This window comes from Cannabis sativa, chromosome 2 (assembly GCF_029168945.1).
Source record: "Cannabis sativa cultivar Pink pepper isolate KNU-18-1 chromosome 2, ASM2916894v1, whole genome shotgun sequence".
Classification (NCBI taxonomy): Eukaryota; Viridiplantae; Streptophyta; class Magnoliopsida; order Rosales; family Cannabaceae; genus Cannabis; species Cannabis sativa.
The window spans coordinates 50,692,675-50,744,501 of record NC_083602.1 but is presented as its reverse complement, the minus strand read 5'-3'; the positions used below and the strand labels follow the sequence as shown (position 1 = coordinate 50,744,501).

The 51,827-nt window shown below is 31.8% G+C and overlaps 2 protein-coding genes and 1 long non-coding RNA gene across 3 annotated transcripts; 1 reads left to right on the top strand and 2 right to left on the bottom strand.

Moving 5' to 3' along the window:
- The first annotated feature begins 6,352 nt into the window (after positions 1-6,352).
- LOC115718913 (protein SEMI-ROLLED LEAF 2) lies at positions 6,353-13,684 on the top strand. Its single transcript, XM_030647730.2, has 20 exons — positions 6,353-6,540; positions 6,896-7,036; positions 7,597-7,671; positions 7,792-7,907; positions 8,145-8,259; positions 8,783-8,911; positions 9,022-9,069; positions 9,415-9,614; positions 9,759-9,952; positions 10,044-10,333; positions 10,412-10,558; positions 10,677-11,087; positions 11,188-11,337; positions 11,543-11,621; positions 11,718-11,842; positions 12,009-12,200; positions 12,319-12,459; positions 12,605-12,742; positions 12,956-13,165; positions 13,329-13,684. Exons 2-20 carry the CDS (start codon positions 6,902-6,904, stop codon positions 13,458-13,460), a joined length of 3,027 nt encoding a protein of 1,008 aa, XP_030503590.2. The 5' UTR covers positions 6,353-6,540; positions 6,896-6,901; the 3' UTR covers positions 13,461-13,684.
- Positions 13,685-14,094: 410 nt separating this feature from the next.
- Positions 14,095-16,327, bottom strand: LOC115721089 (uncharacterized). Its single transcript, XR_004012376.2, has 5 exons — positions 16,270-16,327; positions 16,099-16,198; positions 15,951-16,010; positions 14,589-14,671; positions 14,095-14,382 (listed from the first exon to the last, which is right to left on the bottom strand). It is a non-coding gene; the product is annotated as an uncharacterized LOC115721089 (long non-coding RNA).
- Positions 16,328-32,412: 16,085 nt separating this feature from the next.
- On the bottom strand, positions 32,413-33,916 carry LOC115721204 (nicotianamine synthase). Its single transcript, XM_030650463.2, has one exon. It carries the CDS (start codon positions 33,802-33,804, stop codon positions 32,737-32,739), a length of 1,068 nt encoding a protein of 355 aa, XP_030506323.2. The 5' UTR covers positions 33,805-33,916; the 3' UTR covers positions 32,413-32,736.
- Positions 33,917-51,827: the final 17,911 nt, after the last annotated feature.

The following is a 51,827-nucleotide window of genomic DNA, read 5'->3' as shown; positions in this document are numbered from 1 at the left end:
CAAAGGGGTTGCTTAAATACAGGTGAGTAATAAATAAGAGTAACGAGGCATCTGTATTTTCAATGTCAAGCCATTATATTCACATTTAATAATCTTTTTTTTTAATCCAAAATTATTAAAAATACCAAGCCCTACATATCTACTCGTGTTTCACACCAATCTTAAAAGGGTTTAAACTGTAAAAAGATTCCATGCTCAGTCTTGTGGTCCATTTATGGTGTTTCATATGCTCTGTAATTTTATTTTTTTTGATGAAAATAATGTGTGTAAACAGACTACAAAATAAGACCATCTAATATTACTTGAAATTGGAGAAATGCTAAAGGGTACCAGTGGTGCCTAGTACATTCCTATGTATTAATATCGCTATTGGTCTAACTAAGTATCGGGTCCCATATAATTTAATATAATAATTTTTAGAGAGTATCATTAGCTAATCATAACGCGACATACCGAGAATGTACTAAATACCACTAATGCTTAATAACAATGTTCGTTGAAAGAGCTAGGCGATAAAATATAGTGAATTAATTATGAATTATTACACTAACTAATGTAAAAAGTCAAAGTGATATTGAGATGTACAACCCAATTGCAAATTTGTTCTTTATTACCAAAATATAATATTTGTAGAATGAGTCAGATAAATGGGTTGTAATTGGTTTTGGACGTTTCTGTTTGTCATGTAAGATTCTCACCAACATTAAAAAGTTATGTTCATATAATTGGAAGCAATGTTATGTGAATTTGCATGAGATTTATGTTCTTTTGTTGATAATATAGCTTAGCACATCACATGTTGTGTATTATTAAACTTCTTTTTTTTTTCTTTTTCCTTTTAAATTGCATAGAATGAGAAAGTAAGTGACTCAAAAGAGTGGTCTAGTTTGGGTTGCATGCATTATTCATAGGCCCAATAGTCAAACATGGAAAAGGTGCATGACTGCATGTATGTAACATTTGCTGGAAAGTGTAGAAAAAATATACTTAAAACTCGTAGCAGCATTGCTATAAAAGTCTCATAACATCATTTCTATAAAAACAACATCACCACGAGGTGACACCCTTACATTTAATTATCAATATTAAATTATATAAGATTTGATAAATTTAAAAAAAAAAAACAATTATATAAAATATATATGGAAGAAAATTATTATATGGTGGTGCCATTTACAGGTAACGTCTTATGATTAATTAACGGTATTTTATAAAAATTATTACATTAAATAAAGACATGATACTTAATAGTGAAATTACATCTAACACCACTGGTGTTTTTTAGTATTATCTCCTCTTTCAATTCCTCCCTCTTTAGAAGAATTAACACTATGTTTGGTAGAGGGGAGAGAATGATGAAGGGTGGAGGTATAAGGATAAAGGGATTGGTTAAATCTCTTGTTTGGTAAGAAGTAGGACTTAACATCGGGCGGGTTGATTGGGTTTCGGGTTGGCGAGTTTTGGGTTGAAAAAATTGTACTCGGACCCGGCCTGTTCATGTGTTGCGGGTTGGTGGGTTTCGAATTCACGAGTTGGCGGGTTGACAGGGCCAACGGATTGACTTTATCAACTTGATCAAACTCTTTTTTTTTAACACTCACCTAATTATCTATAAATATACCTACTTATATATAAACATATAACTAAACATAAACACTTATCTAATTATATATAAATATATAACAAAACTATTAAATTTAATGAAATATATACCATATAAACTTTCAACGCATAAAAAAAGTGTACATATATTGTATTATGTAACTTTTTTTTTTTGAGAAATAATAAGTATTATTACATTTGAGATCCAATGTATAATGTATGTAGAATGTAGTTTTTTTTTATTATTATTAAATTTATGTAAGATTAAAAAGAATCAGGTTCACAGGCAGATTTAGACTCGACCCGAAACTCGGTCACTTAAAAAATTGAACCTGAAACTTGCCCAAAAGGTGTATCAGGTTGAACCCGACCCGCCCAAATTGAACATGTTTCTTAAAAATTTTGGGTTGGTCGAGTTGGATTCGAGCATGTTGGTTGGGTCTAGGTCAAACTCAATAAAAATATTCAGCCCTAATAAGGAGAGAAGAAAGGGGAGGAGACATGGATAAAGACTCTCTCCCTCCAAATACAAAAATTTCAGTCCTCAAAAAATGGGGGAGTCCAAGAAAAAGACAATTTTTTTAAGAATAATATGTAATTGTAATAAAAATGATAAAATTATAATTTTAACATTAATTTTACTCCTTATCCTAATAAACTTGCTTCTAATACCAAACAACACAAAAGAAAACAACTGTTCTCTCCATCCCTCCACTCCCTATCAATTCTAAACTTTACATATATATCCATCTTACTCTCATTTCTTCCTACCAAACATGGCCTAAATATTTTAAATTTGGAAGGATTTGCGCCCTCCTTCCTCCTCCTTTGTTCCCTCCTACCAAACAAAGAAATTGACCTCTCATTCTACTCATCTCCCTCCTCACTTTTCCATCCCTCCATAAATCCTCTCTACCAAAACATAGGCTCCAGGCCTGTTTGTAAAGCTACAGTGTACGTAATTGGATTTATATATAATTGAAGGTAATTATATAATTTGACATGTTTGTCTCATTATGTAATCACACTGTAATTATGTAATTGGAGGTAATTGAGAGATTCCAATTACACTCTTCAACTTCCATGCCCCACGTGAGAATTAAGTATAATTACACTATGTAATTACTAAAAATTTTCAAATTTAAATACTAACTACTAAAAATATTATTTTCATGTGTAACTACTATAAATTTTGCTAAATAAAATATTAAGAATTCATATATAATTGTTACCTCATATCTAAATACATTTTGTATTTTAAAATATAATATAATTACTATTAAACTATATAAATTACACAATTACTTCTAAAAACACCATTAAATCTCATTTTATACACATTTTGGTACTTGATCGTCTCACTACAAATGAAAACAAAAATGGTAAGTTTTATATTACGATACTAAATCATGTAAATATTATTCAAATATATATTATAAATTATTAGTAATGTACACATGTCAATTAAAAACTATTAAAATAGAAGAGTGTAAAAGAAGGTAAGAAAAAGAATGAATTTATCACTATTATTATTTTATTGTAGTCTTATACTTGGTAATAGTACTACTTGTCATCCAACTCCAAGTTTATCTTGGACTACTTAATGCACATTTTGTTTTTTGTTATTAAGGAAAGATAATAAGATTAATACACATAGCTTTGGATGCCAATATAATGTGTACTTTAAAATTCAGAGGCCATTTATTTTACCGCCAAAAACCATCCAAAACCGCTAAATTGAAAAACAACTAAAAACTGCGAAAAATCATACAGTCAGTTTTATACTGTTATAATTTATAAACAGTCGGTTACAGTTTCCGTAAAATAAAAACCGTAACCGACCGATCGGTTATAAAATTATAAAAACCGACTATAACCGACCAATTTTTACCCATAAAGTTTGCAACTAATATATAGTATTTTTTTTACCAAATAGTTTGGCCAAATTGCTAAAATAGGAATACTTTAAAGTTCAGATGTAGAAATAAATATGTAATAATTTGGGAGAAGTAATTAGTAATACAAATAACTCTGAATTGTATAATTCATATATCATTGGTAGGTAATTTTTTTATTTTAAAAAATAGAGATTAGTGATATTAATGTATACTAATATAAAATCTTAATATGATCAAGTACATCATCACGAGTGTATTTTATAATACTACAGCATAACATAATTTAACATTAAAATACAAAAGGGTTACATGTTGTCCAATAATGACTTTTCACAAACTTTGGTCCTGTACTTAGTCTTATATTTATATGTTTATATTGATTAAGACAATAATGTAACAATAACAAAGTAGAAAATAATATAAAATGTAATAGTTAATTGAAATTTTAAGAGAAAAAGGAGATTATTATAACATAACAAGAAGAAACTTCAAAAAAATGTGTGGGGTTAGTAAAAAGTGGCCACCTATTTGGCTATATTTCAGTTCAAAATAAAGCTGAGTGAGTTACCTACTAATAGTACTAGACTGAAAAAGGTTCAAAATAAAGGTCAATATTTTCATTTTATTATTATTATTATTATTAATTTTCTCCCAAGCACAAGCAAAGCTGAAAAGGTCAAGTTCTTTTCTTTTTTCTTTTTCTGGTTAAATAGATGGGGATTTGTTTTATTATACATAAAAAGTAAAACACCCTATGTTAGTTATTATAATTTGAAATTCAAAGTTTTGGAGTTAATAAATAAAAAGAAAAAAGAAATTCAAAGTTTTGGAGGTTGAAAACATTTGGAAAATAATAATTATAAAAAGAAGTACAAAGTAGAAATAGTGATGAAATTTTATTTTGATTTGATTTTATTCAGAAAATTAAACTAGGGAGATGAGGTGAGTCTAAATATTTTGGAAAATATAATTGTTTCACACTATTATAATTTTTTGTTGAGTTGGTGTAATTAAATATGTATATATATATATTTTTGAATGTCGATATTAATGGTAAAATATCACTTTATTAATGTTTGTGAGATTTAATATTAAATTTTATCCATAATGATATGTGATTTTATGTCATTGTATCATTTAAGATTAGTATGGTTGCAATGATAATTTGTTTTTAAGTATTGTTATTGAACACTTAAAAAATGGTGAGTAGTATATAGAAAAATTATTATATTAAATTATATAAATTTAGATACTTATAACAGTACCAATATAATATTTTGGAGATTATACATTTGAATTTGAGTATTTTTTTTCTAAAAAAATAAATTGGAAAAAAAAAAACGAACTAAGAAGAGCAACTCGCATCGCAGGGGCACTCATACATCAAGCATTCAGTTGAGGCTCATGTGACATATTCATAATAGAGCTAGGCATGTTAAAAAAATCTATTTAGTTGGAGTGAATCAGAGCTTTAATCTGAAAATATTCGGATACTTATTGAATTTCGGATTAGATCTGCTCCACCCTGCCTAATAATTTTTCTGAATCGGATCTGATCTGACTCAATTTCAATATATTAAAAAAAACTTAATTCAAGACTCAAACTCCGGACTCGGACTCCTTAGAATCTGGGACTTAGGCTCGGGACCCAAACTTCGACCTAAATTCTGACCCAAATCTGGGACCGGACCTTAACCCGAACCCGAGATTGGATCCTGAACCTGGGACCAAACCTGGACACCCATACCTCGACTCGAACCCGAACCCAAGACCAGACCCACACACCCAGACCTCGACCCGGATTCGAAGTCGGGACCCAGATCCGAACTAAGGACTCGAACCCGAACCCAGACCTGGACTTGGATTTCAGGACCCAAACCCGGACCGGACCTGACCTGTAGTTGGTGTTAGGGTCGAGTTTATTAAAAATATATTATAATTTTACACAATCTATCAATACAAGTCGATACCAAATATAACATTGTATTAAATAATACTAATACAAAATTAAAATAGATATAAAATTATAAATTTAGATATAAATTATTTTTTTTTATAAAAAGCCGGGTCAAATTAAATCTAATCTGTATAAGTTGGGTCGAATCTAATCCGATCTGAGTATATGATCTAGCAGAAGAGGACAGAGCGAATTGTTACATGATCTAGATCAGATCAAATCATAGACGATTCAAATCTAACCCAATCCATATAGAGTCCAACTACAACAACTGAAATTATTATCTTAATGCATAAGAATACTAGATTACAAAATCATTGTCTACCATTTTACCACCAAGACATGATATGTAATGTATGGAATATATGACAAATACAGAGTCGAAACTCTCATTCTCATAGTTATACTTGGTAGTCTTCTGCTTCTGCTTCCCTCTCTTCCGAACTAAAAACAACAAAAGAGACTAGTATATTATATTTGATATTATTGATATTATTGTGTGTGAGAGGAAATGCTCTCAAAAAATTGAGCATTGCTATTGGGTATTAGTGGTGTTTAGTACCTTCAAGACGTGTCTTTTTAGCTAACGATACTTTCTAAAAGCTATTATATTAAATTATATGAGACCCAATACCCAATACTAAATTACACCAATAAATAGCTATTATATTAAATTATATGAGACCCAATACCCAATACTAAATTACACCAATAACGATATTAACATTATTTCTCTCAGGTGTTCAATACATTGCATTACACAACACAACAGTAGTAGTATGTAAAATAGTACATTTTTGGGAGTAGCAAATGAAACTGGCTGACACCTATCACGTGCTTTCATTTCCTTTTCATTTCTTCATTTATTTATTTATTTTATTTTATTTGAAGAAGAAAAGAGCTTTATTTCAAAACTGGCCACTGGGGCCACACATACAGGAGTTTCCTTCCTCTTCTCATTCAATTCCTATTCTTCTTCTTCTTCTTCTCACTACTCTTTAAGCTTTTCTCACTGCTTTGCTTTCCTTTCCTTTCAGTTTCACTCCAGATCTCTCTCTTCACCTACCCAAATCCAACCCTAAGGTACCCCTATCTTTTCTTGCTCTCTTCTTCATTCTGGCTTTTCTTTTCTTTCAATTTTTTTCAAATAATTTCTTTCTTTTTTTGTGTACATTTCGCCTGTTTTACCGTTTTTTTTGTTGTAATTTCTATTATCTACATTTTCTCTTACACCTTTCATTGTCGGTTGTGGGAATTTCTTCATATTCTTCTTCTTATAACATTCTTAAGTGTTCTCAAATTTTGAACTTTTTGGTTTTTTCTAATCTGTTTTCTATGCTTTCTGTGATTTACTGCTTTACATTACATTATTTTCTTGTTTGGTATTTGGGTTTATTTATTTCCCTAATTCTTGTTCCTCGTGTTTTGATTTCGTCAGTGAAAAATGGGTGTCATCTCCAGAAAGATATTCCCAGCATGTGGGAGCATGTGCGTATGCTGCCCTGCTTTGAGGTCAAGCTCTCGAAAACCCGTCAAGCGCTACAAAAAATTGCTTGCTGAAATTTTTCCTAAATCTCTTGTGAGTAAATTTATCGTTTTTATATTTTTTATTTTAGCTACTTTTCTTAAATTCATGTTCATGCCTAGGTTATTTCATAGCTGACTGTCTGCTTGATGATGTAATCACTCCCAATGTGTAATGACCGTTCTTAATCTGTTGATACTTAGTCGAGTTTCTAGAGCTTACGTTGTTAATGAGGTTGAAAATTTACAAAAAAAATTGTTGTTGTTCATGTTGTGTTGCTTTTAGATCCTGTTTTTGATCTTGAAGTTTTTTTTCAAGCATTTATCCTTAACTAAATCACATTTTTTTCAAGATCTTAATGCATGGTTTCCCTCTGAAAAGTCAAAAATCACGTTAAGTGCTACCCCCTTTGCATGAAATGAAAGGTGCTTGTATAAATCACTTTCAATTTTTCTGAGATCCCACTTTAGAAGTTGTGTCATGTATGTAAGATAAGTTTTTTATGATTACTGGTTGTGAACAGAGGTAGGGGGATTTCTGTTTGGTCAATTGATTATTAACATACAGTCAAAGAGTTAATAGAGAAGTTTGATTATATTTTAAAAAAATTGCAGGATGGCCATCCAAATGAGAGGAAAATTGTTAAGCTATGCGAGTATGCTTCAAAAAATTCTGTTCGAATTCCAAAGGTAGGACTTCACTTCACTTCTCTGTTTGTTTTTGTGAATACATGTGGACGTAGCATTGGGATTAGTATAGTTCTCTGAGTTTTTGTTTTTGTGAATACATGTCTCCATTGTTTGCTATAGATTGCTAAATATCTCGAAGAAAGATGTGAGAAGGAGCTACGAAATGGGCACATAAAGTTCCTCAATGTTGTGGCAGAGACTTACAGCAAGTTGCTTTTTTTGTGCAAGGAGCAGATGTAAGTGCTTTTTGTTTCCTCTCCTTTTGCATTTGATTTTTGTTTTATCGATGAAGTTCTTAGTTATCTATCAATAAAAATGTTTCTCTTACATAATACACTTATGATGCTATGTCATATTTGCCCAATATCTTGGCAAGATCTCTGAGTACAGTATTAAGAATACAAGTTCAAATTCTTTTATATTGGAGCTGTTATTATTGTATGGTTTTGTTGAATATCTTTTGCACTTTGCAGGGCCTACTTTGCTGTTAGCTTATTGAATGTGGTTACTGAACTTTTAGACAACTCTAAGCAAGATGCTGTGCAAATGCTTGGATGCCAAACACTTACAAGGTTCATATATGCCCAGGTAAATTACAATGGACACATGCTTGCCAAGAAGGCAGCTGTCTGGTTAGTGTTATCAGTACAAGCATCCGCAAAATAAATTAGAGATTTATTGTGAACTCGTAGCTTTAAGGTGTCAGGAAGGTTTGAAAATGTCAAAAATGATAAGACCACATAACTCCTTAGTGAAGATATTTTTGTGGATATTCCTTATTCTATATTTATTTTCAATGTGCTTTTTATTGTCTTGTAGAAGATCAATTGATGCAGATAAGTGGTTCTGCTTTTAAATGTGATTTCCAGAGTTGGTAGAAAGTTCAGAGAATATTTTGCTGTAGATTTAATGACAAGGATGTATTCTATTACTGTTCACCATTGCTTAAGGGAAATGCTGTCTTTTATAAAATATTCTGTTGGTGCTGAAAGGTTATGCGACTGTATTGTTTGTAAATACTGGTTTGAATATTCTAGTAAATAGTGGCAGTACATAATTTATATTTTTTTATTATGATTTAATGTTTGATGGATGGCCTGATTGTGAACAGACAGATGCAATGTACACACACAACATTGAGGGGTTTGTACAGAAAGTATGTGTGCTGGCTCGTGTAAAAGGGGAAGATCACCAAAAGCGCTGCTTGAGGGCATCAAGCTTGCAGTGCCTCTCTGCCATGGTAGCTTTGCAATTTGATTAGTGTTTCTCATTTCACTGCTCATGTTATGGTGGTAGTTGGGGAATAATGTTCATTTTGTCGGCTATTTAACATGTTTATCCTGTTGGCAGGTCTGGTTCATGGCGGAATTTTCTCATATTTTTGCTGATTTTGATGAGGTCAGTTATTTTATGTTATCTATAATAAAGCTTTACAAATCACTTCTCAGTGTATTTTCTGGTAGCTTGTATAAAACGTTGTGCTACATCTGAATTCTACGTTATGCAATTTGTTCAAAGCTGATAGTCTGATTGATCAATGTTTGCAATGTAGCATTGAAGTAGGGATGTACTCAATTTGTAAGAAAAATTACTTGAACAAAAAATTAATGCTGTACATATACATGTTTGTCAATCTCTTTCCATGGAAAAGTTTTGCATCTTTTTATAGAACTCCACCTTATATCATTCTTTTGCAATTATATTTTTAAAATTAATTTTACCTGATATTTCCTGTATCTGCAGATTGTACATGTGACTTTGGATAACTATGAGCTAGATACACTTGATGAAGAAGACAATGAGAGGTTGGAATCACAACATAATTGGGTGGACGAAGTAGTTCGAAGTGAAGGCAGAATTGGTGCGATCCTTGGTAGTGATGCTAGCCCTTGCTCCATGATTAGACCACGGCCTGAGAAGAAGGATCCTTCTCTTTTGTCAAGGTAATCAGCTTTTTAAGATTATAAATGACACTCTCTCTGTGCAGATTTTCCCAAAGTTAGTTCTATAGCGATTTTATAATTTTATTTCCCTGAACATTTCATTCTTTGAAATAACTTGAGAAAATGCTCCTTTTTCTTTTTCAGGGAAGAAACAGAGACACCAAAAGTATGGGCTCAAATTTGTATTCAGAGAATGGCAGAATTATCGAAGGAAAGCACAACCATGCGTCGAATATTGGACCCAATGTTTGTCTACTTTGACTCCGGACGGCACTGGGTTTCTCAAGGGCTGGCTTTGTTGGTTTTGTCAGATATGTCCTACTTTATGGAGGCCTCTGGTATTCTTTTCCTTTTCATCTGACTAGCCTAAATATGCATGAACTAATGACCTAAACTTCAATCAGCTTCTCATTGCAACTTCTGTTCCAGGGAACCAGCAGTTGACTTTAACTTATGTCATCCGCCATCTTGACCACAAAAATGTCTCACATGATCCGGAACTCAAATCTTATATAATCCAAGTTGCTACTGGTTTAGCTAGGCAAATCAGATCTGGAACAATGCTGGCAGAAATTGGGTTTGTCTCTGATCTGTGCTGGCATCTAAGAAAGAGTCTTCAAGCCACTATTCAGCTTGCGGTAGAGCAAGAGTCCAACTCCAACGTCAATTTTATGCTCCAGAATTCCATAGAGGATTGCTTACTTGAAATTGCTAAAAGGGTAATTTTAGTGGTTTTATTGATTTTATTAGATATATATGCATATAGCTACATATTTAATGTGTTTCGTTTTTACTAGATTGGCAATGCTCAACCACTATTTGACCTCATGGCAATAACTTTGGAGAAGCTACCATCGGGAACAGTTGCTAGGGCGACTATTGGATCATTAATTATTCTTGCTCATACAATATCATTGGCACTGGTCTCATCACGCTCAAAGCAGGTAATATGCGGGGTCATTAGTTACTAAGTGTGCATTATAGATTGCATCAAATTCTATCAATCTCCTACTCAATATTATTGAGTGCATCATGTTAAATATTCAGAATTTTTTCCTGTAGGTGTTTCCAGAATCTCTTCTTGTCCAACTTTTAAAGGTCATGTTACATCCAGATCTTGAGGTGCGTGTTGGAGCACATCAAATATTTTCTATTCTTCTTGTTCCAAGTTCTAATCGCCCACGACATGAAGTTGCATCTCTACGATCTGGTTTTCTTTACCAATCAAGAAGATGGCACTCGAATACTGCATCTGCCTTTGCATCAATTACTGCCAGACTTGAGAAGCTCCGGAGGGAAAAGGATGGTTCTAAAACCGAAAAGAACGGGAATACTTTTCATGATGATAATAAAGAAAAAGACATTGTGGAGGAAGAATGCAAGCAGGGGCGAGGCCGCAAGAATTCCCCTAGTTTTTACAAGATTAGCTCTATCATCGATAGGAAACCTGGTTCAATTGACTTAAATGAGGCAGTAAGTAATTCCCTCATTTTCATAAGAATTATATCTGGATGTATTTGATATTGTGTAGTTTTGCTTACTTTTCTATCTTATGGTTTGTTGATTGCCTCAGGAACCATTTGTCATGAGGCTTAGTGAGGATCAAATTGTACATTTACTCTCTGCGTTTTGGATACAAGCTTATCTATCAGACAATCTTCCCTCGAATATTGAATCCATTGCTCATTCTTTCATTTTAACACTTATTTCCTCACGCTTGAAGGTGATATGTTAGATGCATGTTATGTGCTTTCTTATTTTCGTTTCCTCGTGCTATGTTAATGAGAGATCATGCTCTCACTTCATATGATTTTTGACAGCGAATGTATTAATTATCATTAAAGTTGACATTCTGTCTTATACTTTATTGTTTTTAGTTAAACGAAGCTTTCATCTCTTACAAAGTTTTTGAAATTGTAATATTGCAGAATCCGACAGACAACCTTGTGGTCAACTTCTTCCAGCTTCTTTTGTCTCTTAGGAAAATGTCTCTTGATCCTAACAACGGTGCGGCTGGTTTAAATCCTTTCTCTTTCAATTGTGAGGAAATTAGAATTTCTAATGATATTTTTCTCTTTCTCATTTTTTCATGGGGTGAACCAGGGATGTTGACACCAGCGGGCCAGAGATCTGTTTTGGTACTGTCAATGAGCATGTTGATGTTTGCAGCTAAGATATATCACATTCCCGAACTGAATGATTTTCTCAAGTCATTGATTCCATACGATGTAAGTGACATCGTAATTTTGTAGTCTGCCAATAGTGTGATTATGTTTCTTGATTTTGATGGTAAAAGGCTTTTTTACCCTTAAGTACTCTTGACTCGTGCTCTTCTAGTGTCGACGATTATAAATTTCTTCTAATTTTCTGTATTTATTATGTTTGCATATTCAGATTGACCCCTATCTTGGTATTAGCGATGATCTTCAAGTATATGTAAAGCCTGATGCTGATGTAAGGGAATTCGGATCTGCTTCTGATAATCAGCTGGCTACATCAACTCTTTCCGAGTTGCGAAATAAAATATATGACACTGAGAATATCGTAATTGACATCTTAGTTCAAAATCTGACAAACATTACCAAGGTATGGCATTGTGCTAACACTAGCAATCCGAGTTATTAGTTTTAATTCATTGTATTAATACCACAGCAATCTGAGTTATTCAATTTCAATCCTCATTTGCTTGTTTCTGCTTCTTAAGCTGGAGGCGGAAGATGTGCTAAAGCAACTTCAAGAACCATTCACACCTGATGATACATTCTCATTTGGTCCACAATCTGCACTGGACCTTGACCATGATCAGATGGCTTCCCACTCCAAAGAATCCTTATCCTTTGATGGGGTATAATTATCTCTATCTTTATTATTTTTCTTGCTAGCATTTAACTTCTAAAATTTCATGCGAACTAAGTCCCTTGTGTGATTGTTTGCAAGATAATGCAATGAAAACTAAAACAATTGTCAAATATTGTTGCTCAAATCTGCAGGATTTCCCGACAAACTCTTTAGTTGAGGATGATGCGACTAGCGAATTATCCGTTGCAGATCTTTCTCGTTTCATTCCCAGAGTGCCATCGACTTCATCTGGCTCACATATTATCAGCATTGGACAGCTTTTAGAATCTGTAATTACTTCTTCCTTTGGCAATTTAGCTCTTTTTGTTCAATGCTATTACCACATGCATTTGTATAAACAGAATGATTGAACCTATATGAAAGGTCCAGCCGCTTTAGTAAACTTCTTATATTTTAGCCAGAAGAAAACAAAGTTACTAAATGCTTGTATTTTAGACATGCCTACTCTTGTATTACAACTTAGATTTTTTTCTCCTTTATAGGCACTTGAGGTAGCAGGTCACGTAGCAGGATCATCCGTCTCTACATCACCCCTCCCGTACAACGCCATGGCCAGCCAATGTGAAGCCCTTGGCACAGGCACAAGAAAGAAGCTCTCCAATTGGTTGGCCCACGAAAACTATCATGGCAAAGCAGCTGAGAAATCTTTTCCAGCTTTTCCCTTCAATAATAGCCGCAGAACTCTCCACCAGGTTAGTTTATGGGGCATAACTAATACATGAACCTTTCTCAAGTCGATTTTCTAAACCATAAATTGAAACTAGCTCTAATCTCATTTTGTTTTTAAATGTTTGAACTGTTACCATTTCTTAATGAAAATGATTAATATGAATGTTATGATGCCATTTGAAACAGATAACAAGTGAGTGTGAAGGTGAAAGTAGTGGTCCTGCCCAGGGAGCTGCATTTCCGCAGGATCCATGGTTGTCGATGAGGCTTCCTCCTGCTAGTCCCTTTGACAATTTTCTCAAGGCAGCTGGCTGTTAAAAGGCTACTACTACTATAAATCTAACACTATGTCAAAGTGCTTATCAGTGTTGTAAATCACTAGGAGATTCACTGTTTAAAGTTTAGGATATATATAGCTAATAGCTTCTTTTTTTTTATTAATTAACTCAGAAATCACTAAAAAGGGTTTTCATTCCAATCCCTAATGTTTGTATGCATTATGTAGTTGTGTTAGTCTTATTTATGTAGCTATTTTGGTACTATTTATCCCTTTCATCTCACATGGTAACAGTAGAAGATAATAAGATAAATCTACATCAATAGCTTCACCAATTTCAAAAAGTAAATAAATAAATAAAATAAATAATAATAATAATAGCTTGACAACATTATAAGTTACATAACATAGTACTGATATATATGTGTACTTATAAACAGAGAGTACTGTTATTAGGTAACAATATAACACCGTATTAGACACTTTAAAAGTTTTTATCTGTACTTTTATTAATTTGTTGTTATTTATGTTATTTTTTTATTATTGTTAATTTTAATTTTATTTAGGATCACATCTCACAAACATAAATATTTACTCTAGCTATATACTACTATATCACTCTCAAGTATGCATGCCGATTCAATAAATACTCTTTTGGAAAATTTGAGCTTTGAGAAACGTTAAAGGGCATAAAAGAATAAAAGATAATTATAATCAGACACTTGTAGTGTCTAGTATCACTTAGAGATAACGTGTTGTAATTAGTTAACGGTTTTTTATAAAAATTATTACATTAAATTATATAAGATTCAATACTTAATTGCATCAATAACGATATTACATATTGAAAGGTATTAACTTAAGTACCACCGGTGCCTTTTAACATTTTCTACCATAACACTCTTTTTAGAAAGTTTAGCATCTCTCTCCTTATTTGCCTTAAGTTAATATCAACAAAGAAACCTGGGAAAATATTGAAACATCAATTATGTAAAACTTCTTTTGCCAAAGAGAACATGTAAGCTGTCAAGATTTTACATACTCCATGCACATATGCATGAATTAAAATTGGCTAACAAAGAAATTTGCAAATGAAAGGAAAGGTTTGCAATGTATTGGTGCATATCTAGTCTCTTTTAGAAACTTATATAAACCTATAATAACATTACCAACTGCTGAAAATATTGATGAAAGGTCCTCACAACGGTTGATGATGGTGGATTTTTCAGCCTTTGAAGGTAAGAAAACTCACCTGCAAAAGTATGATGACAAAGAAAAGATACAATTACCATTCTAAAATCCCAAATAAAAAAATGAGAAGGACAAGCAAAAGCCTTCCAACAAGAGAATCAAACACCTGTTCCAACCAAGCCAGCAAAAAATGTCTGCACTAGTGTCTAAGCAAAACATAACCGAATATGTGGAAAAAAGAAAAGTATTAATTAAGAGATTAAGGGCTCGTTTGGTACACCGTATTGTAATGTATTGTATTGTGTTGGATTGTGTTGTATTGTATAGTATTGTATTAGTATTATTTAATGCAATACAATGTTTGGTATTGACTTGAATTAATTGATTGTGTAAAGTTATAATATATTTCTAATACACTCGATCCCAACACCAACTACGGGTCCGGATCCTAGGTCCGGGTCCCAGGTCCGGGGTCGGGGGTTCGGTTCCCGGTCCCGGGTCGGGGTCCAAGTCCAAATCTGGGTCCGGGTTCGGGTTCGGGGTCCGGGTCCGGGTCCGGGTCCTGGTCCGAGTTCAGGTCCGAGTCTGGGTTTGGGTCTCAGGTCTAGGTTTGGGTCTGGGTCTCGGGTCTCGGGTCCGCGTTCGGGTTTGGAACCTGGTCGGGGTCTGGGTCGGGGTCCGGGTCCGAGTCGGGGTTTGGGTTCGGGTCCGGGTCCAGGGTCCGGGTCCGGGTCCAGGTTTGGGTCTAGGTCCCTGGTCCGGGTCTCGGTCCTGGGTCCGGGTCTCGGGTCTCGGGTCTGGGTCCCGAGTCCGGGTCCTGGGTCCAGGTCCCGGGTCCGGGTCCCGAGTCCACGTCCGGGTCCTCGGTCCCGAGTCCAGGTCCGGGTCCCGGGTCCGGGTTGGGGTCCAGGTCCGGGTCCAGGTTAGATTAGTGTTGACCTCAAATTTTTTGTAAATATTATAATACAAGCTAATACGGACCATTTATTATGCATTAAATAATACAACATATATTGTATTAAAAAATTTAGTTGCAATAATTAATATAATACATTGTTTTATCCAAATATAGTGTTATTTATTATTTGATACAATACGACCCTTATACGGCGTACCAAACGAGCCCTAAAATAGGAAAAGAAATATTTTTTTATCTCATTTTTGAGAGGTCAAAACTGTGAGATTTAAGTGTTAAGAAGATTGATTTTAATCTTTTCCAAGTTGAATTTAGCTATAAAACAATAGTAAATATTTAGTTGTAGTAAGTAAGAAAAAGCTTTCATATTTCAAAGCTCAATTTAGTACATGCTTAAAAAAAAGAGTAAAGCTATGAAATTTACCTCTGAACCAACAAAGATAAGAGCCAGATCCAAAGGTTGCTTAACTTGATTATCTGAGCACTAAAGAATGAAAGAAGAAAAAACTCAAAATTTAGAATCAACAATTCGAAATGTAAGTAAAGAAGAATGAATAAACTAACTAACTAACCAGTAAGTGTGACCATCCAGCTTGGGAGAGTAGGGGGACTTAGCCAAATCCTTTGGAGAAAGAGTGATAATTTACAGATGATGATGATGATGGATGAACCCTGCGAATGTAATAATAGTTCAATTGTTCATATACTCATACAAATTGGGAGGAAGGGATAATAATCATTACCGATGTGAAGACTAGAGGAAAGCAGGGACAGTTGAGGATGATCCAGATGGAATCAAAGTATTAAAGACTTTAATTCCTGCATTAGTCTTTACTTCAGTAGCTCGTTCTTATTCTCTGCAAGTTGTTCTAAACTACCTTAATTGATTCTTGATATCTTTAGTTAAGTTAGTTGCTATTATATAGGGAAGTTAGTTAAGTTAGTTGGGGTTGTTATGTTAGTTGAGACTGTGTTGTTCAGTATCCTAAACTATATATATGTAACCTGTTCCCCTTTGTATTCTTACCAATTCAATTCAATGATTCAATTTATTTTTTTCTCTCTTCATTCTGCAATATGGTATCAGAGCGGGAAAGGAATGCTTTCCCTTGATCCGATCTCTCTCTCCCCGTGCTTCTTCTCCGGCGACGCTGCATCACAGAACTCTGTTCTGTTCTGTCGATTCTTCTTCTCAATTTTTCTTCGACTGTTCTTTCTTCTAATTCTTTTTCGATTCTTCAATGGCCTCTGATGATCAAAGTTCCACACATGGCATCGACAATGACGGAGTACCTGCCATGGTTGCTGATCCTTCGAATTCAACATTGTAGAACCAACAGATTGTCCAACAGAGAAGTCACCTTGAAGACCCTTCACACCCGTACTATTTACATCACGGGGATAATCCTGGTAACGTTCTGGTTTCTCAGCTTCTTACTGGACAAGACAATTACATGTCTTGGAGTAGGGCTATGATCTTAGCCATCTCTGTCAAAAACAAGCTTGGGTTCTTAGACGGTACAATTCGTAAACCTCCCCCTTCTGAAACTATTATGTACAATGCTTGGTTTAGAAACAATAACATTGTGATTTCTTGGATTTTAAATTCTGTGTCTAAAGAAATTTCATCTAACATTTTATATGATGAATCCGCTGCTGCTATATGGTCTGATCTTAAGGTCCGATTTCATCAAAGAAATGGTCCTCATATATACAATTTAAGGAAAAGTTTGATGAACTTAAAACAAGAAAGTCAGTCTGTAAGTATGTACTATACCAAGCTAAAGACCATTTGGGAACAATTGTCCAATTATAGACCTGCTTGTGTTTGTAATAATTGCACATGTGGTGGTGTCAAGAAGCTTCAAGAACACCACCACATGGAAAATATCATGGCTTTTCTTATGGGCCTTTCTGACTCTTTCTCTCAAGTTCGTGGAAACATATTGATTATGGATCCTTTACCCGAAATCAATAGGGTCTTTCACCTTGTCACCCAAGAGGAAAACCAGAAAGGAAACTTTAATACTCATTCTGACCCGAACCTTGGGGTTGCTTTTGCTTTTCAAGGGGATAAGTCTAGTTCTAACAAACCTGATTCTCAAGGAAACAAGTCTCAGCCTTTCAAAAGAAATAGGCCCTTTTGCACCCACTGTAATATTCTTGGCCATACGATTGAAAGGTGCCACAAGATCCACGGGTATCCTCCTGGATACAATAAAAACAAATCCAAAGATGCTGCTGCCAATCAAGTGCAAGCCAACAATGAAACCAGCAATAATCAAGGAGAAGGCCAAACTCTACTGCCTCAATTAAGTGTTGTGCAATACCAGCAACTCCTCAATTTGTTGGCTGGACAGCAAGCAAGCATTCCCAAACCAGAAAACAGTAATGCTACAGGTAACCAAGGTATTATCATGTCAAACATAATAAAATTTCCCATTAGTAATTCATGGATTTTAGACTCAGGAGCAACTAGACATATTTGCTCCAACATTAATTTGTTTCAATGCTTATGCAATGTTACTCCTACCCGATTACTTCTCCCTAATGGCAATTTTATTTTTGTTCACCAAAGTGGCACCATTGCTGTCACAAAAGAAATTATCCTGAAGGATGTTCTGTTTGTTCCCGATTTCAGATACAATATTATGTCAGTATGTTTCTTAACCAATGATAATTATCTCAAGGTTAAGATTACTACTAATGATTTTATCTTGCAGGACCTTGCCAACAAGAAGAAGATTGGCAGAGGTGATTGCAAGGATGGACTATGCATATTGGATCAAAATCCTACTGATTTTCCTATCTTCAATGTTACTACTGAAACTTGGCATGCTAGACTAGGAAATTTGTCTGATAAATACTTGAAATTGTTAGGAAATAAGCTAAAATGTAATACTTCAACTTTACATAAAGACTCACCTTGTTATATTTGTCCAATGGCTAAGCAAAAGAAACTCCCATTTCCAAGTAATGGTAAATTTGCTTGCAAATTTTTTGATCTTGTGCATTGTGATATTTGGGGCCCTTACCATATCCCATCTCATTCTAATTTTAGGTTCTTTCTTACTATTGTGGATGACCACTCTCGTTTTACTTGGATTTATCTCTTGAAACATAAGTATGATGCTTTAAGTATAATGCCTCAATTCTTGTCTTATGTCCAAAATCAATTTGCTTGCATGATTAAAACTTTTAGATCTGATAATGCTCCTGAGTTAAGCTTCAAAGATCTCTTTTTTAAATATGAAATTTTGCATGATTTCACTTGTGTTGAGACTCCCGAACAGAATGCCATTGCTAAAAGAAAACACCAGCACTTGCTCAATGTTGCTCGAGCCTTATATTTTCAAGCACACATGCCTATAAAATTCTGGGGAGAATGCATCATGACTGCTGCCTTTTTGATTAATCGCATACCTTCTCCAAATTTGAAAAACAAGACCCCTTATGAATTTCTATTCAAAAGACAACCTGACTATCAACATATCAAAACCTTCGGCTGCTTGGCTTTTGCCTCCACCCTCACTGCTCATAGGACCAAATTTGATCCTAGAGCACGCCCTTGTGTTTTCCTTGGATATCCTCAAGGAGTGAAAGGTTATCGACTTTATGATATTAATAATCAACAAATTTTATTTCAAGGAATGTAATCTTTCATGAACATGTTTTTCCTTTTCATAAGCTGAATATTAATAGCAGTAATGTCGATCCCTTCATTACCACGGTTATACCTTCTAATCACATTTCAAAAACTCCTATTGGAGATTATCAACATGTTGCTACTGATGTATCTAATCCAAGTTCCACTACAGAAAACACAGTTGATGTTTTTACTGATACAGTAAATACACCAACAAACACAGCAACATCACGAGAAGCTACACCAGCACCAGCAAATCCTGATGCAATATCACCAGATGTTCATGGTGATCCTAACACAGATGTCCCTCGCAGAACCACAAGAGTCTCACGGCCTCCATCATATCTTAGAGACTTTGAATGCTTTTCTGCAATACAGGACAATTCTTCTACACCTCATGCTTTAAATAAATATCTTTCTTATGCTAGATTGACTGAATCTTACAAGGCTTTTATCCTTGCAGTTACTTCTTTAAAGGAGCCACAAACATATAAACAAGCCATTCAATTTCAACAATGGCTTGATGCTATGGATGTTGAACTCACAGCCCTTAGAAACAACAAAACTTGGAGTGTTGTTCCTCTACCACCAAATAGGAGGGTTATTGGTTGCCGTTGGGTCTATAAAATTAAACTCAATAGTGATGGTTCGGTTGAAAGATTCAAGGCAAGACTTGTTGCTCAAGGTTATACGCAACAAGAAGGCCTTGACTTCTTTGACACTTTTTCTCCCGTGGCCAAGATGGTCACATTCAAACTTCTCCTTGCTATATCTACAATTAAACAATGGCATAATTTACAAATGGACATAAACAATGCTTTCTTAAACGGAGATCTCAATGAAGAGGTCTATATGGCTATACCACCTAGACTAATTGTTTCTAATGATGCTCCTACAGGTTCTAATCTTGTATGTAAACTCCATAAATCCATTTACGGACTTCGACAATCATCCCGACAATGGTACAAGAAACTCACATCAGCCTTACTTCAAGAAGGTTTCCAGCAATCAAAGGTCGACTACACTCTCTTTACAAAGGGAAAAGATGACACATTCATTGCTTTACTTGTCTACGTGGATGACATCGTGATTACAGGTCCTAACATTGAAGTTTTGCATCAACTACAAACTACTTTACATCAACAATTTTGACTCAAAGCTCTCGGACAACTCAAATACTTCCTCGGATTTGAAATTGCTCGTTCTTCACATGGCCTATTCCTCTCTCAACGGCAATACACATTACAACTTCTTGAAGATAATGGATATATTGGCTGCAAACCAGCAAAGGCACCTATGGATTCGAGGACCAAGCTCGACGATCAACAAGGAGAGCTATTGACAAATCCTTCAGCCTATAGACAATTGATTGGAAAGTTACTCTACCTCACTCTATCAAGACCCGACATCACATACGCTGTTAACACATTGAGCCAGTTCATGTCTACCCCCAGAACTACTCACATGCAAGTTGTTTCTCACCTACTTCTGTACCTTAAAGGTAGTCCTGGACAAGGGCTACTTTACCACAGAAATTCCTCTATTCATTTAAGTGGTTTTTCTGATTCGGACTGGGCCTCTTGTCCGATTACAAGAAGATCTACCACTGGCTTCTGTGTCTTCATAGGAGATTGTTTAATCTCTTGGAAAACAAAGAAACAACCCACCATTTCTAAGAGCTCTGCTGAAGCAGAATATAGAGCTCTCGCTGCCACAACAAGTGAACTTACATGGCTTCAATACTTGATCCAAGACTTCCAAATCCCACAAAATACACCTGCCTTCATTTACTGCGACAACCACTCGGCAATACACATCGTCAACAATCCCACCTTCAACGAGCGCACGAAACACATCGAGCTAGATTGTCACTTCATTTGTGACAAAATCAACAATGGTACTGTTCGCTTAATACCAGTCTCAAGCACCTTACAGTTGGCAGATGCATTCACCAAACCACTTCCTTCTACTACTCTCGCTACTCACATTAAGAAGATGTCTGTATATAATCTATACAGTCCATCTTCAGGGGTGGGGGGGATATTAAAGACTTTAATTCCTGCATTAGTCTTTACTTCAGTAGCTCGTTCTTATTCTCTGCAAGTTGTCCTAAACTACCTTAACTGATTCTTGATATCTTTAGTTAAGTTAGTTGCTATTATGTAGGGAAGTTAGTTAAGTTAGCTGGGGTTGTTATGTTAGTTGAGAATGTGTTGTTCAATATCCTGAACTATATATATGTAACCTGTTCCCCTTTGTATTCTTACCAATTCAATTCAATAAGATTCAATTCATTTTTTTTCTCTTTTCATTCCGCAATACAAAGCTGAAAAAAGCAACAAGAAAAGCACTGCAACCACGGGCGCCTTCGATGTCTTCTTCCTCTCTCCCTATCTTTCTAAACCATAGGTGAAACTTGAAAGTAAACTCTCCAACAAAAAGTTAGTTTCATGTAACTCTAGAGCAAATTTAGATAAAATGTGAGCAATTATTATTGAAAAATAACCGATAACATAGGATACACGTGTTACAAAAGAAATGTACTATGTCGTTGGTTATTTCCTAATAACCGACATTATAAGGTATTTTTTTATACGAAAATATCTCAGCTTAAATGACCGCTTTTATATGATTTTGGTGAACTTTATAGCTACGGTTTTTATAAAATAACTGCCTTTAAATGTTAATTTTCAATAAGTAAGAATATTTAGACGTTTTGGCTACCCTGTTCCGCAAAAAATTGCCTCTAAAAGGTTATTTTGTAGTAGTGGAGAATTAAAGTTCAAATTGTGATCTTGGACTTATTTAGAAAGTTTTCCAATTTGACATTGATCTGCCACTTCAAAGTAAAATTTTGTCACTACAAATCAATATATTTTTTAGGTAAGTTTTGTACAGCTGTGTAAACGTGTTTGTGGATGTCTCTATGGTTTTTATGTTCTATATATAGGACTTTTCTCATCTCTTCTAGTTTCATTTTTCACTACTTTCATCTTTGTGAGGAGAGAGTTTCTTTTGTGAAAACTTAGAGTGTTCATCTAGGTTTTAGTCTTTGTTTATTGTTCTTATATTGTTCTTAGAATAGGTTGAAGAACTTCATTGAACAAGAGAAGGGTCTTCGAGAGAAGATTTGTCAAAGCCTTACTTCGGAAGGAAATCAAATTGGCAAAGTAAATTATAAAAGATTGCGGCAAAATTTAGAGGGAGTTTAAACTTGTTTAAGTCAATTGTAGTGTGTAATTGTTTAAGACTTTACTAATTAATTTCATTCCTGACCCCGTAGACTAAGAGTATTTAAAAGAACATTGACACCACGTATTGAAATTCTATTTTTAATAATTATCAAGTGAAATTATCAAACAATTTAAATCATGCGGAACTGTAATAAAATTATCTAAGGTCGAGAATTCACCTAGGAGCAAACTGCTCCCCGAGATCGCTTAATGGTCCAGGCATGTTTCCACGTGTCACAACTTTGATACGATCCCACCAAATTTGCTAGAATGTCTCTTCTATCTACTCACAAAAATGGGTTTGGCAAGAAGGTAATTAACGTTGGGATTACCACGACCACTACTCTGACATGATCATTTTCCATGCTCCATGCGGCGGCTCACGATTGGGCTGTCAATGTTAATAGTACTATGAACAGTGTTTGTCTGCAACATTTGGGTATTGGGCCTTTAACAACAAGCCCATTCTATATATTTGGCAAAATTTTAGTATTTTTGTAAGTTTCTCTTTGTAAATGCACCAATAGTGGGCCAGGTATTAGCCAAATACATTTGTTGGGCCCGGTTCAGTTCAACCCAAGGTGCATGACTCTCTCTATAAATAGAGTCTCACCACTACTATGAAGGGGGTTTTGAAACTTAGTATTTAAAGTGCAGAAACCCTATCCAATTATAATTACTAGGGTATTATAAAAACTTAATGAATTAAACTTTATTAACACTTGAACCACATATAAATCTCTTCTCTATGTATTTTAAATAACTATCATATTAAAAGATTTAACTGCAAGTGTGGAAAACATAAAGTATTCTGTGTAAAAGCAATAATAGCATTGATATTCTTATCTATTTTCTTTTTAAAATTAAATATTTACATGATTGATGATGTGACGAGTAATATATAGAAACTACTAGCAACAAGAGATGAATGGTTGGTTTGAAAATTTGAGGCTTGAAGACAAATTACTTATAACCATCACATAAATCAGCTTAATTATTATAACCACTAATGTGGAAAATCTAAAAAATGGTCTATTATTATTATAAAATTATATAAAATGATAAGTACTAACAAAACAAAAATATATTGCACCTTGCACAATCCGACACACCAAAATATATATGGTTCCCCTTACTTGACAGTGAATTAATTAATCAAATATCAATCAAATAATAATTAATAACAACTTTCTTCCTTTGACTATATATATACAAAATCTCCCCGATTTATTAATAACTTAATTAATCAGATCATATACACGCATGCCCATCGCTTGCCACGTGTCAACTTCATGTGTGGCTTCATTTTTATATGAATTTATATAATGTGTATATATATATATATATATATATATATATATAGATTATAAAGTGTTATATGGAGTTGAATTGTGCTCTAGCCTCTTGTTATCGAAATGTAAAAGAACATGTTTTTTCATATGTTAATTTATATATAATTCTTTTTTTTTTTAATTAGAGATAAATATCATATTGTAAAGAGAAAAGTTAAAGGATTATGGGGTGCAATTCAATATTATAACAAAAATTATAAAAAGCTGCTAATAATAAATTATAACTCAGCTCATAGATACTACCTTGATAACAATAGTTATTGTAGGTTGATACGATACTTCCTAGCTAGCTAATATGAACTATGCACTATGAGATGATGGTGTATATATCATTTTTATATAAGTACTGGCTTATCATCAGGCCCGGCCCTGGGTATAGGCGGGCTAGGCCTGTGCCTAGGGCCCATTTATCCCAGGGGCCCAAAAAAAATATTTCCTTTTTAAAATTATATAATTTTTTTTACTAATTTTGAAAAATATTATATTTTTTCTAAATAAAGGCCCAAAATAATTTTTTTTATGGCCCACTAAAAATCAGGGCCGACCCTGCTTATCATGCATGGTAATTATCGAATAACTTTTAGCTACACTTCAAATATATTCTCTTAATTAGTATTTCCCCTCGACAAGTTTTATAAGAATTATAAATAATGTTATTTTAGTTCATTAATGTACAGAATCAATATATATATAAATTAGGTTAATGTTACGTGCAATACACGTATAATTAATTTTTTTTTATTAGATTTAATTATGTAATGTTAAGTACAATACATGTGTCATGTATATATTTTTTTTTAATAGGTAATGTATATTTTTTTTTTTTATAATTTTTAAATGAGGTTTAAGATTTTAATCTTTAAGTAAAAAAAATTTTAGCTATTGTTAATTTAGATATAATTATATATATACGTACTTTTTAAATCTTTTAAATTTTCTTAATTAAGTAACGTATATAATATATAATGCATATATATTGTAATTTAGTATATTCTTAACCAAAACTCACATAATCAAATTAGAGTATGTCTATATATAGAATGAATTCGTAAATTTGATATTAGGTTTTCTATTCCCAAAGTTTACGAAAAATATAGTGTGTGAATCGGCTTACATAAGTAAAATAGAAAACAATCAATTCCTTATTAATTACAACCATTTCAATTTAAAATATAAAATAAATAATAATAAAGTTAAAAATATGGTTAAAAATATTAATAAAATTTTAAATGTAAATTTCTTTATATAAAATATTTACATAATTTTTTTATTTTAATTCAAAGTTAAACCAATCAATTTAAAAATATGATTAAAAATATTTAAATATATTAAGTATTTTAAATTTAAATTTTTTTATATAAAATATTTCCATAATTTTTATTTTTAAATATATATAATAATAATAAAATTAATAAAGAATATTCTGTTAATTAATAGGATATTATTTTAAAGTTAATAGAGAAATCAAAAAACATCATTATATAATACTGTTACATAGTCACACTTTTTATATAGAATAGGATATATATTCATGAGGATTTTTTTACATCATTTTTCATATATATCCATATATTTATAATTTATATTATTAGTTTGCATGACCATTATTTTATTCCTTAACTAGTCATTTTAATTTATAATTTATATAATTAGTTTCTTTAAAAATATATGGTTTGTCAAGTATTTTTTTTTTTTTGGATTCTCATATTTGATAAGACCAATTGTAATTACGTATGGAAAATATTCAGGTAGATTTAATAAATTTATCTACTTATTAATGAGTTCTTTTCACTTTTATATATGCCAATTAAAAATTTAAGGCTAATTAGTAATTTTTCCCTTAAACTTTGACATGTACTAAATCGTGCCCCTGAATTTTGTTGGCCGTTAAAATTCCCTCGAATTATTGAGATTGTTAAATTAGACAAAAGTCCTTAAATCTAACAATCTCAATAGTTTAGGGGCATTTTTCACGGCCTTAAAAGTTCAGAAAACATGATTTAGTACATGTCAAAGTTCAGGGGACAAAAAACCTAATTAGTCAATATATTATATCAAACACATTCATCAATATATATATATTATATTAAATTTGATAATAAAACAGAAAGTGTCTTTGTTAATATTACAATTTAAATTTAAATTCATTACTTTTTTTTTCTATTATCTTTTATTTTATATTAAATGTAGTTACATTTTTACTTTTTTAAAAAAACTATTGCAATTCAAATTTACACATTGCAGTTATATTTAAAAATTATATTTCTATTATCACTTCTCTATACCTTATTCACATATTTAAAAAATATATTTCTATTATTGTTTTCTTTTTAAACAATAAATAGAAAAAAATGTTTAGGTATCTTAAAGAATAACTATTATACAATATTCTTACCTATTTTTTTTTTTTTTAGAGAAAATCTATTAATATTAATGAACACGTTCATCTACAACAATAGCTTCAATAAGGACTAGACAAACAGTCCTCCAAACAATATCAGTATCCATCCGTAAAGCGTATCTAGCAAGCCCATGTGCAACAGAGTTAGCGCTCCGACAAACATAACTAAGAGAAATACCTGTGAAAGAGGATATTTGATAAATAATGTCATGTATGAGATCATGAAATCTACCATAATGGTGAGGAGGATTATGAACACTTTGTGATACATTAAGAGCGTCTATCTCAATAAAATAAATTACACAATTAATATCCTTCAACCAATGAAGACAGTAAGAGATTGCTTTTGCCTCAATTTCCTTGACAGAGAACCTTCCCTTCATTGGCTTAGAAATGGCAGCAATAACCTGATCAAAAGAATTGCGAACAATGCTTCCAATGCCCATTAAAAAGCCCTCATTATTTAAGGTAGTATCCACATTAATCATGTTATTTATCTTATTTAAAAATTTCTCATGTTTCGGTTGATTGACTTGTTTCATTTAGGTTGTGTTGTTTTTAGTTGTTAGTCTTACTTGAGGGCGAGTAAGAGTTTAATTTTTGGGGAATTTGTTAGGATATTTTTAGTCTATTATTTATGTTATTTTTAGACTTAATATTTTTCTTTATTATCATTTTTTGGAATAGAATTACACTTGTTTTCGTTAATTTCAGGTTTCGATATTTGGAATGTATAAATTAGTCAAATCTCACAAAAAGATGATCTATAAAATAGAGAAAATTGTGCAAGAAAATAAAGCTAAAACTTCAAGCCTAAATTAAACTATGTTTTGTTCAGATTTTGGGGAAAGTCAAAACATAAAAGTTCTAAATCTCTCTTTTGTCTTTTCAGAACATATTGAATCATCCAATTCTGAGTAATATCGAGAGAGGTATGACCAAAATACTATCAGTCAACGCAGTAGAAAGCTCACTGCCCAAATAAAGGGGGGTTATTGTTGGGTTTTATGCCCTAAATAAAACTCATTTCAATATAATCAGATTTACTTATTAATATAGATCAGAAATAACATTTAATGTTGCATGGTTCACATGATTTATTTCATGATTATATGTACATAATGTATGAATTCATCTGAAACCTTTTTCACATACTTGATCCTATTTATTGTGTTGTCAACACATTGGAAAAAGTAAACATGACTATGTGAATAAAGTTTCCTAAATTTATCAGACACAGGGTTTTACTGATATGATAATCTACAACAGAGTTTACTTGCATTTGGAGAAGTGCTATGTTCTTTCCAGAGTATTAGTTAAAGTAAAGCTCAGGTTGGATGCATGGAGTATGCATCGGAAGGGACCGATATTGAACTTTGACTTAGATTTATTAAACTTACCGTAATATCTATTCAAGTAAATATCGCCTAGTTGATCCTAGATCAAATGATCTTAATCCTGTTATGATTAGGCTCAATCTCGAGAGGCTATTCGTGTTCTTTAATTTGTTAGTTAAGCCTACTTTTAGGTCAGGGTGATACGTACATTTTGGGAACACGGTAGTGCAATTGAGTGGGAGCGCTAACATAAACATAGAATCTATAGCTTCTATCTGGCGAATAGTAAGTAAAGGATGATCTCCTTCGAGCTTGACCAAACGAAAATAAATGGTGGAGATCTCATTTCACATAAGCTGAAATATCATTTATACGGGGTTAAGTGTTTTAAGGATTAAATACATTGTAGGGTGTAACGGTAATCTTTACAGTGTAGATCATTCATATAGAGGATCATTGATCATATTAGGATTATAACAATGGATAACTAATGATGTGTCTATATGGTGGAACATATCGAGCATTCTATATACTGAGAGTGCAATTCTAAGTTCTATGCGTGGATTCAACGAAGAATTAATAAGTTAGTGAATTTTAGTAATAAATTCTTGATCTGCTTATTGGAAGCTCGGTTATATAGACCCATGGTCCCCGCACTAGTTGAGATAATATTGCTTGTAAGACTCATATAATTGGTTTTGATAAATCAATTATAATTCTCAAATTAGACTATGTCTATTTGTGAATTTTTCACTAAGTAAGGGCGAAATTGTAAAGAAAGAGTTTTAGGGGCATATTTGTTAATTATGATACTTTGTATGGTTCAATTAATAAATATGATAAATGATAATATTATTTAATAATTATTTATAGTTATTAAATAGTTAGAATTGACATTTAAATGGTTGAATTTGAAAATTGGCATTTTTGAGAAAATCAGATTGAGAAAAGATAAAACTGCAAAATTACAAAAAGTGAGGTCCAAATCCACTATGTAGGGCCGGCCACTTTTGTAGGGACTTTAAACTGATATTTTCATTATTTTAATGCCAAATAATTCAACCTAACCCTAGTGGAATGCTATAAATAGATAGTGAAGGCTTCAGGAAAATTACACTTAAATTTTCTATTTTTTCTTCAGAGAAAAACCTGAGCCTTCTCTCTCCCTATCTTTGGCCGAACCCACTCTCTTTCTCTTCCTCATTGAGATTTCGAAATTCTTAGTGTGAGAATAGTGCCCACACACAGCAAGTGATACCTCAACCATAGTGAGGAAGATCGTGAAGAAAGACTTTCAGCAAGAAGGAGTTTCAGCATCAAAGATTCAGAGAAAGAGATCCAGGTTCAGATATTGATAATGCTCTGCTACAGAAAAGAATCAAGGGCTAGATATCTGAACGGAAGGAGTCATTATATTCCGCTGCACCCAATGTAAGGTTTCCTAAACTTTATATGTGTTTATTTCATCGTTTTAGAAAGTTCATATTTAGGGTGTTAATCAACATACTTGTGAGTAGATCTAAGATCTTGGTAAAATAATTTCCAACAGTTATGCCGCGTCATAGGTTATCCATACTGCGGCCCGCCCCTTCTAATCCTAAAAAAATAGGTTTTCACCGTCTTTTATCTTTTTTTTTTTATCATTTTTTGGCTATAAAATAAGTGGGCTTCAATAATTTTCAAGAAGGAATCAAGGAGTACGAATGTTGGAGAGCAAAATCGATCGCGAAGGCTTTTTCAATGGGGTTTTCAACATTTTTTTTTCTCTATTTTCTTCTTCTATTCTGAATTAATAATTTAATATGTGTGAATTTGCTATGATGAACATGAGTAGTTAAACAGTTCATTAGGGTCTAGATAGGTATTGTTTGACATTGATTTTTGGTTTTAATATGATTTATTTTCCCTTCAATTTCTATGTATTCTATTTCATTTGTACTTAATTTCTTTTAATTGTCTGTCTATCAATTAATTATTTATGATTTTGATATAAAATCTAAGAAATAAGTGTCAATTATGCTATAGTGAAATAGAACCAAATTCTGATATAAGACAAGAGTACCTATATGGTTTGGATAGCTTATAGGATTTCTGTGTTTAATATCTTTTACATGTTTAATTTATCATGAGAGTAGAAAATTTACATAATTATGATTTATATATATGAGAAGACTTTAAATTACCTTAGTAAATCTGCTATTGCATAGAATTTGTGTGACAGTCAGTAGTCCCGTGATCCGTAAAGGGAAACACCGGGTAAGCTGTGCAATCCCACACCGCTTGGGGAAGGTCAAGTGGGATGATTCTGAGACTGTGTAGGTATGGGACTACACAGTTGAAGAGGGCTTAAATAGATTGATTGGTACTACCTATGTCAACAAGGTGCATCTTGTTTTTCGGTAGCCCATCACGAAAGAACTCCACAGTTAAGCGTGCTTGGCCTGGAGCAATTTTAAGGATGGGTGACCTCCTGGGAAGTTTTCCTAGGATGCGTGTGAGTGAGGACAAAGCACGCTAGAAACACTCGTGTTGATCTGTAGGGTCAGTCATTAGTCCATGAAGCAGCTAGAGTGATGTACTCGTGTATAAGAGCCATTATTCCGTGGGTGTAAGGACCCAATGGAGGCTTGAAGCGGGGACGTTACAATTTGGTAATAGAAATATAATCATGTTAAACCATAATCAATAGATGCAATTGAAATTGAAAGCCCTAACTTGTATTCATCGTTAATTTTCTTATTAGTAATTTATCTGCTTCTTATTTTCACTGTTTTTATTGTTTTCTAGATTTAATTTTCTCTTAAATTTTATATAGCCAAATAGAAGTAAGATTTAATTTTAAAATACTTAACTACAATCCTTGTGGGATCGATCTCATTCTTTGTGAGCTTATAACTTGTTAACGATACGTATACTTACGAGTTAAAAATACCACAACATGGTAGTAATGTTTACCCTGAAAATTTGGTGGCATTATCTCAATAATCTATATATATATATATATATATGGAATACAAATTATATATAGTAATGAAAGGGAAAATGACATGTTTATGATCACTAAGAGAACCTAAATTTCCCTCCCTCCCTAGACTAGTTAGTTCAATACATTTGATTTCAATTTAGGGAAAATGGTGATGATTAAACTCATTTGATGAAAAAAAAAATTGATTTTTTTTTATGATATAATAATTAAAGAGATCAACTATATATATATATGTAGGGTCAAAAACTTTTATTTATTAATTTTTTTCCAAAAATATACATATGCATACATAGAGAAAAAAGAGAACCTCTATAATTGGAAGATAATAAGCAAATCAAATAAAATATATTGATGGATGTGACAAGAGAAAAGCAACAAAAGATAATGCTTACATATTTTTGTGGCTCTCAGACAAAATTGTTACAACCATATATATCATGAATTTATAATTTCTCTAAACTTATCGAAAGATATGCAATTGATCTCTATATATGTAAAAAGACAAGAAAAATGGACCTTTTATAACACTTTGTTTTTTCCCATTCAATAAGTTGCTTTCAGATAGCCAATAATTGACAGAACCCATTCCACCTGACAATTGATTTATCATTTTAGTTCCATTAATTCTATAAATACATAAATATTTCAAGCATCCATACACAAAAAAAAAAAAAAAAAAGTTGAGTTTCCATAAAAATTGACCTTTTCTCTTCTCTATTTTATTTATTTACAAGTACTCACTACAAACAATAAGTACTATTGTTACAATGATTTATCTTTATTGAAAGCTTACAAAACAAGTGTATATACACAAGTTACTTGATTAAAACTAAAGCAGATGCAGCCTTGGATGAAATATTTTACTACGACAAAAATGGGGTTCTAATAATTTATTTAGGGATAGTACTTACTCATGAAAGTAATAGATGTTTTCTCTCTCATCTATATTATGAGAGAATGTAAATTTTGGATGTTTCTAAACTTGGGGTCCCTCTCTAACGTACACAAATGTAATATTGTTATTGGTACAATTTAATATTAAATCTTATTTATTTTACTTTAATAATAATTATAAAAATATACACACTACATATGTGAGAACAGAAATTTTTTACATTACGGATTTTTTTTACAAATTTTCACTTGTTTTTTTTTTTTCTAGAAAAATGTTGCTTTCACGTATAATAGCGTCAAACAATATTAATTTGAAACAACAGAAAAACAACATTTTTTGTAGTTGTAGAAATAAATCGATGCTACTTTTTTTTTGTACTAACAATGTCAAAATAATATATTTTTGAAAACAACAAAAAAATAATTCTGTATTTTTGTAAGAAAAAAAAAATCTGTAAAAAATGTAAGAAAAAAACAATAAAATTATAAAACTTTGTCATTTTCATATATTTATGAAATAATTCCTAATAATTATAAAAAAAAAAATCCTTAAATCATTTATAGGGCATTACTTTATGGTGCTAGTGCCTAATAGTAATTATTTTTTAAAACATTACAAATTAAATTATATGAAAGCAAATTTAAAGTACATTAAAACAAAGTTTGCCATATATATAGACTAAAGCTAATTCAATTGTAGAACTCTAGATAAAAGAATGAGATATAGTAGTTGTGAGCACATTATAATTAATGAAATAACGAATAACTGAAAGTAGGAGATATTACAAACTCAAATAGTTGAAGACGCACAGTGAATTAATGTTTCGTCTATGAAAATATTTTGGCAAATAAAATATATATATATATATATAACTGAAACTAATCACAAGACCTAGTTAATAAATATATATATAACTAAAATCAAACCAGAAAGAGTATATATATATATATAGTATATAGATATATACACATAGAGAGAGTCTTGTACACTATATATATTATACAGAAATAATTAAACTTAGCTATAGTGCAAGCTATAGAAAGAAAGATGATTTTGATTAATTAAAGCATGACACACATTACACATCAAATCTAGCTAGCTAGCTAGCTAGCTAGTAGTACTAAAGATGAATAAATTATTAGAGATAATACATATACATATATCTATCTGTATGAATATTTTGATACAAAATAGCACGAACAACACATAATTTGCTAGCAGGTAACAAATATGTTAGGTATGCATGATCCAACCCATATATATAGAGGAATTAATAAGGAACACAATAATTTTTATATATAATGATGATAATATAGCATGGACCTGACCGATTGAGAAACATTGATCATATATTAATTCATCAAGAAAGATTCTCCTCAAACCCCAATTCTTCAATCATATTATTAAGAGGATTAAATACTTCAATCCCATGAGAGCACTTATTAGGAAGTAGTATATTTATGGGGGCACCAGCAGAAGCAGAGGATGATGATGAGGTGTTGACACCTGGCAGTGGCATCACCATTGGATCATCATCACAATAGTGGTGTTTTCGAGCTATAACAACTGAGTTAATAACTTCATCAGTGGGATGAAACACATCAAGAACCTCAAATCCAGTTAAATCAGAATGAGTATCAACAACTGGGTACAAGAAAACTCTAGCACCATGAGCACTCCTTAGCATAAGAATTGAGCCTTGAGCCATGTACTTACCCAAATGCTCAATCACTTTAATTTTCTCATCTCTATCCATACCAACAAGAGCAGCCAAGAAAACGACATCGTATTGGCTAAGTTCACTAGTAACATTCATAACATCAATTGTTTTAAACACCATACGTTTCGACACGTCATCATCGTTAACAACCAAGGCACTAGCCTTTGAATTGGCCGAATCATCGATGTCGTAGTTATGGAAAGTGGTATTTTTGAGGTGGTTCATGGCAAGTACGATGGAGGTCAGAGGCAGGGGACCAGAGCCCACGAAAGCTATCTTTTTGGGTTGTTGGTTGTTTTTCAAATGTTGGCTTAAGATTTGGTACTCCAGTTGGCTTAGCTTTAGGTAATTGTTGTAATAAGGGAAGATTTTGAGATGGTTTAATGGGTTTTTGTATGATGATGTGGTTAGGATTGTTGAGAAATGTGACTCCAAAAGTCCCTCTGCTTTACCACAAAGCCTAATTAAATTAGACCTTATTTTTTGAACCCTTTTGGGGAGTTTGTCAATGTCAAATTTTGGGCAAGGTGGTATACATGTGTGGACTAATTGGGTGAAGAGAGTGTCGACATCTTTTGAAGGCTTTAGACTGTCGAGGCTTGAGATTTGTGAGTAGAGATCACAGATTTTAGTTACTAAATTATTAATAATAATAACTTCTTCCTCCTCTTTTTCTTCATAATTCTCCTTCTTTTGCTGGACAAACATTATGTCGACACTATGAGGTTATTTGGGAAAAAAAATATAAAAAAGAAATTACCCAGAGAGGAAGAGAGAGAGAGAAGGGGATTGTATTGTGTGTGACGACTTCTCTATGTCCTTCAGAGGGGTCATTATTTATGGACACAATTGTGGGTCCCTCTTTGGCCACATCGACCGGCTAATGTCTTTTTTTTTTTTTTAATTATTAATAATTCGATATCTTTATATATTAAATTTGTCTATTTAACGACTTAAATTTTTAAAAGAATATTCTGTTAAATTTAACGATTAGGTTTGATCTCCCGTTAATAAATAAACCCAATAATTAAACCCAAAAAATTAAATAATCTTTTAAATATTAATAATCTCTTTTTAAATTAAAAAAATCATCTTAGCCACGTATTTATCTAACAAACCTATCTTGTTCTATCTTTGTGTGATTGCAGATATACTAATTCTGTCATTGACCCACTTTTTAGCTTTATAAATGGAGATGTTCATATAATATTAATACTTTACAGAATATTTATAGATATAAACTTACATTACAATGCTATGTTAGAAAAAGAACTAAATAGAATAATCTACTACTCCAATAATAAATTTATTTATAATTTTATAATTACACTAATATTATTTTTAATACATTATTAAATAATATTTCAAATATAAATATTTAATTTTTTTAAACAAAAAATTTGTAATCTTTAAAAATAAAATACATTCAAAATCTTAAATGAAACTAGCAATACGTGGCTCGGCACGTACATTCACCTAGTATATAACGAAACAATTTAGTGATAATTAATAAAAAGAGATCTTTATATAACAAAATTTAGTGCTTTTTTTTTAATAAAAAAAATTAGTGGTAGATCGTGTCTTATAATAGTATAATACCTAGCTAGGGTTAAGTGCTTCAAAATGTCAACATGCAATTGGTCTCCCCCTTGTCTACACATATACAAGTAATTATTAACGAGAACAATATTGTTATTGGAAATTAGTAATCCTTAGCACCTTTAGGTATGTCACTTTGCGCGCGATTGGTTAGTGAAATTTTTTAAAAGTTATTATATTAAGCTATATAGAATTTGATATTTAATTAGACCACTAACGATAATGACACATAAAAAGATGGTAGGTGATGTCTTTTAGCAATTCTCTAACGAGAAATGCACCACTAGTAATTAGCATTTTCCTCAGTATTATATCACTATTCATGTAATTAAATATTGAGTCTTATATAACTTAAAAAAAATAAAATTTAAAGAATATCGTTAACCAATCTACCTATAAAATGTGTCGGACACCACTAATACACAATAAGAATGTCGATTATTGACTTATGCAAATGTAACCATTCATGTATAAATACCATATAGTGAATACTATACGTACACACAGTACTTTTATATAAAACTAGCACATTTGTGGGGAATATTCCTACATTTTGCCATATATACTTTTTTTTAGTAAGGTTGCCATATATACTTGACAAAACACCAAGACACATTTGCCATATAAAGGCCGGGAATTAGTAAATACAATTATGTATATGTATGTATGTTATATTAGGGTTACAAATAATAATTACAAGAAATAAATAATTGTGACAATTAAGGGTACAAAAGTAATATTTTTTGGAAGAATATATGTAGTTATAGTCAGTTGAGAAATGGGTTATATATACAAAGGATGTGGAAACATGATGACATTTCCATATTCCTCACATTCAAAACTTTTAATCTCTGTCGACACAGTTACAGTGTCCAAATAAACCCCTTTTCATGCAAAGTCCTATATTTATATATTATATATATTATATATTTATAGATATGCCATGATATATGTCAGGTATTGGTTTGAAGACCATATCGATCACCATGAAAATGAAAGAAACAAAAATAGTGAGTAATTGCTCCAATTAATGGTGGGCATATTATTACTTGACATTCCATATTAGTACTTTAATATGGTAAGCATCTCACTATCAAAAATTTCAAATAATTAATTTACCTTTTCGAAAACAATTAATTTAGATTAGTTGTATTATATTTTTTTTAAGTATATTGAGAACTAATTAGTAAACACATTTTTATTTTGGAACCTGTTTTTGAAAGATTACTAATTAATTGGACTTTTTATTTTATTAGATGACAATTTAAATCTTGTATTTTTCAAAATAACACAAAATATACCTTGAAATTAATTCTTTTTATCAAATTAAATCTTAATAATAATTTAACTTGAGGTGCCTGTTACTAATCTGATTTCATTTTTTACATATATTTGTGTTAGAAATTATAAGTTTAAGTTGGTTATTATATTAATAAAAAATAATTGATAAAAATTAAATTAATTGTCTAATTTATACTATTTTAAAAAAATATAGAATTTGAATTATTATTTACATAATCTAAAATAGTATTTTCCTAACTAACATTATATACACTGTGTCGAAAAAAAAAATTACAATTATTTTATGTGCCATAAATATAAATGTTATTACACTTAATTATGTATGAATAAAAATAACACAGCTCATATATCTACAGAGAGAATATTAAAAAATATAAGGTTATGAGTTATTAAATTTGGTATATAAATTGTAGAGTAATTTGCGGCAAAACCCCCCAATTATCAATTTATTTGTAAAAAATCATCCAACCTCATATTTTGGTGGGAAAACCCTCCAAAGTATTGTTTTGTTTACATTTTTAAGGTGCCGTCTATTCAGCCTCATTAAGTCCTAATTTTGCCCACGTGGCAATGACAGATCACTAAAAAATTATCCTACGTGGCCATATTTTACAAAATAAAAATTAAAATAAAAACAAAAAATTTAAGAGTAATTTGCGGCAAAACTCCCCCAACTATCAATTTACTTGCAAAAAACCATCCAACCTTAAAGTTTTTTGGATGGTTTTTTGCAAGTAAATTGATAGTTGGGGGAGTTTTGCCGCAAATTACTCTTAAAGTTTTATTTTTATTTTGTAAAATATGGCCACATAGGATAATTTTTTAGTGACTTGTCATTGCCACGTGGGCAAAATTAGGACTTAACGAGGCTGGACAGACGACACCTTAAAAATGTAAACGGAACAGTACTTTGGAGGGTTTTTTCACCAAAATATGAGATTGAATGGTTTTTTACAAGTAAATGGATAATTAAAAGGGTTTTGCCGCAAATTACTCTAAATTGTATGACAGGGTTATAAAGTTGCAGATTAATTAGTTTTAATTAACTCAATGAACTGGCAGTAGCAAGAGTGTAAAATAATACAATTGTGTAATTTTTCGTAAATATATATAAATTAAGTTTGAATTAAATGTGTTACTTACTTACTTGTATATAAAAAATAATAATTAAAGAGAAACCTGCTTAAGGAGAAAACTTGAACTTAATTATTTTTAGTGTAAAGTCTTAATTATTTGTGTGAAGATTCTCAGTTATTAATGCATTCACACGGACACGTATAGTTATAATATATCCATAAATACATATATAAATTTGAGTTACTTGTATGAACCAAACAAATAGAGCAATAATATAAAAATTAATCAATCATAAAAGTGATTTTTTTAAAAAAAACTTATTGCGTGTAATGAATTCTCACAAGTTATTATCAGCATCATTCTGTTCACACTAGCTATATGTATAAATATATTTCTAAAATTATAATTTCAATTCAATATATACAGGATGGCAAAATTGTCGAATAAATACTGTGTGTATATATATTATACATCACAAAAAGGATTATTATAGGGTCCACGTACAGCATCTTTAACATATTGCTATGGAACATATTAATAGTACTACTTTGACAAATAATATATATCGATAAAATATAATACAAATGATGCTCTATAAGTAACAATGCCCTAAAATCGATTATTTTTATTATTTGGTTTGGTTTTAGTGAAATTAATTAATGTGATTCTTAACAACTTAATTAGACTTTGTCAAGGAATATCAACAGTCCAAGGAGTTAGTTAATTCAGTTAGTCTTAATTCTGTTAGTAACTGTTCCTAATCTGTTAGGATCATAACTAACTCTTATCTTTGCTTGATTCTGTTATGGGTTCTGTTATGAGTGTTGTATATAAACCATGTACTGTACTCTTTTCATTCAATAAGACATAATGCACTTCTTCATTTCTCTCTGTGTTTCAATTGCTTTTACTTCTTGATTGTATCTTCACATGGTATCATAGCAAGCTCTCGTTCATCAATGGAGATTCCCGTTTCTTCCAATGGCACAGCAACAAGATTGAATAATGCTCAGCCACAAAATAATCAGCAAGTACCATTACCAAAATCCTACCCTGTTTCGTTTAATCACTCTCTGTCTATCAAGCTCGACGAACATAACTTTCTACCATGGAAGCACCAGGTTCTAGCATCGATCAAAGGCAGCAAACTACAGAAATTTCTTGAAGCTGATCATGCTCCTCCACAGTTCCTGACACCAGCAGATCAAAGAATCAATAAAGTAAATCCAGAATATGAGGACTGGGAACAGCAAGACAACCTTCTCGTCTCTTGGCTTCTTTCTTCGATGTCCGAGAAAACCACCAATAGGATGATTGGATGTGATACCACGGCACAAATCTGGGAACAACTTACAGAGTATTACACGACCTTAAATGCTGCAAACATAAGTCTTTACAAGACTCAACTGAGAAACACGAAGATGACAGGGTCGCTGAACGATTATCTGCTCAAGATCAAAGGTTTGGTGGATCGCCTTGCTACGATCGGTCATCGACAAACTACTCAAGATCACATCGAAGCTATATTCAATGGATTACCAGGTGAGTATGATGTATTCGTTACATCAGTTACAACAAGAAAAGATCTCTATAGTGTGGCAGAAATTGAAGCATTATTGATGGCTCAATCGGTTCGAATTGAGAAAAATGCCAAGAATCTTGACATTTCTAAAGCTGAAGCCAATCTCTCTCAAGCTCGAAACAATGGCTTTGGCACTTATGGGCATTCTAACTTTCCTGCTCCTACGGTTCCACCTGGGTTCAACGGCTACAACTCTGGCTTTAATAAAAATTTTCCTAATTTCAGCAACCAAGGACATCAATATCAGTATTCTATGGCACGTGGTGGTCCCCCTCCTCAACGTGGTGGTCCTGCACCTAACACTACATCTAGCCGTGGTCCCCCTTCAATCGTGGACAACACAACAGTAATGGGCAAAAAGTGCAGTGTCAGCTGTGTCACAAATTGGGGCATACTGTCAAACAGTGTTTCTACCGATTTGACAAGTCATTTACAGGTCCAGAATCATTCACCAATTTTCCTCCTGTTGCTAATGTTGCAGAAATGCAAGCCATGCTTGCAGGACCTGAATTGGTAAGTGATGAAAATTGGTACCCCGATACTGGTGCTACTCACCATTTAACACCTGAAATGGCTAATCTTCACACCAGCTGTCCCTACACTGGAAATGAGCAAGTCTATGTAGGTAATGGAGCAGGACTGGGCATTGAACATATAGGTAACTCCTCTATCTTATCTCCTTTCTCATTACAACAATTATATCTTCAAAATCTGCTGCATGTTCCTACAATAACCAAAAATCTTCTAAGTGTTTCTTAGTTTGCTAAAGATAACCAAGTTTTCTTTGAGTTTCACCCCTCCTATTGTTGTGTTAAGGACATAGCAACCAAGAAGATCTTGTTGGCTGGGAACCTTGACCAAGGCTTGTACAAGTTTCAACCTATATCTCTCAACATTTCTCCAAGCCCTTCACTACAGACCAGTCACACTCAATCTCTCAACTCTCAGTGTCACAGCCATACTACAAGTAGCAATAATTCTTCTTTTTCTTTGTGGCACAGCAGGCTTGGCCACCCTGCTGCTAGAGTTGTAACATTGGCTCTATCCAAATGTAATATCCCTTTTTCTAATAAAAATGTCAGTGAAGTTTGTCAAGCTTGTTGCCTTGGAAAAACACATAAGCTACCTTTTCCTACATCCACTACACAATACAAAGCTCCTTTAGAATTGATACACTCTGACTTATGGGGTCCTGCCCCTATCAATTCATCAAGTGGATATAGATACTATATTAGCTTTGTTGATGCTCACACTAGGTATAATTGGATCTATTTGCTAAGGACTAAAGATGAGGCCCTCCCTACATTCACTAAATTCAAGGCACAGATAGAATTACAACTTGGAACCAAAATAATGTTGGGTTTTATGCCCTAAATAAAACTCATTTCAATATAATCAGATTTACTTATTAATATAGATCAGAAATAACATTTAATGTTGCATGGTTCACATGATTTATTTCATGATTATATGTACATAATGTATAAATTCATTTGAAACCCTTTTCACATACTTGATCCTGTTTATTGTGCCGTCAACACATTGGAAAGTAAACATGACTATGTGAATAAAGTTTCCTAGATTTATCAGACACAGGGTTTTACTGATATGATAATCTACAACAAGAGTTTACTTGCATTTGGAGAAGTGCTATGTTCTTTCCAGAGCATTGGTTAAAGTAAAGCTCAGGTTGGATGCATGGAGTATGCATCGGAAGGGACCGATATTGAACTTTGACTTAGATTTATTAAACTTACCGTAATATCTATTCAAGTCAATATCGCCTAGTTGATCCTAGATCAAATGATCTTAATCCTGTTATGATTAGGCTCAATCTTGAAAGGCTATTCGTGTTCTTTGATTTGTTAGTTAAGCCTACTTTTAGGTCAGGGTGATACGTACATTTTGGGAACACGGTAGTTCAATTGAGTGGGAGCGCTATCATAAACATGGAATCTATAGCTTCTATCTGGCGAATAGTAAGCAAAGGATGATCTCCTTCGAGCTTGACCAAACGAACATAAATGGTGGAGTACTCATTTCACATAAGCTGAAATATCATTTATACGGGGTCAAGTGTTTTAAGGAATAAATACATTGTAGGGTGTAACGGTAATTTAATCCCTTTACAGTGTAGATCATTCATATAGAGGATCATTGATCAAATTAGGATTATAACAATGGATAACTAATGATGTGTCTATATGGTGGAACATATAGAGCATTCTATATACTGAGAGTGCAATTCTAAGTTCTATGCGTGGATTCAACGAAGAATTAATAAGTTAGTGAATTTTAGTGTTAAATTCTTGATCTACTTATTGGAAGCTCGGTTATATAGACCCATGGTCCCCCCACTAGTTGAGATAATATTGCTTGTAAGACTCATGTAATTGGTTTTGATTAATCAATTATAATTCTCAAATTAGACTATGTCTATTTGTGAATTTTTCACTAAGTAAGGGCGAAATTGTAAAGAAAGAGTTTATAGGGGCATATTTGTTAATTATGATACTTTGTATGGTTCAATTAATAAATATGATAAATGACAATATTATTTAATAATTATTTATAGTTATTAAATAGTTAGAATTGGCATTTAAATGGTTGAATTAGGAAATTGGCATTTTTGAGAAAATCAGATACAAAAGGTGTTAAAATTGCAAAATTGCAAAAAGCAAGGCCCAATCCACTAAGTTTAGGGCCAGCCACTTTTGTAGGAAATTTAAACTGATTTTTTCATTATTTTAATGCCATATAATTCAAATCTAACCCTAGTAGGAATGCTATAAATAGATAGTGAAGGCTTCAGGAAAATTACACTTTTCTTCTGACTTTTTCTATTCAGAAAAGCGAGCCTTCTCTCTCCCTATCTTTAGTGACCACTCTCTCTTCTTCCTTAGAATTTCGAAATCCTTAGTGATTTGAGTAGTGCCCACACACATCAAGTGATACCTCAATCATAGTGAGGAAGATCGTGAAGAAAGATCATCAGCAAAGGAGCTTCAGCATCAAAGATTCAGAGAAAGAGATCCAGGTTCAGATATTGATAATGCTCTGCTACAGAAAGGAATCAAGGGCTAGATGTCTGAACGGAAGGAGTCATTATATTCCGCTGCACCCAATGTAAGGTTTCTTAAACTTTATATGTGTTTATTTCATCGTTTTAGAAAGTTCATATTTAGGATGTTAATAAACATACTTGTGAGTAGATCTAAGATCCTGGTAAAATAATATCCAACAACTGGCCTCAGAGCCATGGTAATTGATTTACTTGCAAGAAATTTGGACTTTAAAACGATTGTTTGTATGTTCTTTGGATGGTATCATGTTGTATTGAGTGTTATTTGATGATTGATTGATGATTGTGAAATTTTCGTGAAAAATAATTGTTATTTCGTTTCTGGAATTATTTTTATTGGATAGTATGGAAAAAATTAAGCAAGTTAGCCTTTTACAGAACTCAATTTGGATTTTATTTGAATTAGTTATGATTTTTTGAAGATTTGACAAAATCGAAATTTGTCTTGATAGTTTTCTGCGATCGCAGAACTGTCCGTACAGTTTCGAATTTTTCCTATTTTCTTCAATTTTTCATACTTTTTCATGGAATTAGCTTCCAATTTTTTGTATGGTTTTGTATATATACTATTACTATTCCTAATTCAATTCTAATTATCATTTTGAATTAATTTAATTTTTTTTTAATTTAATTCAAGATATTAGTGTAATTTGAATTTGAATAGAATTAGTATTTATCTTTTTGCTTAAAAATCTATCTTATTTTTAAATTTGATTATATTTTTTTTAAATTTAAGGTCAGATATTTTAAGATATTTATAATATTTTTTAAGATATTTATAATATCTTTTAAGATATTTAAAAATATCTTATCTTTTAAGATATTTATAATATCTTTTAAGATATTTTAAAAATATCTTATCTTTTAAGATTTTTTAATTAAATCTTTTTAGATATTTTGACCTTATTTAAATTTAAAATAAGATATTTATAATCATGTAATTTTAAATAGATGTAAGATATTTTGCTAATTTTTTTTAAATTTTGTTATTTTATTTATTTAAATTACATTTAAAATTTGAAAAAGATATTTATTTATCTTTTCTAATTTTTTATTTAATTTTTATTTATAAAATAATATTTAAAATTTAAAAGTAGTTAGCAAATTTTTGAAATGATATTTAGGTTGGTTGAAACCTAATTTTTCAAAATTGTAGGTTTAATTTTAAATTTAAATATTTAATTAATTTTCGAAATTTTTTTTTAAATTTTTTTTATTTTTTTTCGAAAATCTTTTTTAATAATATTTCGAAATTAATTATTTAATTTAAAATTAAATAAATCCTACATCCAACTATCCAGCTAACCCTGTTGCAGGAGTATGTGTTTTAGCTTGTTTGTAAGTTTTTAAAACCTATTATTACTTGATTGCAAATAGCCATGGTTACCTTTTGCCAGATCTAATGATCTGATGGCTCCCTTGGTCAAGATAATAATTTGTAACGGTATATTTACAATCTTCTTTCATCCGTGTATGACCTAAGCAACATGATAGGACCCATCCAAAGTGTGCACTGTGTGAGCCTATGTGTTTAATTTTATTATAGATGCATATAGGTTAATGTTGCTAAAATAAATTATCATAGTTATTGATAGAATTTATTTAGGCCCATTTAGTTTTTGGGCCTATTCAATTAATAACAGTTGTTCTTATTAAGGTTAAATTCCTCTCTTTTGGGCCTTGTGTGAGAGTTGGGAGCCATAGAAGTGGGTACGACATACTGAACCCAGCACCCCCTCACACAAACCACCCCAATTGTGAAGGCCCATTTGCCTAATTTGAATGACTGTACTAGGTTAATTACACTAGTTTAACCTAATTAAAATTGATTAGCAACATAATTAATTTCATTTATTTTGAAATTAATTTAAGAAAAATATAGTTTAAAGAATTATTTTTTATTCTAAGCTAAACTATATGTATTTTCTTGTATTTAATTAAATATAGAATTATAACCATCTAGATTCTTTCTGGAACTTAATTTAAATTTTTCATTAAATATTCTTATTTAAGTTGATATTTAGTTATCTACAACTAACCAACTTAAATGCAATATCTTTTGAATTCAAAATTTCAAAATTAAGTTGAGGAATTTTAGGCATTGGTTATTAAGATTCTTTAGATATTTTTAAGTTAATATCTTTTCGAATATTAACTTAAAATGGAATATTTTCAAATTAAGTGGTTACAACTTAATTTTTGATATTTAATTAAATTTAAATTTAAAAAAATATTTAAGTTCTAGATTTTTTCTAATACAACTTAAATTAGATATTTTTTCAAATTTTGTGGAAAAGATACTTAGTCAAATAAGATATTTTCTAGATAGTTATTTCTAGACTACTTATTATTTCTAATATTAAATAGGAAAATATTATAAATTGTGAAATTAATTATTTAATTAATTTTGGTACAATTTATTTTAAGTATATTTTTCCTAGTATTAAACTAGAGATTAATAATTAAGCCTTCTCTAAACTTAATTATTTATTTCTTGAATTTAATACATTTAATTAATTTGAAAATTAAATATCTAAGTTGATTTTTATCATCATACTTAAATATTTCTTTTTCATGACATTTAATTAAATAGAAAATTATTTTTAGTTGAAATTTATTTTTTTCAACTAAATTTAAATAATTTTCAAAATATTTTTTTTATTAATCAAATTTCGAAATTGCATTTCTTAAATGCTGGAATTTCGAATTTTATTTAAAAAATAGATTAAGTTGTAAATTAATTATTTTAATTAATTCTTGGATCAACTTAAATCAATGATTTTTTCATTTATTGATTAATTTAAAATAAATTGAATTAAAGTATATTATTAGAAATTGAATTAATTAGTCAAAGAAAAATCTAGATAGATGATATTTTTGCTTGAAGTATTTTTCTAGTGTATTTAATTAAATAGAAAATTAATATTTAAGTTGATTTTCATCATCATACTTAAATATTTGAAATTTTTCTTATATATTTAATTAAATAGGAAAATTATATTTTTTGTTGTAAATTAATTTTATTAATTAATTTTGGGCCAACATTAAATTAGAATAATTTTTCCCGGATTTATTTTTTATTTTAATATGCATTTTTCGAAAATTGTATTCTTAAATACTTTAATTTTTCGAAATGCAATATATATTTATAGAAAATTAAATTTGAGTTGTAAATTAATTTAAATTAATTTTGTAACAACTTAAATTGAATATTTTTCTAAATATTTATTGGAAATTATTACTAAGATGGAAATAATTCATATTATTTTCATATCCATCTAAGTAAAATTTATAAATATTAAATTAAAATTTATATTTAGAATTTTTCATTCTAAATTGGAAATTTTAAATAAATATATATTTAAAATAAATAGATTAAATAAAGAGAATCAAAGAAAATACAACTCACTTTAAATAATGAGCTTGATTATTATTAAGATATTCGATCTCCATTGTTGGTCTTACAAAAGTTAAATGTTTTCAATATAACCTCGAGACGCTAGACTTCGTCCCCCTATGGATGGTTATTCGTTGAACGCATTTAACACCGTAAGATTTCATTTGATAAGTGTTTTGTAAGTTTTCGTCTCTATTAGACTCTCCCCTACGGTGACTACTTAGAGATAAACTTATGAAACATGAAACAATGGTGGAAGCTCACAAAATGAGAATAACCTTGACTCTCGCCTACCGGGACAACGTTGGATTCTTATTTTGATCGAATAAAAGGTTGCTAGAATGGTTTCTATTTTAGAAGAGCTGACAACTCTATTCAATAAATGATGCTTTGACTCTCGCCTCCTAGGGACCTTTGTATCAGTTTGTTGAAAACCTTGGAAATTATTTAGGATTGTATGTTTTAGTATTTTCACTAGTCATTCCTACTTGCTATATGCTTATAATTTCTGAATTGTGTATGAATTTATATTGAACCATGTTATTTTCTGTTATTAAGTTGTAGTTTGATTTCGAATCTTCATTGTTGGTCTAACATGTTTTTTTTTTCTAATGAGATAAATCCCTAATGGATTTTCACCATTAGACATACATAATAGTGTAAGATCTCGAAAGATAAGTATTGTATATGCGACATCTAACTGTTCATCAATTGATGACACCTTAGACTAGTATTTTTACAATATGAAACAAGAAGATTACATAAATAAGATTACTTTGTCTTTCTCTAATCGAAGCATCGTTGGATTCTTATTTATAAACGAAATTATCCTAATTCCTCTTAGCTTATTCATTTCGAATTAGCTTCAAAACATATCATTGGATGAATGGTCTATAAATCATTTCATGTCATTATATTTTCTCTTAAGAAATTAAATGATGTATATGATTATAATCCCGAAATTCTATTCCCAATTGATATAAATCCTCAATCTTAGAAATCTCCTACTTGTATGGGCAAATCTGACTTAGAGTTTGTATTAGTAGTGGTGGTCCAAGAAAGAATTACTCATTATATTTGGTTGAATTTAAGTCTTTGACTTTAATTTTACAATCCAAACAGAAATTTTCTTATATTTCTAATTCCAGATACAATACAGTTACACTTTCTCAAGTGTTTAAATGTCCATCTTTTATTAATGGATTCAAACTGTATGGAATATGAGTTAGGTATTCTGTGATCAGGATCCACTTGCACTATTCTAAGAACTCTTTGATGTAACTAAACCTATGTCCTCAAAAGACACTACCACATTTTTTAATCTATGGCATTTGTATCTTGTTCATAGTGAATTTGACATGATCAATCTCTGCAAAGAGATAATATGCCTATATCCACTAAAAGTAGTTCATCTCATTCGCAGATGGATGTACATTCAGGGGTGGATATGAGTTTTTCGTTGTATTCTTAAGACGATAACTCTAGATTATACCTTTTAGCAAAGAAATTTGAAATGTTTGAAAAATTTCATTAATTTCTAGCAATAGTTAAAACCATTAAGGTAAGTGGTTAAAGATCTTGCGAACTGATAGGGGTGGAGAAATAGTTAGTAGATATGCGAGTTCAAAGATCATTAAATTGATTTTTGAATTATATCCAAACTTACCTCCTCAGAAATTTCGATTTGCATATTGATGATTAGTTACTAGTCGTTGCCTAAGTCCTTCTATGGTAATACAATTTCAGAATGATGTAATGGTTGTATACTTAATGTAAATCATTACTAGATTCATGGATGACCTAATCAAAATCTTAAGAAAGGCTAGAACTGTTAACCATGGTTTGTTAGCTTTTCTAAGTGATTAGGGGTGGACCATCCCATTGTCAATAGATAAGAAAGTGTTTGTTCAAACAAATACTACTTTCTAAGAAAATGACTAAGTCTGAAAAACAAGTAGCAAATAAAGGAGATATTTAATTCTTGATTCCAAAAGTGTTCTATCATCTTATATAACATATGATGATCCCACTGCCTCTGTTGTCTTGTCACAACCGAAGAGATCAATACCATTTAGTTTTCTTCGACATAATTCACGGTACCTTGTCATAGTGGGAGAGTTTCTAGGAACTCACCTTCTTATGACTTGGGAGACACAAGTGATTAAAATCCATTGTGAGTTTAAACAAGTAATGGATTGTCAAGATAAGAAACTAATAAGAAAGTCAATAGAACTATGGTTTAATCCATTCACATGGAATAACCTAAAGTTTTCTATTACAAGGACATAAAAGGAAATTTTCGTTTATAAGTCCATTCAATGGACTGAACAAAACTTCCTGTTCCTAGTATTATAGGTTTGAGTTTATCTAAACCTATGGCTTGTGGTATACCTGGTAATTACTTACTCTAATGCAAGCAACTTAAGTAAGAATCTTTGAAGCATTTTCTTTCTAATGGCAATCTATAGAAGCTTCACAACTTCTTAGGCATAGATTTTATTTATCTAAGGAAAAGTCTTAACTATTCCAGAAAAGATAAAGCCATGAAAGAATTTCTTACATCAACAGTGAGAGGTCTTAGATATGCTTTTGTATGCCTTAGACCAGACACCTGCTGTTGAGTGGGAGTAATGAGTAGGTATCAGATTAATCCAGGAGAAGAACATTGGAAGACAATCAAGTAAATCTTAAGATAAAGAAGAGGAACTATATGTTAGTCTATAAGAGTGTGTTTAAAAACTCTTAGACTACACCATATCAGATTTCGAAATTTGCCTTAGTGCTAGAAAATCTTTACGATAAGATGGTGGTTACTGCTGGGGTGGAATAGTGATTTTGGAGAAGTTTAAAAACCTATCTGAAGTCTCTAGGTCTACCAGAGAGAGACTGAATGTTAAAGCTGCAGGAAAGGTACTTATTCAGTCTAAGGAAAGTTCTATACATCTTTGGCACCATTCCAAATTGCCTTAAACTACTAGTGTTAATTTCCTGATTAACCAAAACTAGTTGCCAAAGGTATAGAATCCAGTATCCCAAGAGAGTAGACATATAGAGAGGAATTTCACATTATCAATGATTTTGTGATTAAGGAAGAGTAATGGTGGAGAAAAGGTTGTGGTTAATTCAACCTTTCAGATCCTATTATGAGGAGTTTACTACTACTACACTTGATTTGTATATCAAGGTGTTGAGATTATTTGAAACGCACTTTTTGTTTTATATTAGTGCAAGTGGGAGTTTGTTGGGTTTTATGCCCTAAATAAAACTCATTTCAATATAATCGATTTACTTATTAATATAGATCGTAAATAACATTTAATGTTGCATGGTTCACATGATTTATTTCATGATTATATGTACATAATGTATAAATTCGTCCGACACCCTTTTCACATACTTGATCCTGTTTATTGTGCCGTCAACACATTGGAAAGTAAACATGACTATGTGAATAAAGTTTCCTAGATTTATCAGACACAGGGTTTTACTGATATGATAATCTACAACAAGAGTTTACTTGCATTTGGAGAAGTGCTATGTTCTTTCCGAGCATTGGTTAAAGTAAAGCTCGGAGTTGGATGCATGGAGTATGCATCGGAAGGGACCGATATTGAACTTTGACTTAGATTTATTAAACTTACCGTAATATCTATTCAAGTCAATATCGCCTAGTTGATCCTAGATCAAATGATCTTAATCCTGTTATGATTAGGCTCAATCTTGAAAGGCTATTCGTGTTCTTTGATTTGTTAGTTAAGCCTACTTTTAGGTCAGGGTGATACGTACATTTTGGGAACACGGTAGTTCAATTGAGTGGGAGCGCTATCATAAACATGGAATCTATAGCTTCTATCCGGCGAATAGTAAGCAAAGGATGATCTCCTTCGAGCTTGACCAAACGAACATAAATGGTGGAGTACTCATTTCACATAAGCCGAAATATCATTTATACGGGGTCAAGTTGTTTTAAGGAATAAATACATTGTAGGGTGTAACGGTAATTTAATCCCTTTACGGTGTAGATCATTCATATAGAGGATCATTGATCAAATTAGGATTATAACAATGGATAACTAATGATGTGTCTATATGGTGGAACATATAGAGCATTCTATATACTGAGAGTGCAATTCTAAGTTCTATGCGTGGATTCAACGAAGAATTAATAAGTTAGTGAATTTTAGTGTTAAATTCTTGATCTACTTATTGGAAGCTCGGTTATATAGACCCATGGTCCCCCCACTAGTTGAGATAATATTGCTTGTAAGACTCATGTAATTGGTTTTGATTAATCAATTATAATTCTCAAATTAGACTATGTCTATTTGTGAATTTTTCACTAAGTAAGGGCGAAATTGTAAAGAAAGAGTTTATAGGGGCATATTTGTTAATTATGATACTTTGTATGGTTCAATTAATAAATATGATAAATGACAATATTATTTAATAATTATTTATAGTTATTAAATAGTTAGAATTGGCATTTAAATGGTTGAATTAGGAAATTGGCATTTTTGAGAAAATCAGATACAAAAGGTGTTAAAATTGCAAAATTGCAAAAAGCAAGGCCCAATCCACTAAGTTTAGGGCCAGCCACTTTTGTAGGAAATTTAAACTGATTTTTTCATTATTTTAATGCCATATAATTCAAATCTAACCCTAGTAGGAATGCTATAAATAGATAGTGAAGGCTTCAGGAAAATTACACTTTTCTTCGACTTTTCTATTCGAAAACTGAGCCTTCTCTCTCCCTATCTTTAGCTGACCACTCTCTCTCTTCTTCCTTAGAATTTCGAAATCCTTAGTGATTTGAGTAGTGCCCACACACATCAAGTGATACCTCAATCATAGTGAGGAAGATCGTGAAGAAAGATCATCAGCAAAGGAGCTTCAGCATCAAAGATTCAGAGAAAGAGATCCAGGTTCAGATATTGATAATGCTCTGCTACAGAAAGGAATCAAGGGCTAGATGTCTGAACGGAAGGAGTCATTATATTCCGCTGCACCCAATGTAAGGTTTCTTAAACTTTATATGTGTTTATTTCATCGTTTTAGAAAGTTCATATTTAGGATGTTAATAAACATACTTGTGAGTAGATCTAAGATCCTGGTAAAATAATATCCAACAAATAAAAACACTACAATCTGACTGGGGGGTGAATTCAGATCCTTTACAACACTTCTTGAAAATTCTGGGATTGTGCACAAGCTTGCTTGTCCACATACTCATGAACAGAATGGAGTTGTTGAAAGGAAACACAGGCACATAGTTGAAACAGGTCTCACCTTACTTGCACAAGCCTCTCTACCCTTGAAATATTGGGATGAAGCCTTTAGGACAGCCACCTATCTCATTAATAGGATGCCTACACCTGTCCTACAAAATCTCTCTCCCATTGAAGCATTATTTCATACACCACCTAATTACTCTATGCTCAAAATTTTTGGTTGTTTGTGTTATCCTAATCTTAGGCCTTACAATAAAAACAAACTACAATATAGATCTACACCTTGTGTATTTCTAGGGTATAGTATGTCTCATAAAGGTTACAAGTGTTTGTCTAAAGACAAAAGACTATACATCTCGAGAGATGTTGTCTTTGATGAGAGTCAATTTCCTTATGCTCACACTGCTGCTATGCAAACAAAAGCATACTCTCAAAGACTCCATCGTCACAACAGGTTTACCACCTGTTCATTGTGTGCCTTCATCTCCCATTCCTACATCTCCATCGGTGCCTCACACCTTATCTACTCCCTCAAATTCTGTCCAACAGCAACCTAATTCTCCAATTATTCCTACTATTAGTGTTCAACCGTGCACCCATACTGATGCTGCAGTACCAACAGTTCCCAGTCACACCAGTAGCAATACTGCTGCACCAGTATCCACAACTTCCAGTCCACAGCCTACATCTCTCCCAACTATTTCTACTCACCCAATGGCCACCAGATTAAAAGCTGGTATTCGAAAACCAAAGGCTCTTTTGGCTGTTTGTGAACCAAAAACAGTCAAACAAGCCCTTCAAGAACCACATTGGAACAATGCCATGAGTACTGAAGTTGTTGCTCTAAAAAAGAACAAAACATGGATTGTTGTACCTAGACCAGCAGACAAAGTCCCTATTGGTTGCAAATGGGTGTTTAGAATTAAATTAAATGCAGATGGGAGTCTTGAAAGGTTTAAAGCTAGGCTTGTAGCTAAAGGTTATCATCAACAAGCAGGCTTTGATTTTCAAGAAACATTTAGCCCTGTGGTAAAGGCTGTCACTATTCGAGTTGTTCTTACTATTGCTATTACAAAAGGGTGGAAAGTAAGACAACTTGATATCAATAATGCATTTCTCAATGGTGATCTGCAAGAAGAAATCTACATGGAACAACCACCTGGCTTTGTTGACCCTGAGTTTCCAGATCATGTTTGTAAACTTCAAAAGGCCATTTATGGTCTCAAACAAGCTCCTAGAGCTTGGTTTGAAAAGTTATCCTCTGTTCTGTTGCACTATGGTTTTCAGTCATCCAAAGCTGATCATTCTCTCTTCATCAAGGTAACTAACTCGTGTTCTCTCTATGTGTTAGTCTATGTTGATGATATCTTAATCATGGGCAGTGATGACATCATGGTTAATCATCTTGTTGCTGATCTGAGTTCTACCTTTGCCTTAAAAGATCTTGGGTTTGTCAACTATTTT

Bases quoted from the DNA above. Each gene is read 5' to 3' on its own strand.
- LOC115718913 (XM_030647730.2), top strand. From the start codon at position 6,902: ATGGGTGTCATCTCCAGAAAGATATTCCCAGCATGTGGGAGCATGTGC. The intron at 9,070-9,414 runs GTCAGTTATTTT...CTGTATCTGCAG, and splicing joins TTTTTGCTGATTTTGATGAG to ATTGTACATGTGACTTTGGA. The intron at 12,743-12,955 runs GTAATTACTTCT...TCTCCTTTATAG, and splicing joins TTGGACAGCTTTTAGAATCT to GCACTTGAGGTAGCAGGTCA.
- LOC115721204 (XM_030650463.2), bottom strand. From the start codon at position 33,804: ATGTTTGTCCAGCAAAAGAAGGAGAATTATGAAGAAAAAGAGGAGGAA.